Source organism: Humulus lupulus, chromosome 4 (assembly GCF_963169125.1).
Source record: "Humulus lupulus chromosome 4, drHumLupu1.1, whole genome shotgun sequence".
NCBI lineage: Eukaryota > Viridiplantae > Streptophyta > Magnoliopsida > Rosales > Cannabaceae > Humulus > Humulus lupulus.
In genome coordinates, this window is record NC_084796.1 from 128,632,714 (window position 1) to 128,704,802 (window position 72,089).

Genomic DNA, 72,089 nt, shown 5'->3' on the forward strand with positions numbered 1-72,089 from the left:
AATAAAGTAAGTTTTCTCATTGAAAAGTTTCCATCAACACTTTGTCTCAAATTAAAAGGTAGGTGTAAAAATCGGGTCATTTAAAAGTTAAAAGGTGCCATTGGTGCTCAAAACCAAATGTTTGTTTTCCAATCCATTCACACAATTTAATTGGAAAAGCTAAGATGCCAGGCAACATTAATGCCACACAAACAATTACTCTAGAGTCCAGACTAAAACTAACAAACAAGGTTAATAAACTGATTCATAAACACAAAAATAAATCATTGGTAATGAAAGTTACTACCACCAATTTTATTTTTTTTAACTAGGCTCTCCACCTAAAAAATTTGAACAAGAAACCATAGCAATTGCTATGTAGGTGCCCAGGAAAAATTTGAACAACAGATCTTGTTGGAGTAAATTACATGCCTCACCATTTGAGCTACCCCTCTTGAGTTACTACCACCAAATTAACTAGTTCAGATTAAAATATTTTCAAAGATTTCCTTACCAAAATTTATTTTCATTAGTTCCAATGAGAATTGTTTGGAAGCACATGCTATAGAAGAAAGTTGTATATCCTTATCTAGTAAAATTTCAGAACTCTTTTCGAGTCCCGCATAGAATTATGTTGCATTAAACTTCCAAGATTTAGAATATTAACTGCTATAAAAAATACAAACCATTGTACCTTATTTGGATAATGAACTCCACTTGGTGGTCTAGGAATGTGTACATGGAAGGCTAGACACTTGTAGAACACTGACCTAAATAAACAGAAACAAAGATTTATCAAATATGATAGCAAAGATTCTCATTTGTATACGTCCAGACGTGATGAGGAAGTAACATGCAACTTACAAGACTTTATTATCAGCAATCATATCCATGCCACTAATTGGTGAATCTATTTGTGCATGCTGCACTGGTCTATTAGAAACAAAAATGGCACTTGATGACCTAGATTAGTTCGTAAAGAAACAATAGTGTTGCAATTTAAAAGAATATCGTCAATGTGTTTTCTACTCTGGAAACTTCTGAGAGAAGGCTGGTTTCTTCGATAAATGGAAGTTTGCAGATAGCCTGAGTTCCAAGCAATACAAAGTCATCGAATTGTTAGTACAAGCTCAACCTATAGAATTGCCATTTATGAAACTAAAATATATTTCAAAAACAGGTAAAAAGCAAAAATTGGTTCTTATACCTTTAGCCTTTTACAGGTAAAAAAAGGTCAAAGGCAAAAGGTATAGAAAACAGTTTAAAAAATGGGCAAAAGAACTATTTTCTATAAACATCTTAAAAAGGAATAAACAAACAAGAACAGATTAATAGAGGCATCTTATCAAAGAAGTTCCCTATTAGTGATGTAATCAACCACCACTTCACCACATATACATGAATTGAACATCAACTACCCAAAAATATAATCAATATCTGCAAGTTACATAAAAAAAATTATGATAAAACTTCATTTATTATTTGATCATGACAAGATACAAAATTTATCTTATACTCGGATATAAAGAATTTAGAATTGAACATACTTTCCAAGAAAGATAAAGCTTACTTAAATTTTTAATTACCTGTGGGATAGAAAGCCAACAAAGGTGATAATGCATCATTCATAAGCTTCCTATAAGACTGGAAGAGCGTGTGCACTGTACATGCACAAGAGGGTAAATATCATATGACTAATATATGAAAGCCAAAATGCATAAATACAAACATAGTTTAATAATTAAAACCTTGCAGCGGGGAGTACAACCATCAACTGATCAAATGGTTTAAAGGGTTGCCCAAGCGTGAATTGAACCTTTAACTCTTCAATACCAACAAAATCTGAAGCAAATGGAGCATAGTGATAAGGATAATACCTGCAGTTGGACAATGGATTTATTAAGTAATATAATTTCAATGAAAAACATGAATGTTGTGTTACTTAAAAAATTGTGAAATTTTGGAGTTTCAAAGACATATGCTTCAAGGACACAAAACCTCAAAGCAGACTTTATTTCCAAAAGTCACTCAAGATCTGATTACATGCACTTGGGAAGAAACACCGGACTTGAAAATGGGGAATGTGTAGAAACATCCATTTATGCACACATTCTCCAAAGCCTAAATGCACTTTATTTCTTGCAAGCCAGTCATAGCATTCTGTCAGAGACAATGAAAACTGCGACTATTTTGCTTACTTACAAGTTAATCAATTCAACCATCCAATGTAGTGTTCAATATAAAAGCAATTAAACTACCTGTAAACTTACAAATATAAAATTACATGAAGAAGAAAAAAAGTGAAACCCTAAGGTGAGGAAGAGAGGCTCGCATACCATTGCCAGGAGCAGACTCCTTCATAATAATAATGCATGACCCAGCAAATCCCTTCTGTATATTTCAACACCTACATAAGATACCAAAATTAAGAACTAGAGTTGCTCCAAACAAATAATAACACAAAACTAAGGAATGTGTTCACACTATAAGGGCTAATAGATATAACCTGAATGGGGAATTATAATATCAAGAGTTTTTAGCAGAAAATCATTATAATACAAACTAGAGTAAAAAAAATAAACATACTACACCTGATATGTTCACATTACAAAAAGGGAATTTATAGCCAAACAAAAAAAGTCTGTCTCAGGTCCACAATGATGTGGTAGGTGAACCCCAAAAACAAAGAGTAATGTGTTCTACTTTTGTAGTATAGCCAACCATTAAACCAAAACAAAAACAATGTAGAAAATAGAACCATAAGCTGCCTATATAGTTGGCAATTATTAATAAATAGAGCATAACCAACTTCTCTTACCACATCTCTCCGAACCTTCTCTATGAATTCATTTCTCTATGAATTCTACCATACCTTGTTATGTTATAAACACATAAAGAAAACTAATGTGTTACAACTTCTTGACCCAATCTATCTTTTCATCATACTCTATTTTTTACATTATTTTTTATTTTTATTTCCAACCCAATACTCTAAATATCACTTAACTTAAAAAAGTACTTTTTTATTGTGCAGATACTCTAACTAGCTAGCTCTCATGTATTTTCTTTCATTCCTACTAGACATAGGAAGATATAATACTATTTGACTTAATTGAATTACAATTTGATTAAGTAAAACTAGCCAGAAAAAAAAAAAACCTTAAAATTCTCACAAATTTGAAAGAGGCCATACATAATCATATATTCTAAAACTACAAATTCACCTAAATCATCTATCATAACATTTTACACTAAATACAAAAATGTACAAAGTAATAAATACCAAAATCAAATGCATATTGATTTCCTTTTTCACAAAATAAAAAATAAACCCAAAATCAAATTATATATTTAAGATTAAAAGTAAACTTAAAACGTGGACGGTTAGATAAATTCAATCAGAATATAGGCATTGAAATACAACTAGAATATACTTAAATACTTATACTTATACTTATACTTAAATATACTTAAATACACAACAGAAAACATAAGCAACATTAAGAGGAACGAAAACAAAGTGTGTGACAAATACCTTGATCATTGACTCCTTTTCTGATGAAATCCCACAGAGGCACCGAACCTTTGTTTCTGACTGAAAAGAGTGATCATCAATTTCCCCTTTGACTTTCACATTACTGCTATCTGAGACACCCTGTCCCTTTGACGCTAAATCAGGGGCTGCAGACACTTGCATTTTTCTGAGAAACAGGAAAATGTATTTTCTAAGGGAAAAAAAATAGACAGTAGCAAAAAGAGTAGAATCCAGTGACTTTATGAATCAGATAGTGCAAGATATAAGACAAACCTATATATCTCATCTACAAGTTGTGCCACCTGTTCCTTCCCCACAGCATTCTTCTTTGCCCACAATTTAGAAACTGTAAAAGAGAACATAAATTCAGCTAGAATTAATTTCACACAAAATAAGAGAATTTAGACCACAACCAGGACATGGTAAAAGCAAGAAACCTCAAAGCAGAATGCTCAATTACAGTACTAATAAGCACAAGTTTGAGCAACCCAACCAAATTCTATACCAGGCTACAATGCCAGAAAACTAAATTTGAAATGGAAACTAACCTATAGAAAACATAATATTAACTTTTTTAGAAAAACAAAGATGTGTGATGTAAGACAGTCGCTGTTTTAGTGTTTAAGACTGACTATTTAATAGATATCTACCTAGACAAACATCAACTACATAGCCAAGGTCCAAATATATAAATTTCACTGGAAAGAAAAGTAAATAACACAAGACTGACAAATGCAAATGAAAGGAATTTAGCTATTTTCAGGTAGGAAATCAAAAAAACACACCATCTATACCTTGATCATCAGATAAAACAACCAATATCCGATCAACAAGGTCCTGCATTAATAACAACAAATGTAAAGTCATAAAACACCAATCCAAAAACATTAACAAGATGCTCAAAATGAATCATTAAAACAAACACCCTTCTAGTAAAAGCATAAATAGACAATATTTAGACTAAAATTCATTAGTCTTGTGCAAGTAAGGTGTCATCGCAGAAAATTATTCTCAGATGGGCAACTGTTACAAGAACTTGATGTTATTGTATCTTTATTACAGATAATCATCAAGTTAAGTGATCAAATCCCTGCCCCTACTGTCAAACTGTTTGCCTTTCTCCCATAATTGCGGGAGAGGCAGATAAATAAGAAAAAAATTAAGATTTATTGAGAAGAATACACACCAATACAAAAATCAATTGTGTATGAATTCTGTATTAACTGAATAACCAAAAAAAAATACTAGTACAACCTTTTCTCTTACTAGTGGGTTACACAACAGGAGGTAACCCTCTCCCTTGCCCATAATCCCTTCCCATAAGAAAGGCAAAATTTGACCTGATGTTCTGCGACATGACACCAAATGACTAACAACTACCAATTAAACTAGCTAGCACCTTCTCAGTAAAACCTTTACAAAGCCAACATCACAAAGAAGTTATTGGATTATGCATACCAAAAAACAAAAAGTGCTACTCCTAATCAACAAAAAAAGGAGCAACATGTAATTTTTAAACGTTGAAGCCAAAGTGTGATAAATTGCCAAATCCACATGCAGGCAACACCCAGCACAAACAATTTCTTTAGCATCTCACCTGCTTCTTCCCCTGCTTTGAAAGACCTAAGTGAGTGAGAACATCCTTAAGCTCTTTTATTCTAAAATATGCCAACTTTTCCTGCAACAAAAACAAACACATCAATAAACCTTGAATGCAACATCAACAACTCAACGTACAAACACTTTCAAATAATTTCATCACAAAATAATTTCAACACCCAAATGATTGAAATAGAGAAGTACCTAAGAGCCAGCAAGCTCCTCAAACTGCTTGACCCAATCATCCATCATAGCATTATTACCCAAGTCCGGAACAGGTGGCCTGGCAAATAATATTGAGCATAACATTTTCTTACTCAATATACAATACTCAGATTCAAGAAATCCACAGATAATAACAAGATTCAAAAAGAAGATATACCTAGATTCAAGGACAAACATTTGATGTGGTAAACAACATATGAAAATTAAACACTGTAAAAAAATTAATACCCTCATACGAAGACTGCGTCCACCACGAATGGCAAGGTCAGCCACCAAAAGAGCACATATATATTACTCGGAGATCGTGAGCTCAAGCACCGCCGCACCCACGCCGTAGACCCACCGCCGCAAGCACCGTCGCACCCACGAGCAAGCCACGCCGTAGACCCACGAGTCAAGCCTCCCTGTCACACGACCCAAGCCGCGGACCCCATCACCTTGTTGCACACCTGCAACAAACAGAGAGAAAGAAAGAAAGATTGAACGAGAGAGTTGCCGAGAGAGAAAGATAGATCATGAGAGAGAAACAGAGGAGGCGTAGGGTTATTAGGGATTTTTTGCTTTTGTCTTTCATTTGGCACCTAAGTGTATAATTTACGGCCTAAAATTTTTAGTCGGGTCAAACAATAGCTTTTTTTAAAACATGCTATATTTTAATGTAATATATGGGCATAATTGTTGTAGTGATCGGTGCCGCTATATTTGAGAAACCCTCTACAAATCGTCTGTAGTAACCTGCCAAACCAAGAAAACTCCGCACCTCTGAGGCATTCCTTGGCCTCGGCCAATCCCTAACCGCCTCTACCTTAGATGGATCAACCTTAATCCCACCTGCACCCACGATATGTCCAAGGAATGTCACTTCGGGTAACCAGAATTCACATTTCTTAAACTTGGCGTACAAGTGATGCTCCCTCAACCTCTTAAGAACCTGTCGAGATGAAGCTCATGCTTTGCCTCTGAACTGGAGTACACCAAGATGTCGTCAATGAAGACAATAACAAACTAGTCTAGGAAATCCTTGAACACCCTGTTCATTAGGTCCATAAAGGCTGTTGGGGCATTGGTCAAACCAAAAGACATGTCCAAGAACTCATAGTGCCCATACCGCGTTCAGAAGGCCGTCTTAGGTATTTCCTCATCCTTGATCCTCAGCTGGTGATAACCAGATCGAAGATCAATCTTTGAGAACACCGTCTTACCCTGCAGCTGATCGAACAAGTCGTCAATCCTTGGTAGGGAATACTTATTCTTGATAGTTAACTTGTTCAATTCTCGGTAGTCGATGCACATTCTCAAAGTCTCGTCCTTCTTCTTTACAAACAAAACTGGAGCACCCCATGGCGAGTAACTAGGTCTGATGAATCCCAAATCCAGAAGCTCTTGCAACTGTATCTTTAATTCTTTCAATTCTGTCGATGCCATCCTATATGGTGCCCTTGACACTGGCTCTGTCCCTGGCGCCAACTCAATGACAAACTGAATCTCTTTACGTGGCGGCAACCCAAGCAAATCCTCAGGAAACACATCCAAAAACTCACAAACCAATCTAGTCTCCTCCGGTCCTACTGGTGAAACTCTGGTGGTATCCACCACACTAGCCAGAAAGCCTATACATCAACCCTGTAACAAGTCTCTGGCTCTCAATGCAGATATCATGGGTACGCAGGGTCCATGCACTGCTCCCACAAAAACAAAGGGATCCTCGCCCTCTGGCTCAAAAGTCACCATCTTCTTCCTACAGTCAATGGTAGCTCCATATCTAACCAACCAATAGATACCTAGGATCATATCAAAATCCTCCATACTCAACTCAATCAAATCTACTGATAACTCCCTACCATCAACTATCACTGGCAGTGCCCTAATCCACCTCCTAGATACTACCAGTTCTCCTGTAGGCAAAATAGTCCCAAACCCTGAAGTACTATACTCACTAGGTCTACACAATCTATCAATCACCCTATCAGATACAAACGAATGCATAGCACCAGAGTCTATCAAAATAGTAAAAGGAGTGCCAGCGCTAGAAAGCTGACCTATCACTATCGAGGGACTAGCCTCGGCCTCCGCCTGCATCAGGGTGAACACTCGAGCTAGAGTCAAGCTGTCCACCTTCCTTGTATCTCCCTTCTTCACTGTCCACCACCCCGCACACATAGCAGGTCTTAGCCCGACACTCGCCCGAATGGCGTCTCTTGCGTCTCGTGCACTTTGGATAAGTCCTCCATGAATCACTGCCTCCTTGGTGGCCATCCTGAGTACCCCGACCTCTCCTATCAGGACCACAAGCGATCGAAGCATCAGGAGTCTTCCTCTTCAAATCACTTGGGCCTCCGCCCCTACCTGAACCAGAATATGGAGGCACTGCCCTACGGCCCTCCCTCCTCACAGCCCTCTCTCTCCATATCTTGATCTCCGCTTCCTCAGTGGTAAGAGCCTTCTCCACAAGCTGGGCATAAGTTGTCCCTCCAGGAACTGTGGTAATTCTCACATCTCGGGCAATCATAGCATTCAGCCCTCTGATAAACCTATCCTGCCTAGTTGGGTCAGTAGGCATAAGATCCGGTGCGAACTTCGCAAGTCTGTCGAACTTCAAGGCATATTCTGTAACTGTCATACTGCCCTGAACCAGCCCCACGAACTCATTGATCTTTGATACCATGATGGCAACATTATAATACTTCTGACTAAACAAGTCTTTAAACCCTTCCCAAGTCAATGCAGCAACATCTCTAGTCTGTGATGCCACCTCCCACCAGATTCGGGCATCCTCCCTCAGCATATAAGTGGCACAAGCCACCCTGTCATGTCCTTCCACCCTCATAAAATCAAGAATTGTAGTAATCATAGTCATCCACTGCTCAGCCTTTAGTGGATCTGGTCCTCCCTCAAAGATCGGGGGTTGTTGCTTCCTGAACCGCTCATACAACAGCTCCCACTTGTTCCCAACCTCAACTGGCTGCACTAACGGTACCACTGCAGGTGGCACAATAGGGGCAACACTCCCAAATGGAGCCTGCTTCCGCAGAATTGGAATCTGTTCATCTTGGCTCTCAAGCCGAGCTTGCATGTCTTCCATTAACTGCTGCCAGTTCTGAGGGACTGGCGGAGGGGTCTGGCCCTGATCATCATCTCTAGCCCCAGACCTGCCGGCTAGTCGCGAGGATTTTCTTGGACGCATAACTATCCAAGTCAATCTATAATCAACGACTCGGCAATTAGCCTATGATGAAAGGGTAATAATCCTTTCATGATCCACCACTGGAACTCCAATCATTCACAAGCAATCAATTTATAACAATTCATCCAGATATTCATTCACATGCACAGCAGTGCTAATAAGCACGCCTCAATAGCATCATGCAATAGTCAAGGGCCAGGCCCTATCAGTATCTCATGCTCCCTATTCATCACACAGATATCAACAATCATATCTCACTCCAATCATTTAAACACATAATCATGTATACACAATTACCAAACCTTGAGTTGAGCTTGTCTCTCGCGGCGAATGTACATATCCAGCCAGCCTTCAGGACCCATAAACCTAGGACGCTCTGATACCAAGTTGTAACGCCCTGGATAGCCAAGACCACTACACTGTGTGTTTATAAAGTGATAGACTTTCTAATCAAGTCGTTTAATTAAAAACGTGTTATTGAAACTGTAAAGGAACTAGGGGAAAAATGTTTTGGTCTTAAAAGCTACAGTTTTCATAAAGAGACGTTTCCTGTTTACACGGGATCCCAAAAATATTAAGATTAAAGACAGTTTACAAAAGACATAAGGTTTAAATACAATATCAATCCATATTAAGGCAAAACAGACAGATAGGAAATCCCTGTCCTGATCCACTCCTCGACCATGGTGATCGAACAGCTGGCTATGTACATTCAACCCCGCAGCTCTCCGTCTCAGGACTGGTCCAACTTGCCTTTACCTTTACCTGCACCACGTAGCACCCGTGAGCCAAGGCCCAGCAAGGAAACACAACAACAGAGTATAAGCAATCAACAGACAATCCAGTATCTCATATCGCATCACATATTCTCAACCATGTACGCATTCAGTATAATCAAGTATTCCACATACTAAACACATCAACTCATATCATATATCAATTCACAAATGATAACTAGGGCTAGCGCCCTCAGGCCACTCCCTCCATTATCCCACTGACTCCGGCCCGCTTAAACCGAGCTCAGTGAATATTAAGCTATCCTCGGCTACCAGTGACCAAGCCGCGCCCTGTGCGTAAATATTGTGTACGGCACCCTTAGGCCGCTATCACATGTCCCATGGCGTAATACCATCATTGACATAATACAAATATTGGGAGCACTTAGTCCCATCACAAACATATAACTGGGTGCAGTTTTCTTACCTTTCGATTCGCTAGCTTTGATCACTTGACTCCTTGAGCACGATCCCTCTCTAGCCCTAGCGCTCACCTAAACACAACCATAGGCCAAAGTCATCATCAAACCTCAAGTCCAAAACCTAGCTACAAACAGAAGCAAAATCCCCCAAGAAGCTTGGCCTAGCGCTACAGCGCCCAAAGGCTAGCGCTGTAGCGCTAGTCACAGAAAGGCAACTTCTAGGTTTCCCTTCCTGCGATTTCCTCGAACCAAACTCAACCAAACCTTCTCCAAACCTTCACCAAACTCAAAGACAACCTTATGAACATACTCCATTTATCCCAAGCACCCCAAATACCCAGAACTCAAGCACATGCATCCCTAATCTCAAAATTCACCATAGCCACTTCTAGATACCAAAACTCAGCAGAAACCAGTCAAAACATCAAAGTTAAAAGCTTAGAATTTCATACCTTTAGTGGGAATTCAGTTTCAAGACAACCTCTACACCTCCTTAGCTTGCTCTTCCTCAACCCTTGGCCTGAATTCCCTAAAGTTTCCATCAAGTCCAGCTTATACTCCATAGGTCAAAAACTAAAACCAGAAACTGAAGAAGCTACAAAGTCTTACCTCAAGTGATGGTGTGTTCTTGCTAAACCCCTACCAATTCCTCAAGCCTAGCTTAGGATCCTTGATGCTCAGCCTAACCTAGCTCTCCTCTGAGCTTTGCTCCAAGAAAACCCAAGAAAAGTGGTGAGAGAACCACAAACCGACCTTAGAGAAAACATCTCTGTTTTTCCTCCCTTTCTTTCCTTTCTTTTCCTTCTTTCCTCAGACTTCTGTAGTATTCTACCACTTCCACTAACATAAAGCCTTAGTAATACCCATCTTTAAAAAGCCAAATGACCTTAATGCCCTCCCTATTAATTCTAAACCCTTTAATCCACTTAGGGCCATTTTAGTCATTTTACCCCAATTCCTGCTAACTCCTCGAGTGTCTCCAATATTTACCGATTAATTCCCGGTACCTAATTAATCACCTATAATATTCCTCGATGTCAAAATAGACTCCAATATACTCACTAAATTCCCATTTATACCCCCAGGCTCACCCCGAGCCGGGTATAAATCCCCGCCATGACTTTTTTGCTAAACTGCTCACTAGGATCGTCTCGAGTCACAGATCACAGATATATCCACATAATAATGTGGTCTCGACAATTATCACATATATCAATACAGTTATGCCCATAACGGCCAAAATTACGATTACGCCCTTCTAACCTAATCAGGGCCTGCATGCATACGAATACACATAGTCATGCATCTCGAATATTCAAATAGTCATATAACTTGCTTTAAATCATAATCATGCATTTTACTCATTAAAGTCACACATAATTCCCATTATTCCCTCTAGGCACGCATTAGCAAGGTCCTTAAGCCTTATTAGCGAATTTGGGTCGTTACAAAATCACTGGGACCTCTGCCCCTACCAGAACCAGAATATGGAGCCACCGCCCTGCGACCCTCCCGTCTTGCTGCACTCTCTCTCCATATCTTATTCTTCGCTTCCTCAGGGATAAGAGCCTTCTCTATAGCTTGGGCATAAGTTGTCCCTCTCGGATCTGTAGAAATTCTCACATTTCGGGCTATCATAGCATTAATCCCTCTAATAAATCTGTCCTACCTAGATGTATCAGTAGGCACAAGATCGGGTGTGAATTTCGCAAGTCTGTCAAACTTTAGGGCATATTCTGTAACTGTCATGCTGCCCTGAACAAGCCCCACGAACTCACTTATCTTCGCTGCCCTGACGACAACATTATAATACTTCTAACTGAATAAGTCCTTGAATCCTTCCCAAGTCAAAGCAGTAACATCTCTAGTTTGTGATGCCACCTCCCAGCAGATTCGAGCATCCTCTCTGAGCATATATATGGCATAGGCCACTCTGTCGTGTCCCTCTACCCTCATAAAATCCAGAATGGCAGTAATCATGGTCATCCACTGTTCAGCTTTCAGTGGATCAGGTCCTCCTTCAAAGATCGGGGGCTGCTGTTTCCTGAACTGCTCATACAACGGCTCCCATCTATTCCCAACCTCTACCGGCTATACAACAGGTACCACTGCAGGTGGCACAATGGGGGCAACACTCCCTAATAGAGCCTGCTACCGCAAAATCCTGATCTGCTCATCCTGGCTCTGTAGCCGAGCCTGCATGTCTGCCATAAACTGTTGCCAGTTCTCAGTGACTGGCGGAGGGGTCTGGCCCTGGTCATCATCTCTAGTCTCAGACCTATTGCCGGCTAGTCGCGTAGATTTTCTTGGACACATAATTATCCAAGTCAATTTGCAATCAACGACTCGGGAGTCAGACTATGATGATAGGGTAATAATCCTTTCATGATCCACAATTAGAACCACAAACATTCACAAACAATCAAATATAATAGCTTATCCAAATATTCATTCACATGCATAGCAGTGCTAATAAGCACGCCTCAATATCATCATGCAATAGTCAAGGGCCGGGCCCTATTAGTATCTCATGATCACTATTAATCAACCAGATATCAACAATCATATTCCATTGAGATCATTTAAACATATAGTCATGTATACACAATTACCAAACCCTGAGTCGAGCTTGTCTTTCGTGGCGAATGTACATGTCCAGCCAGTCTTCAGGAACCCTTAAACCTAGGGCGTTCTGATACCAAGTTATAACGCCCTGGATAGTCAAGACCATTACACTGTGTGTTTATAAAGGTGCAAGACTTGCTAATCAAGTCATTTAATTCAAAAAGTGTTACTGAAACTATAGTTGAACTAGGGTTAAAAGATTTTGGTCTCAAAAGCTTCATCTCTTACAAATGAACATTTTCTTTTTACATGGGATCCCAAAAGAAATAAGTTTAAGACCGTTTACAAAAGATTTATGATTTAAATACAGTTGCTAGCCACTCTAAGGCAAAGCAGACAAATAGGCTTTCCTCGTCCTATTCCACTCCTCGACTGTGGTGGCCGATCAGCTGACTATGTACATTCAGCCCCGCAGCTCTCCACCTCAGGACTGGTCCAACTTGCCTTTGCCTTTACCTGCACCACGTAGCACCCGTGAGCCAAGGCCCAGCAAGAAAACACAACAGAACATAATCATTCAAGAGACAATCAAATAACTCATACTGCATAAGCATGTACTCAACTGTCTAAGCATTCATGTTAATCAAGTATTCAGCATACCAAGTATATCATTTCATATCAGTAATCAATTAACATATGATAACTAGGGCTAGCGCCCTTAGGCCTCACCCTCTATTTATCCCACTGACTCCTACCCACCTAAACAGAGCTCAGTGAATATTAAGTTGTCCTCGGCTACCAGTGGCCGAGCCACGCCCTATGCGCAAGTATTATTTACGACACCCTTTGGTCATTTATCACATGTCCCATGGCATAATACCATCTACAACATCATACTGATATAGGGAGTTCTTAGTCCCATCACAAACACATAACCGGGTGCAGTTTTCTTACCTTTAGATTCGCTAGCTTTGTTCAATTTGATCCTCAAGCACGATCCAATCCAAGCCCTAGTGTACACCTAGTCACAGCCATAGATCAGAATCATCACCAAACCTCAAGTCCAAAACCTAGCCTCGGGACCAATCCCGAGCCCTTGGGAAGCCCTAATTCCACCAAACGAGGTGGTGGAATCAAACCCCGAACCCCTAGGCAAAAACCCTTAGAAATAACCCAAAACCCCCTTTCTGGAAACAGGGTAGCACTACAGCGCCCTAAGGAGAGCGCTATAGCGCTACAAACAGAGCCAAAAGGCTCAGGAACTTCAGGGCCTAGCACTACAACGCCCAGTGACTAGCATTGTAGTGCTAGTCACAGCACAGCCCTGCACAGCATTTTCTCCTTCGAATTTTCCCAAGCCAAACCTACTCAAAACTCAACCAAACCTCAACCAAACTTCAAAGCAAGCCTCCCAACATCCTCTACTCACCCCATAAGTCCCAACCACACAAAACTCAATTACATGCACTCCAAATCACAAAATTCACCATGGTTGATCCTAGAGCTCAAAATCTAAGCAAAACCACAGAATTCACAAAACTTAAACCAGTGTTTCTTACCTTTGATGGATGAGCTCAACATAGGTTATCCTCCACACTAGCTTAGACTTAACCTCCTCAAAGCTTCAGCCTCAACTCCCTAGAATTCCCCATCAAAACCCAACTCAAAATCCACAACAATACCAAGAACTAGAAACTGAAAAGCTACCTTGATCCTTACCTCAAATGATGAGTATCCCCTGCCAATTCCTCAAACCAGACCAAAAACCTTAGCCTCAAGCTCTTGCCTAGACTCCCTCTGAGTTTTAGCTCCAAACTCCTTCAAGAAATGGAGAAGAGACCTCCAACCGAATGAGAGAGAGAGAGAGAGATAGACTCCTAATTGCTTTTTTTTTTTTCCTTTTCTCTTCTTTCTCTCCTTCAGACCTCTACTTCCTTCTACACATTCCACTAAAGTATAAAACTTAATTATTATTATCCCCTTATAAACCAAATGACAACAATACCCTCCCATTAAAATTTAAGCCCTTAACCCATCCAAGGGCATTCTGGTCCTTTATTCCCAATTCCCGCTAATTCCTCGAGTGTCTCTAATATTTTCCGCTTGATTCCCGACACCTAACAAATCACTAATTATATTCCCTAATATCAAAATAGACTCCAATATATTCTCTAAATTCCAAGAAATACCCCCAGGCTCGACCCGAGCCGGGTATAAATCCCCGCCGTGACTTTTTCACTGAACTGCTCACTAGGATCGCCTCGAGTCACGGATTGCAAATATATCCACATAATAATGTGATCTCGACAATTTACCACATATATATATAGTTATGCCCTCAACGGGCCAAAATTACGATTATGCCCTTCTAACCTAATCAGGGCCTACATGCATACTAATACACATAGTCATGCATGACAGATATTCAAATAATCATATAACATGCTCTGAACCATTAAATCACATATATTCCAATTATTCCCTCCCAGCACACTAATCAAGGCTCTTAAGCCTTATTTGTAAATTTGGGTCGTTACACGCTAATTTTGTAGTAGTTGATTGTCCATCCACATACAATTCTATGATCGGAAGACCCATACTCGTCAATCTATGAGCCGTAACTTCAGTCTAGCATCTAGCCATGAAATTTCCAACCGATGTAGGTGTCGGGTACGCGTTGGGAAATCAGTGAGAGGCTAGAGAGTGTTACAACTCCTTGATCATGAAGGCGAGAAGAGGTGGATCAGGGAGCACAACAGAGAAAAGGTTGCTGGTGGTAAATGAATCACAAGGCCAATTCGGTGAACAAGTCACCAAATAGGGCGTTGCCCAAAGTGAGGATAAGGACTTAGATCCTCGCTTTGGAGATTATGAAGAAAACATCGGGCATGTGGAGGAACTCGAGGAGGTCCAACTATAAGAAAAACATCCGACCATCGTGGTGAAAGTCGGTAAAAACTTAGAGACAGCAATAAAGAAAGAGTTGGTTGAGTTTTTGAGGAGGCACCGGGAAGTCTTTGCCTGGTTGCATATAAATATTGTTGGGATAGACCCAACAGTGATTAGTCATGTCTTGAATAGAGACAAAAATCATCCACAAGTGCAACAATTAAATAAATAAAAGAAATATCAAAGATCCAATCTTGGACCTTGTTACACGCCAACTATAGTTCATGCATTGTAGTTGGCATGTAACATATCCCTGATTTTAGGGATGTGTTTCAACCACTTTCTTTTAATAATTATTTATTCAAAAATATCTAAACCTGAGAACTTATCTTATCAGATTAATTAAAGAATAAATATTATTTCAAATACAAATCCAATTTGAATTATTAGAAATATATTTTCACATTATTTAAATATATAAAACTAATTAATTCAAAATTAATTATCTTAATTATTTAAATTCCATTTTAGAAAATGCCAATTTTATTTATAAATAATTTTTGAAAATTATATAAACTAATTTATTAATTTAAAAAATTAATGTATTAATTAATTAATTTATCTCAATTACATATTTGACCATGAATAAAAAATTTATTCCAAATATGCATTTTTCTGGATTTTTCCCAATTTTAACTCTTAACTTGAATAGTGTTGATAGAGCCATCTCGGTGACCTATGGACCTATAATTTCAAGCTCCAACAAATTTAGATTATTAATTAAAACTCAATTATATAATAACCTTAATTCATGAAGCTCAATATTATTCCATTAAAAATATGAGACTACACACTTGTTTATTGAGTACTTTTAAGTATAAATTGATTTACTGGTGAAGGTTAATTCATAAACTGATTTATGAATTTGAGCTCAATAACCTTTCAGTTCCAAAAGTCAACCCTTAAGAGAACAATTATTCAATTCCTCTAAAAAAAGGTATAGATTCCATATCGGTATATTATATCCCCAAAAATTTACATCAATGACTTCCCAAAACAAAAGTTTCAATCTAATCATTTTGACTAACCATATCGAGTGAATCAAAGAACTCAAATGACATAAACATGAGCTCATAATAACTACAGGATTAAGATCAAATTGTTTATGATCATCTTATTGATATTTTAAATTAATACTTTTGAAGTAAACAATACTATTAAGTATTTAATAGCATATCGGGTCTCGTTCATGTATAATAATTTATACAAAGTACCTCCTCTATGATTTCCTACTACATCAGTAATCTGGATCTAGATTACATGTATTCATAATACTAGTGAACCGTAGATACAATATTTAATCCAAAGATTTCATATAACTTTGTTTTATTGCGAACTATTTAAATCTGTTCCCTACAATCTTAACCCTCCCGTACCAATACAAGATTGTAGTCTCAATAACGAATTTGGGGATTTTATAATATTCATATATTATTATTCTATCAATAATAATAAACAATCAATATATGCTAAAATTGATTTCAATTATTTATTTCATAAAATATTGTTCAATACATATGTTTTCAAGGGCACTAATCCCAACAACAGCTGCCTTGAACAACCTTTCTTCTAATGAGAAGAACTGTAGGATGCTCGTAACCAGTGCCAACCTTAGATTTGTTAGCCTCCTTGAAACTCACCAGACAAATGAAAGTGCAACTAGTGGAAGTGTTGCTGAGGCGATTTGTTCCCGGACCCAGAAGCTTGCCCAGTACTGGCTTAGTGCTGAGGCATTTGCTACCATTGAGAGCGTGTTTGCTGACTAGACTCTTGGTTCGGCCATGTCCGAAATCTTTTCGGTAAGCATCTGTTTAATTCGTAAAAAAATATATTGTAAAGCCTTGGTTAGCCAATGCCGTTACATTGTGTGTTTAAAATACTGCTTAACTCGCTAAGTGAGTCATTTGGACTTAAATGTGTAATTAAAGACTAAGTCAAGGTTAGGTATTATAAAGATTGGTGAACAAAGTAATTATTTTTCATTCAAAATATTGAGTTTATACACAGGATCCCAAATAGTGGTTACAGAATGAAAAAAGACAAATGGAATACAAATTAGTCGTCATAAGCGGCAAAACAGGGTTCAACCCTAGTTCCTCCCAGGCTATACTGGTTGTGGCGGTCGAGTAGGCTGCATATGTACACACCACCCCTGAAGCTCTCCAACTCATGGCTGGTCCAACTTTCCCATTTCCCTTATCTGCACCACATAGCACTCGTGAGTCAAGGCTAAGAAAGAACAAAATTAATCAACAAGTACAAATAAGCAACAATATATAAACAGTAAACTTAAATTAATAAATTCAATCAGCAACAGGATAAAAATAATAAGTTTAGCAGTGATAATCTCCTCAATCAAACACATAATCCAATCTCAACAATCAAAATGGTTAGTTAAGTGCAATCATCACTTCTGTTTATTTGTATAACGTTCAGGCCTGTCGCCATTAGGTCAAGTCCTCTAGTCTTATAGCCTACCATGGCATGCCTAGGCCCCCAGCAGCCTTAGGATGGCCATCAGAATGGATATAATCACAAATATATTGCACAACACGCAATCATATGCAACATATACAAGCATGCACTACCAGATATTCTCAAATAAAATTATAGCCATAATCTCACATATAGTCATATTCATACTCATATTTATTAACAGGATTCTGAGCCTCGATCATAACTCGGGTGCATTTTTCTTACCTCAAGTCCCGAGTTGAAAGTATAAAGTGATCTCGAGTACGTTCCCTAATCCCGAGCCTTAGCTGTATAACCTAGTCACAACGCTATAATGAATAACCATCAAAATTTAAACCAGTTATAAGCTTTGGAATAATATTCTAGCCCCCGAGACCACAAATTCTACGAAACTGGGTAGTAGAATCCTTCTCGAGGCCTTAGGTTTGAGTTCCCAAGCAAAAAAAACTGTTTTCGGCCAATGTTCTCTATTTGAGCAGTGACACCCCACGCCTCGCAAGCCTTGCCAAGGTGCCCAGGAACACGTGTCACATCGTCTCGCGAGGCCTCGCCTCACAGGCCTCGCCTATCCCAGGTGCCCAGGGATGTGAACCTCACCGTCTCGCGAGGCCACGCCTCGCAGGCCTCGCCTGGGTGTCCAGGAACGCACCCCGCATCGTCTCGTGAGGCCACGCCTCGCCCAAGTACCTAGGGACATGCACCACATTGTCTCGCGAGGCCACGCCTCATAGGCCTCACCCAGGTGCCTAGGGACGCGCACTGCATCGTCTCGCGAGGCCACGCCTCACAGGCCTTGCCCAGGTGCCCAGGGACGCGCACCACATGGCCTTGCGAGGCCATGCCTCGCAGGCCTCGCCCAGGTGCCCAGGAACGCGCACCATCTCGTCTCGTGAGGCCACGCCTCTATGTTATGAGCACATGCCCCGCTAATGAGGCCCTTCTCTATTTTCTAAGGAAGGTGTCACCAGCGGGGCGCAAATCCCACATGCTTATCTCACTCAAGGCTGGAAGTCCACTTATACTTAACAAAATAAAAAGGGGCTTAGAGCAAGGGTGTATCTTGGATATACGAGAGCAATCTTCAGGTACAAGGCACACGTACGGGAACAGGTTGCATGACCATGAGGAGCACAAAGGTGTAACTCTGACGTCCGTACTAGACAGGTAGTGATGGTACAACTTAGTACCAATGGTGGAGGCACTACCTGCACGTCTCTGACCATGTATCAGGGTCGACACCACAACCACCTGTGCCACTACATCTGGTGCCACTTCTCTGACTCTCGTGCTAAATAAGTAGTGGAGGCGATCCCACAGACCCTGACTACGTACCAGAGTCGACACCACGACCTTCCACACCACTACTACCTGTGCCACCACACTGACAACGTACTTGTGAACAATCTGGTCCCCTAGGACCACAATGTATTAAGGGCCATTAGAGCCCACTATAAAGGGAACCTCACTTCATCATTGATTGGGGGTTGGAAAATTCTTGTAAAACTAGATTGATTTAAGGGCAATATATGAGTTTTCATTTTATCTTCTATTTCCCGCTTGCAATTTTCCTTCAAGTTTCTATACATTCATTTGTGTTCATTAGATATTGATTCAAGTTTCTAAGTTTTCCATCCATATTACGTTGACGAGTTCTTACCATCAACAAATTTATAAAATAATTTCGAAAAAATAGAATAGTAAATTGTAAAGTTCTCTTTGTTTAATGGGAAGTTGAACAAGTGTCTTTTTAATAATTATGTTTAATTTTTTAAAATTAATTAAATAAAATTTGAAATAAAAAGGGTTATAGGTTGAAATTAATGTGTTTGACATAAATGTGTTTTAATTATAAAATAAAAAGATCTTATCTTATCAATTTTTTATTTTAATTATTTTAATTTGTAAGTAAATTAGTTTTGGTTGTATGCACCAAGGTGCATGGTAAGTAGTCATGCACTTGAGCTATTGTGTGTGTGCATGTGCATGTGCATGGTACGCATGTTGAGCATGCAATAGATTATCATGCATTTTCCCATTTTATTTATTTATTCTATTAAAAAGGAGAAATAAGAAAGGAAAAATGGCAATGATTTGTATCAAAATGGGAAAGTTGGAAAGTTGGTGAATAGGTGTGAAAGGCCTTATTTGGCTAAGTATAGGAAGAGAGAGAGTGAGGATTCAATCAAGGGGAGTGAGGGAATCAAGGTGTAGGTTTCCTTTTTTTATAATGACATTTTTCCGTTTATTACTACCATTATACTAATTGATTAATTCTTTTATTATTATTTGATTCTAAGAAAAACTAAGGGAAAAAGGGGTTGGGAAACTTACCATTCACATTAGGGAATATGGTTAGACCATTAGGGTAAATAAAAGGAAAAGCATGAGCTTGAAAGCTCATTTTCTTTGTGGCTGCCGTGAACAATAGGAAAGAAGGGAGAAATGGAGAGCACGAGCAAGGGAAGAAAGAAGAAGATGGAGAAGAAAAGAGAGGGGTTTGAATCTCTCTATAGGTATGGCCTTGCTTGGTTTGGTTGATTCTTAAGTTTAGATCCTCTCCTTAATTTCTAAGTGTTTGTTTTCTCTTCTCATGTTCTTGTGGTGTTCAAAAATCCCTTGGGGGGGGGGGGGGGGGGGGGGTGATCAAGCATTATTCAAACATGATTAAAACTGGTTTTTCTTTTATTTATGCTTGCTGTTTTTTTAATTATTATCTTTGAATTGAAATGGTAAATAAATATTTTAGAATGCACATTTGATGCCTCAAGTGGTGTTTGATTTTATGTAAATAAAAAGGCATATTATTTTACATGTTCGTGGTGTTTTTATGAATTTAAATACATGCATATTTTCGTATATTTTTATGTAAGAAAATATAGATTTAATTCAAGTGTGTGATTTTAATTTAATAAAAATAGTTCCTGAATTTTAGTTGATAGTAAGAAAAAGCTTTTTAAATGAGATAAATAAAACTAGTGCATCAAATAAACTAAATTATAAGTATGTATATGATAAATGTGATATTTTTGTGATTTAAGTATGTATTTTCACACTTAAGAATATATGTAGTTTTTTTTTATTTTGTGCAAAAGAATATGGTTTAAATTCAATTTTATCATTTAAACAAATAAATTGGCTTGCTGGAATTTTGGTTCATTAAGAAAAAATTATTATTATTTTATTTAAGATAAGTAAGTTCTACAACCCAATAAATTAAGTCTTAAATGATATCTATGAAAATATAATTTTTCCACACTTTATTTATAATTTTTCACATTTATAAACATGCAGTTTTTTTTAGAGATCGGTAATATTATTTTTCAAAAAGAAAACAAGAAACATATTTAGTTATTCTAAATAGCTATAATTTTGTCACAATTTTTCTTTTAATGCTATTGAAATAATGAATTGAATTATTATTTTATGAGAAATTAGAAAGAGCTAAATGCATTATCTTATAAAGTAAATATGTTGTATTAAAGTTTGTATAACAATTTTGCGATTAAAGAAACAATTAGATGGTAAATGAATTATGTTTGAAGAGGCAAGAAATAAGCATGTAGAAATTATCGTTTTAAAATGTCAAATTTTAAGAATGCTCCCACGTATGTATGTTGCATGCAAATGCATTTTTACATTCAAATATATGCATATTGTTCAAATACATGACTTTTACTTTGTAACCATGAAGGATTAATAGGTAGAATTAGCATTATTCTTTTATGATTTTATGTGAAATTATTGTATGTTTGCAATGGTAGTTCAACTTGTGCCACATGTGCATGGCCCATGCACACATGGAGTATGTATGTTGGGCATGAGTAGTCTTATGTGATTCTAAGAGACAAACGTTTGGTTATGATTATAGGCTCGTTGTGGCGCTGTCTCACTTTGCTTTGCTCAGACCTGAGGTAAGGAAGTTAGGTAGAATTTTCTATGTTTTATGCTATGACATGGTAAGACTTGTATGTTCTAAAAAGTAAAGTGCTATGGAAATGAAAGTGTCATGTTTTGATATGCCATTATAAGACAAGTGCTATGAAGCATGTAATCTCTATTTTTTTATGTGAATTGTATTAGTATGATGAATGAAAAAAAAAGTTTGCTAGCATGCTGAATGCAACGCAACAAAGGAGTTACTAAGGATATGAAGTAACTCAAAATGGTGGACACGCCAAAGTTATTCAAGGACCTGAGATCCTATTTACCTCATAGAGGAGGTTTTACCAACCCAGGTTATACTGGTTACCTCAAGATGTGACATGGACAACAGAGGTGTCATGATCACAAAGAGTATGTTTATGTTGTATGAATGTGATGTATGACTATGGTTTCATTTATGAGTTTGATGATGTTATGAACTATCCTGTGATATTATACACATCTTTCTTGTCTTTTTCTTTGATTTTGTTGTACTTCCTTACTGAGCTTTTAGCTCTCCTTCCTTACTCTCCCCCTTTCAGATAAACAATAAGGTTTCTCTCTGGCAGGCACTGTGATGTGGGGAGTTCCGATGTCTGAGTATGTATGGCGTGGGGGTTTCCTATGAACGAATAAACGATCAATATGAGTGTCGAGATTTAAAGAAACTATGTTATGGATTTTATTTCAAATACACCAGTGGGACTTAAACTTTTATTTTCTTTTAAACTTTGCATATGACTACTTTATTTTTATTTTTTAACTATTGGGCCCAAACTTGCTTGTTTTATCAAGGCCCCACTGATTTTATCTTTTAAGTGGTATTTTTTATATTATCTATTAGATAAGTGACGTTTTTACAAAGTAATAGAATAGGGCGCTTTAAATTTTGTAGTTTGATAATTGCAGTTTAGAAATATGCCTCCTATTATTAGAACCACTAAGAAAAAATTACTCAAGGAGATTCGCCCTATACCTAAGGTTCAACTTGATGAGGATCACGATGGTTGGAGGATCGCCGTACTGAAAACAACAGCGGTAGTTTGCGATCGTAACCAAGGATTGATTAACAAAAGAGGAGGGCTGCTTTGGCCAATTGAGCAATACTGGGTGTTGAGGGAAACGCGTCTATATATCCTGAGGCTCTCCTTCAATTGACCATGGCATGGCAGGATGACTTCCAAGATGACTTGGACTTTGGCACGTTTGAATGCACTATTTACGACCTCGTAGACAATTATGATTTTAGTCATTTGGAGTCGGTCATGGTAAAGAAAGATGATGGAGAGATGGAGGAACAATTTGAGACGGTGCATGATTTGGAAGGGAAGATGGCGCGTCAAGAAGTAATGCATGCCATACCAAAAGTGAGGGCCAAAATGAGGACATTGGATAGCGCTCATGAATACTTCCACATTCCGGAAGACGTCTTTAACCAAAGCTTAGGGGAAGAGTCCATGATTGAGGACTAGATTCTGCCTCAAAATTTCTTTCAATAAATGTTAACAAATAAAATGAGACTTCTCTTAAAAACCCTTAAGAAATTATGGATTCATTTATGGTTTTATTTAAACACTTTGTTGGATGTTTGAATTTATGGGGTAATTTTGAACAAACTTTGGATATTATGGTTTAATATTTTCTCTTTTGAAAAATCTAAATGGTGTGGATATGGGAATGTATGACAACATTCGTGAGTTAATATAAGTAACCAAACAATTATGCGATTTATCCTCTCATATGACTTCCTTTTAGTTCCTTAGAATTTCATAATGTTAACAAGAGGAAGAGGAGAAAGAGGAGGCAGGGGAAGAGGGAGAGGCTAAGGAAGTGGTGCCTCTGCAAGTCATAACGCTGCAAAAATTCCTAATTTGGGAATGCCACTAGCCCAACCAGCAGCCCCTGGTGCACCGACCGTGGATTTGGCTGTAGAAATAGCGAGGTTGAGGAAACAGTTGAGACAGGGGGATGAGGAGTTGACTCAAGCCAACCAAGTACCCCAAGCGACCCAGGTACTGGTGGCACAGCCTGAACCTCCAGCACCACCACCTGCACCACTACCTTTGGCTTATGGATTTGAGTCATTCTATGAGTGTTTCAGAAAGCAAGCCCCACCTAGTTTCGAAGGTAAAGCTGAACCTATGGTGGAAGAAGACTGGTTGAAGTTAGTAGAAGCCATCTTTGATCACATGGAGTTGAACGATCATCAGAGGGTTTCATGTGCATCTCACCTACTCAAAAGTATGGTGGGATATGGTGAAGCAGACTCGTGACTTGAACATTATGACTTGGGTAGACTTTGTTCAAGCATTTGGCAAGAAGTACTACAATGCATCTGTATTGGAAAATAGGGTGGAAAAGTTCATGACATAGGTTCAAGGGAACCTTTCTGTTACCGACTATGCACAGAAGTTTGGAAGGTTGGCTAGGTTTGCACCTGAGATAGTACCAACCGAAGCCATGCGGGTCCAAAGGTTTATGAGGGGACTTAAGTCGATGATTGCTAAAGATGTCAAGATCATCAGTGCTGAGGTGGTTAGTTATGTTGAGGTGTTGGATAAGACACTTGAAGGTGAGTACTTCAAGTACCGTCTATGGAAGGACAGTGCTGCAAGAAGGGAGGACAACAGAAACAAGGGCTTCCATGAGAGCAATGAGAGGAAGGCCCATGAAGGGCAGAGCAGTGGCAATGACAACAGGCCTAGATCCTATGCAAAAAATAGAAATAATCACAACACTCATAACCACCACAACAACCGTAACATTCCCAAAAATGATTGTAACCGCGAAAACCACCGGAACAACAAAGTTGAGCATCCCAGCAACCCTAAATGCTCGCGACGACACTTGGGATAATGTCAGGTCAGCACCAACAAGTGTTACAAGTGAAGTCAAGCAGACCATCTGAAGAAGGATTGCCCACAGTGAAAAGCAGGGTAGGACAGTAACAACAACCTAGTGCCAGCAAGGGTTTTAGCATTAACCGAAAAGGAAGCTTCCAACAGTAACACCGTGGTCACGGGTCAACTCCCTATTTTTGTTATGATATGTAGAGTCCTTATTGATTCTGGAGCGACTCACTCTTCTGTGTCTATTAATGTGATTGATAAACTGGGTATGCCTTGTTAACTGTTTGAGCATAGTTTTAGTACAATTTTACCATCAGAAGACATTATGTCGTCAACTAGGAGGGTACAGTCAGCATCTATAATAGTAGAGGGTAGAGAATGCCCGACAGACCTCATAGAGTTAGACATACCAGACTATACCACCATACTTGGCATGGATTGGTTATCCAAATATGGAGGAACTATATATTGTCGGCAAAAGACCATGGAGTTCAAACCAGGAGAAGGAGAACTCTTTTCTTTTAAGGGAGAAGTGGCAGGTTTTTGTACACCCATTACATTGACATTGGAAGCTCGAAATATGATGCAGCATGGGTGTTCGACATATCAGGCAAGTGTGGTGGATAAATCTAAGGAGACAAAGTTGAAACCAAAAAATTTCCACATCATTTGCGAGTTCCCGAAAGTGTTTCCCGAGGATTTACGAGGTTTACCCCCAGACAGAGAAATTGAATTCGTGATCGAACTTGCACTATAAACAACACCAATATCTAAAGCACCCTACCAGAAGGCACCTATGGTGTTGAAGGAAATCAAGACCCAACTATAGGAATTGTTGGAAAAGGGGTTCATAAGACCTAGTCATTCTCCATGGGCAGCACAAGTCTTGTTTGTGAAAAAGAAGGAAGGAATCATGAAAATGTGCGTCGATTACTGAGAACTCAATAAGGTCACCATTAAGAATAAATATCATTTCCCTAGGATAGATAACCTTTTTGATCAATTGTAAGGGGCAGCAATGTTCTCAAAGATTGATCTGCGATCCGGGTACCATCATTTGAAAGTGAAGGAGGGTGACATTCCTAAAACAGCTTTCAGAACTCGCTAAGGGCACTGTGAGGTCTAGTGATGTCTTTTGGACTCACTAATGCTCCAGCAACATTCATGGACATGATGAACAGAGTATATAATTAGTACTTGGATAAATTTGTAGTAGTGTTTATAGAAGACATCTTTATGTACTCAAAGACTAAGGAAGAGCATGAGGAACACCTGAGGTTGACACTAAATAGACTACGAGAGCATCAACTGTACACTAAGTTCTCTAAGTATGAGTTTTGGTTTGAACAAGTGACTTTCCTAGGGCATATAGTGTCCAAGAATTGAATAGTAGTGGATCCGGCAAAGATCGAGGCCATTAGAGACTGGCCCCAGCCAAAGAATGCCTCAGAGGTTCGAAGCTTCTTCGGGTTAGCGGGTTATTATCGGAAGTTTGTCAAGGGTTTTTCGAAGATTGCCACACCCTTGAACATATTAATCCGCAAACACCAGAAGTTCACATGGACTAGGAAATGTGAAGAAAGCTTTCAGTCAATGAAGGATAAGTTGATCTCTGCACCTATCCTTTGTCTTGCCACAGAGGGTGGAAAGTTTGTGGTGTATTGTGACGCATCTAAGAATGGCTTAGGTTGTGTGTTGATGTAGAATGGGAAGGTGGGAGCCTATGCTTCAAGGCAGCTCAAGGACTATGAGCAACTGTATCCCACCCATGATCTTGAGTTAGCCGTAGTGGTGTTTGCGCTGAAAATGGAGACATCGCCTTTATAGGGATAAGTGTGAAATTTACACTGATCACAAAAGTCCGAAGTACTTCTTTACTCAGAAATATTTGAATATGAGCTAGCGAAGGTTGTTAAAGTTAGTGAAGGACTAGGATTGCGAAATTCTATACCACCCAAGCAAGGCCAATATGGTGTTGACGCTTTAAGTAGGCGAGGACATGAGAGTGTCTCACCTCTTAGAACGATAGAAAAGCCTCTACAGAAAGAGATTATAAACATTAGTATTGATTTTATAACAGGAGGCCTAGCGAACCTCACTCTACAATCCTCCCTGTTGGAATAGATTACAGAAGGGCAGAAAGCGGATGAAGCCATAATGAAGCAAGAGGCTTTGGTACAAAAAAGTGGTATCGACGACTTCACTATGTCCAACGGTGGATTGCTGCGATATAAGGATATGATATGTGTGCCTAACAAGGATGAGATTAAGGAAAGCATTATGAAGGAGGCTCATACAACACTCTATTCCTTACATCTAGGATCAACTAAAATGTACCAAGACCTTAAGGGGTTGTATTGGTGGCTTGGAATGAAGAAAGATGTTATTGAGTTTATCGCCAGACGTTTGACATGTTAGCGAGTCAAAGCAGAGCACCAAAGGCCAGCAAGGCTACTTCAGCCACTTCATGTTACAAAATGGAAGTGGGAAGATATAATGATGGATTTCGTGATAGGGTGACCTAGGACCACAAAACAACATGATTCTGCTTGGGTAATAATGGATAGGCTCACTAAGTCCACCCATTTTCTACCAGTTAAGACTACCTACTCAGCAAGCCATTATGCAAAGTTATATGTGAGCGAGATAGTGAGAATTCATGGTTTTCCAAAGTGGATTATTTCAGATTGAGGGTTAGTATTCACATCGAACTTTTTGAAGGGATTACAGAAAGTTATGGGTACAAAGTTAAAGTTCAATACCGCTTTTCATCCCCAGACCGATGGGCAATCTGAAGGACTATTTAGATTCTAGAAGATATGTTGAGATGTGGTGCATTGCACTTTTCAAAATCTTGGAGTCAATATCTACCCCTGATGGAGTTCTCCTATAATAATAGTTTTCATTCCACTATTGCGATGGCTCTTGTAGCACCCTGGGTAACCAAGACTATTACACTGTTTGTTTATAATCGTGCAAGACTCGCTAATCAAGTCATTTAGTTAAATATGTGACCCTAAAGTCATATTCGAGTTAGGGTTAAAAGATTTTAGTCACAAATAGATAAATTTTCATTTAATTAAACGTTTGGTACATGGGATACCAAAAACAGGGTTTAAGGACAATTTACAAACTTTCAAAAGTTCTATACAATCACAAGCCCTTCTAAAGGAAAAATACACATTTTAGGTTTTCCTGTCCCTGTATTGTCCCTCAACTGTGGTGGATGAGCAGTTGACTATGTACATCCCGCCCCCAGAGCTCTCCATCTCAGGATTGGTCCACAATGCCCTTGCCTTTACCTACACCACGTAGCACCCATGAGCCAAGGCTCTGCAAGAAAACCATAAAGCATAACATAAGCAATACAGATAATTAGATGATCCATAAAGCAGTTAACCAAATATTCAACGTGTTATTACAGACACATAACCAGTGGTGGAAATCAACGATTCACGCGCCATTCATCTCAGTACTCAACAAGCCATAAACATCTAATTAACAATAATAAACATATCTTACCCATCATACAATGCTCAGGGTACCCTCTATTTAACCCACTAACTCTGGCTCGCTTAGGCCGAGCTCAATGATTATTTAATTGACCTCAGCTCTCAGTGGTCGAGCCTCGTCCTGTGCGCAAATATCAATCCTGGCACTCTTAGGCCATCTATTCATGCTCACAATGCATATCATAATCATACAATATTTTTATTCAAATATAGGGAATCCCTTAATCCCATCATAGCCACACAAAAGGGTGCAGTTTTCTTACCTTTTACACTTGCACTAGATTTCAAGAGACGACCCCTCGAGTACGATCCTGTCCCAAAGCCCAAATGTTCACCTAATCACAAACCATAAGTAGCACCGTCATTATAGTTCGATTCCATAAACCAATCACGGGACCAATCCCAAGCTCTCGGGAACTCCAATTCCACCAAACGGGGTGGTGGAATCGACCCCCGATCCCCTGGACAACAACCCTAAAGGTACCAAAAAATCAGGTTTTGAAAGCTGAGTAGTGCTACAGCGCTAGATTCAGAACCCCAAAAACTGCAGCCTAGCGCTGCAGCGCTCCCAACCTAGTGCAACAATGCTAGTACCCGAATTGCAAATTTCTAGGTTTCCCTCTTCAAACCTCCCCAAGCCAAAGCTCCAAAAATCTTCCCCAATCATCAGCCAAACACAAAATTGAGCCCATAATTCACTATAGCTCACCCAAAACAACATAATAACACTACAACTTAGCTAAAATCCTCATCAAACACAGAAATCAAAATTGAGCTTTGAAGCTCAAGAACCCTAACTGAAAACCAGAAAACTCAAGATAATCAAGGGTCAAAAATCGTTACCTTAGAGAGGAATTCAACACTGGGCTGCCTCCAATGCCACTCCAAGCTTCAACCCTCAACTCCCAAGCTACTGTTCCTCAAACTTTATCCCAACAACCCAGTTCTCCAAAATTAAACTTAGAACTTACAAGAATAAGTAAAAACATAAAACCAGAAAAATGAAATTCTTACTTTCTTCCCAAATTCAAAATTTCTATGTGTGGATGGCTGCTAATCCCTTCTTCAAATTAATTTCACTCTTTAATTCCTTCAAAACCCAACACTCATGACTTGTCACTACTACAAAAAAGGCTTTTCTCTGCGGTTATTTTACTTAATATACTGCGGTTTTCAAGAGTATTGAAAAGCGCAATGTATTCGACCGCAGAGAAAAGTGGTACCCAAACCGCGGAGAAAGGCCACATTTTTCTCTGCGGTTGTGATAAGCCAACCGCGGAGAAAAAGCCACTTTTCTCTTCGGTTGTGATAAGCCAACCGCAGAGAAAAGTGGCTTTTTCTCCACGGTTGGCTTATCACAACCGCAGTGAAAAGTGTGTTTTCATAAAAAAAAATTTTAATTTCGATTTTATATAATTATTTGGAATTCTGATTATATATATTTTTATAATTATAACCTAGTCTAGTTAATAAAAAAATTAATTTTCAAATTTAATTATATATAATTATTTTCAATAGTATAACGTAATTTGTTAAATTGTTATATATACATTTCATAACTAATACAAAATAACTGGCTAGTAATTGTAATGCCCCGAATTTTCTAATAAAGGTTAGGACCTTGATTAGGAGGCCGGGAGGGCCATAACTGAATTATGATGCTATTTAATGATCATATGCATGTTTATGTGAATTATATTATTATATGATGATAAATGCATGCATATGGGTGTATTTATAATTATAAGGGCATTTTGGTAATTTGGCTTGTTGAGGGCATATTTGTATATTTGGGTGCATATTGTAATTTGTGAATGAGATTTCATTATTATGGAGATATATTCGAGCTATTCGGCATGAGACGATCTTATATTATGAGTTAGCGGTTTCGTCATAACGGGGTCAATTATTGGGTAATAAGAATGTTTATTTGATGATAAATTGGGAGTATTTGAGGTCAGGAGGAAATTCTGGAAGTTTTGACTATAATGTCCTCGGGAGTGTTTTTGGGACCCCGAGCACTAGGTTTTATTTGAGGTTACTTAAGCTTGAAGTAGCTTTTCAGATAGAACGTACGTTAGAAAACATTTCCTCTCTCCTTCGTTAGCTCATTTTACCGTTCGAAGCCTTTTTGAAGAAATCTCGAGTTCTAGGATTCGGAATCAAGAGAGGACTGAAGCATAGCGATCCTAGGAAAGATTAAAAGCTTCTTAACTGAAGGATTTGACGGAAAACAACCCAATCGAAGGTAATCTAAGTTTAAGTTTTGAGTTTTTAGAGTTTCTAAGCTTTGAATTGGATTTTGTGAATCGTTGAGTTTTTGGTTCGATTGAGCCTTGGGTTTTAATGGTTTTGGATCATTGGGAAGCTTGGGAACTTTGATTTGATGATTTGGTAATGTTTAGAAATCATGTTTGGGGATGGCTCTGGGTTGGGGGCCGCGGCCCTAGCTCGAAGAAGCAAGTGGAGCAGTTTTGTGCTTGCTGGGCGCCGTGGCCCAAGGTGCTAGGGCCGCAGCCCTTGAGCAAGGTTGAGCTCGTTTGAGTGTTTTGGCCCCGGGAACATGGTTTTAGGCCTCGACCATTCCTACTACCCGGATTAGTGGGGATTGATGTCTCAGAGGCTATATCTTGGTTTGGGAACCCTTGATTATCATTTTATCGATGGTATCCTGTATTTGGTTATGACTAGGTGACCGCTAAAGGACTAAAGGTTGATCGTTCTCAAGGGTCGTTCTTTTATTCATTCTAGCTCGAATCTGAGGTAAGAAAACTACACCTTGTATATGTATGACATGCATGGTTATTTTTTATGCATGTTGGATTATTAAATGTGGCATGCATGATTATTGTTGAGGCATGTCAAGTGGTTAAATATGATGCATGTGATGCACGAGGAACATGTGATTAGGGCATGCTATGATTATTGAATATGAGAATGTTCAGAGCTTGAGCCTCTGTGTTTATACATGGTCCTAATTATGATGGTAATTTTTGAGTAAGCATGTTGAATGCCCTTTATTCGAATATTGGATATATGATATATGTTTGGTGGCATTGCTTACTTGTTTATGGTACTGACTAGTCAGGGATATTGACCTAAGAGTCAGAAAAGGCAATAACGTCCAGAACGCATGGCCGAATGAAGATTAGATCTAATCGATATCAACATTGAATGGCTCTAAGGCATTAATGCTAGACCGACCCTAAGGTCGACGAAACTTATAAGCACTTGGATAGTCTAGGACTAGCTACTCAGAGCCAAGGCCTAAGGCCTAGGTGACCGTTTGTCACATGGCTAGGGAACGATGTTCCAGGGTTATGACTCTATGGTCATGAGGAAAATTATGTTGGTAACTAGTCATCATGCACCTATCCTATCTAAGCTATTGAAAGGATCACTTATCTACCCAACAGGTTTATGCTGGTGACTATTTTACCAGATACCTGTCTTGTATAAGCTAGTGAAAGGATCACTTATCTATAAGCCCTGGTGACCCTAACGTCACATGGCTATTGGGAACGAAACCCACCTTAGTGACTGTACCATCGTCACTCCTCTATATTGGGCTAAAAGCCCTGGATGATTATTATGATCATTGGTTGATGTGTTATACTCAACATTACGTGAACTCATTTGCCTGCCTAAATAGGGCTATATCTGCTAGGCGTGTGCCTTATGATCTGATGACATGTTATAACTGTTCATGAGCATATTAAGTTTTCTTACTGGGCTTTGGCTCACAGGTGCTGTGTGGTGCAGGTAAAGGCAAAAGAAAGCTGGACCATCCTTGAGTTGGAGAGCTTTGGTGATGATGTGTACATATGCAGCTGCTCGACCACCACGGTCGAGATTTGAAGAGAAACTAGGGTTAAACCCTGTTTTGCCGCCTAGATCGGCTAGTTGTAAATATTTTCTTGTAATAGACCTTTAAATTATATTTTTGGGATCCCAGTGTATATAATAAACGTTCTAATGAAACGTTACATCTTAACCAAAAAATTTATTCCCTAAACCGCTAATCATACTTAGTTACACGATTTTGGCCAAATGACTCGATTAGCGAGTTTAGCACTGTTTACAAGGCACATCGTAACGATCCCTGGAGTTTAGGGCGTTACAGTAATGAATCAATGACTTTAATCTTTCTACCCAATATAAGTTAGCACTTTAATCTTACATACATATAAAAACTTAGATTTCATAAATAAATGGCATTAATCTTGCTAACCAATCACTTTGTAGTGGTAGTAGATCTTCTTTGACATTGTATTCCTTTTTGTCAAACCACTGCAAAATTGAAAAGTTAATATAGATTAGATAATTAAATATTTTTTCTAGTTTTTCTTAAGCAAAAAAAAGAGTTTAAAATATAACATACTTTCTTCTTGATAACTTCTGCCGGATTCGGTGCATTTACAAGATCATAAATGTAGCTTAGTACATAATAACCACATTCATGACTTTCAGGTGGTTTTGAACAAGAACCTCTCAGCAATTTTGTAAATGTGCCGATGTATTCATTTTCGAAACATTGTGCGTATACTCTACAAAAATTAAAATTAATTAAATACATATTATACTCTCAACTTTTAAAAATTAACAATGCATACATTACAATTGACGAACTTACTTTTCCATAACCTCCATAATTATTGGTGGAAATTTATGATTTTTTTAAGGGTCCAAAATTATGGTCATCCCCTACATCATCACGAGCACCAACATCCAATGTCGACTAAAACAATAATAAATTATGATTATTATAAAATTAAAATTCAACCATAGTAGTGATAATATTTAAGTAGTTCGTTCTTACTCAACAATCCAAGGAATGAAATATATTTGGCCTCGTCTATCCATAGTCATCATCCATTTGGCTATAAGATCCACCGTATAATTTTTACTTTCATCATTGCCAATAGAAAGATGTTCGGTGTCAGAAAATTTGTATAATTGTCGTGAATTTGGGTGCATGCTTTCCCAAATGCTTCTGTAGAATCAATCATTCATATTACATTTTCAATTAATAAATTAATATCGTCAAAAAAAAAATTGGGCAGAGTTTCCTCTATTTCTATAGCATATCCAAAATTATAAGTACCTATAAATTCAATTCAAACAAAACATACAACAAACAACATGCATGTTCTCAACCATAAGCCACCGCAGCACACAAAATTCGCAGAACCTACTTTACTAAGACACACATGTTCTCAACCTTCTGTTATCTCTACAGCACACAATTTCATCTTAGAACTTACTTCACTATGGATGAATATCTAATATATTCAAACTCCTCTAATAGTTTGTAATGACATAACAGATTGAGTTCAATTTGAATTGATACATACCTCATACCAAACAGCATAGCTAAGGATCCAATATTATCCATGGAGGTTGCTTGATAAACATCTTCTAAAGTAATGAAGATAGCCTCGCGTTCTCCTATAAACTCCGGGTCAACAGGAACTTGTACAACCCCATCTATTCCTTAATGGAATAATACTCATTCACTATAAATTTTAAACTCAGATCAATTTTGTCCCATTGGTTATCTGTTAACCAATTTGAAGGATCTGGTTGAGTTATTTCAGCGGGGATGACTACATGAGATCCAACTGATGATAAATGTGGGCTTGGTGATAGGGATTTGTGTTTAGATGAAGATGGACCCTACATAATAGCATTTAACATATCAATATAGTGTACCCATTTAAAAGTAAAATTTAAATATATAAGCAAATAATTTTATACATGACATGTCACAATTAAATTTTTTGGCCAAGGCAGGAATGTGTCTCGTGCGTCCCCAACATATCGTATGTTACCAAAGGGAATAGGGATCTCAGCTTCTTCTTGTAAGACATCTATAAGCCAAACCCTCGCAAATGAATCATCAAGTACATTTCCATGGATGGTAATTTGGCTACCCATGTTTGGTACAATGATTACACCCTTAGCCACTACATTGTCAATATTATCAGAAGACAAATAAACTTCATAGCTCGGCGATGGAGGAGACTCATAAATTAATGATCCATCATCTTCATCAAAATGATAGTCTTCGGTTTGATGAAAATGATCATCTGTGTTGGGGGCAGGTCGATAGACTTCATCACTTGTATTCTCATAATATTGTCCCTCATCATTTTTATTCTCATAATATTGTCCCTCATCAAATTGTCCTTCATTATAGTATCCATAGTCATCGTTTTCCTCATTATATTCTTCATTTTGAGCTAATTCCTCTTCTATCCTAAATTTATGTCTTTTTAGCTCTTCAATCTCAACTTTTAGCCGAGCAATCTCCTCTTTTGCAATCATTGTTTTATGTTTTTTTCAAAACATTTTGGAAACGGTCGCAGTGAACCTACAAAATAATCAATAAAGTTCATCAATAAACCAATCTAAATAATTCTTAAAAGAAAACAGCTATTATAAAGTATCATACCCGCCAGCTCGAACACGACCTGTGTGTTCTGGTGTCCCTAATGCTTGAGTCAAGATGTCATCTCGACCCTGAGCTGTAATTTCGCAACGGCTCAATTTTTCTTTGACGTCCTCCTACTCAAGATATTGTTTGGTTAAATTAGTTTATATAAATAAAAACAATATATTGATTATAAAACCTTAGAAAACTTACTATCTTTTTGGCAATCTGTTGGTCTAGCTCTGTCACGAGAACTTTATTTTTCTCATGCGATCTAAGCCAAACTTGATACCTCTCTGGATTTTGAATATTTCATTCTTTTTTCTGCAATGTACAAGATAATTATAGTTATATGTTGCGATAATATCAACCATTCTTTAAACTTTAATATCAATTCTACTTACCAAATCCTCTCTTATATTATCCATTCCTCTACGAGTGGTTCGATGCCTTGACTTCATTAGTAATGCGTGTGCTTTTTGTTCTTGATGCAATTTTTGAAACTCTGGACTTAGACGACCAGATACAAAATTTAACCATTCCCTCTCGTCAATTATATCACTATACTTCTTCCGGGGAAATTTGAGTTCTTCCATCATACCCATTTCATCCAAAGGGTTGATGTACTCGGTAGTGAGTTCACTTTTAAAATCTCTCATTATTTGACTAGGTTTTTTCAAAATCTCACGTTTGAAGGTTTGAGGAATGTTGTGACCACCCTGAGAATATAATTAAGAAAAGTAATTATTAAATTTGGATATCACACAGAAATAAATAAATATCATAATGATAATTTCTTACAATGATATCCCCCCATAAACCGTCTTTCAAATCTTGTGGGACCTTCCTCCAATCACCTGAGTTGATAGAAATCGTGGCTCGTACTCTAGATCCAAGATATGATATCATGTTTGTATACACATCACCTATTGGTTGTCCCAAATCGTTCCATTCAAGATTTTTCTTGATTCCTTTGGCTTTTTGTTGGGTCATGTAACTCATTCTTACCACAAACCTGATGTTTCTCTTTGTCATCTCTTTTATCCTCCATCTGCAACACACAAATTAATAATCACAAGTGTTAATGCATTATACAAATAAATAATCACAAGTGTTAATGCATTATACAAATAAATAATCACAAGTATTAATGAATTATATAACTTACTAAACATGTTTTCTTCTTTTTCTTATTTTATTTTTGGTCGATTCACAATCGACCCATATTCCTTCTTCGATGTCGTTTCTAAGATAATCACGATCACCGGTATCGCTGTCATTATCATTATCTTGAATATTCTCAATTTGTTCATGTATCGATTGTCCAACAATGAAACAGTCATGATATAAATCATAATTTTCATCGTAATCTTCTTTTTCGGAGAACTTCCGCTCGGGAACGGATAAAACGATGGACCATTTATCATTAACTAGATCAAGTTTATAAAACACTTTTTTTACTTGGGCAGCCATGATAAAAGGATCGTTCTTGCTTCTGTTGACCCAAGATTTGGCCAACTGACACGGAGTCAGAATATGCTTGATATGGATGAATATAATGAGAAGAACGTAATGACAAAAGTAAATAAGACACAGTGTTTTATAGTGGTTCGGCCCCAAGATCTGGTAACGACCTACGTCCACTTAGACTGATATTGATCTAAGAATCAGAAGGGTGTTCAAAGAACTAGGGTTCAATGAGTTTCACTAACCTCTGAAGAACAATACAATATTACTAGGAGAATTACTATAGTCTCAAATGATTCAAAAGCCAAAAGTCCCTTCCTTGAGCTATCTCTTGCTATTTATAGGCTCAAGGGGGATTACAAAAGATTGTTACAAATATTCTTTCCCGAATAATCGGATATTCAAGAGATTGTGAGACATAAATTCGGGATTCACAAAGATCTTCTCATAAATGTTGCTTTGTATGCGGAACTATCGACCAGACTGGTCGCAGGTAAGACTGGGCTGCCTACTGCTTCTAATGTGTCTTCTGGTCGATACTCTAGCAAAACGTTTCCAGGTGTCAGCCACGTGTCTAGGGATCTCTTGCCACGTCATCAATGCTAATTTTTTGGATAACAGCTTCCCTTCTTACTCAAATCAACCAGAGTGAATCCAAGTTCGTCAGTTTTAATGCCAGTATTGTTGTCTACCAAAGAACATTTAAGAAGAGGAATACGAAATAATGAATAATCTAGCTCCCATATTTCTTCAACAATCCCGTAGTATGTCATTGTGCCTGAAATTGGGTTATTATCTTTTTCACAGGAAAAATGTATAGCTTCTACAACTACACTTACTCCATTATTTTGAACCAGCCGAGCATCATCTCTTGACTTAGTATGAAATCGTTTCCCTTCGACAATGTAAGCTTGATGCTTTATTACATCAATGCTTGCTCCAAGAGATATGCGCTTCAACTCAGTCGACAGCCCATGATTTTTTTCTCCCAACTTCGTCAAAATTGTTTTCTTCAGCCACTGGCAAAACGTTTTATTATGCTCATCTATAACCCATTTTTGTTTATTGTTATCCTTGTTTGGAATCATCGACTGTAATAACTCTATGTGATCACTGAAACATAAAAGAAATAACAAAAAGTTTAAACAACAAAAAGAAAATCACTACTCTAATATATATGATTGAAATATATTATCTACTTACATTATATATGATTGAATCTCAGGATTATTTTGCAACACAACTAATTGAGCTTGATCTAATTCTGTCCTAGACATAGTGATCACTATTCCGTTCCCTCGTAGTCCTTTATCAACTACATCTACTTTATTTCGTGGTTTGCTGATTTTGATTGCCTCAACCCCACTCATGTATTCTGAGCAAAATTCTACTGCCTCTTCCGATATATAACATTCATCCATACTAGCTTTAGGACGATAATGATTACGCACATAACTTTTCAACACCTTCATACTTCTTTCAAATGGATACATCCATCTTTCCCAAACTGGTCCACACAACTTGGCTTCCCTTACTAGATGAACCATTAAATGTATCATAATGTCAAAGAAGGATGGCGGAAAAAACATTTCAAGGTTTCATAGAGTTTCCACTATCTTACAATGCAATGCATCCAATTTTTTCATTTCTAATTCTTTTCCGCATAAATGATTGAAGAATATGCAAACATTCGTCAAACGATCTCAAACTTTTTTCGGTAATACTGACCGAATAGCAATCGGAATCTAATTGTTGTAACAACATATGATAGTCATGTGATTTCATACCCATCAGCTTCAAATCTCCCATGGATACCAAGTTTCGAATGTTGGATAAGTAGCCATCAAGCACTTTCATCTCTGCAAATGATTTACATACAGCTTTTTTCTCTTCTCTAGACAACGTGAAACAAGCAGGAGGTAAATATGTGCATTTACCTTTCTGTTCAGGTGCTAAATCAGTTCGTATACCCATTTCTACAAGATCTAAACAACTAGTTAAACCATCCTTAGTTTTATCGGGAATATCAAGTAATGTACCTATAATACTTTCGCACACATTTTTTTCTATATGCATGACATCCAAACAATGTCGAACAAGTAAATCTTTCCAGTAAGGGAGACGAAAAAAAAAATTGATTTCCTTTGGAAACATCCATTTACTTTCTTGTTTTTCTGCATTATTCCATACTTGAAATCAATTTTCTCTACTTCTTTAAGAATTTGTTGCCCCGAAAGTGGCAAAGGAGCAACACCTTGTTCTTTACCACCATCAAATGCTTTTTTTTCCCTATAATGATGATTTAGGGGCAAATATCGTCTATGACCCATATAAAAAAATTTGTGCCCATTCGACAGACGAATAGCCCTTGTGTTAGTGCAACATACTGGACATCCCTGGTAACCTTTTGTGCTTAACCCTAATAGATTACCATAAGCTGGGAAATCATTAACAGTCCATAACAAAACAGCTTTTAAGTTAAAGACTTCTTTCTTGAAACTGTCATATGCCTCAACACCATTTTCATACAAATCTTTCAAATCATCAATTGATGGTGCCAAATAAACATCTATATCGTGTCTCGGTTGTTTTGGGCCTGAAATCATTAACGTGAGCATCAAAAACTTTCTTCTCATCACTAACCACGGAGGAAGATTGTACATAACAAGGAAGACATGCCACGAACTATGCCTACTATTTAGAGATTTATGTGGATTTACACCATCAACAGCTAGACCTAGACGAAGATGTCTTGCTTCAGTTTTAAATTTAGGATTTAAGTTATTAACTTTTTTCCAAGCCTGCGAATCTGCAGGATGTCAAAGTTTACCATCTTTCACTCGCCTAGTCTTATGCCATATTAAGTTTTCAGAGTGTTCTGCACTTCGATATAATCGCTTAAGCCACGGAATCAAAGGCAAGCACCACATCACTTTCTGAGGAATAAGTTTCCTAATCTCCTTACTCTTGTTAGGTTTGTAGCGGGGTGAATTTTGAAGGATCATCAACAAACTCTTCTTGTCCTTCATCGAGCAATTCCATAGGATGATCGTCAAAATCATCAATCCCTCGCCTCCCGAATGGATATGGATTATTATTTTTCAATGATTCCCCATGCCAATACAATGTACGATAACTTGTATCAAATCCCCGACAAAATACATGATTTTTTATCATGGTAATATTTCCTTTTGATCCATTACCACAATCTATACATGGACAATGAATTCTTTCCGGATCACTACAATTTGTTTGACAAAATTCTAAAAATTGGTTGAATCCGTCTTGAAATTGTTGTGTTTCTCTATTCTCAAGAATCCATGACTTATCCATAATGATTGTACGCCCTAAATATCCACGGGCTATTAGCGAGCTGAGAAATGGCATAATTATATCAGCCACGTGGATGTCACATACCCAGAGCTGCTGTTACCAGGTCCTACCTCTTTAGCTCGAGGTAACCAAAGGCTTAATGAGATTACTAAGGAGTCGGGTCAGGAGTATGGACACCACGAGCTGAGAGTACATCAACCTCTGACCCCTTATAAAGTCAACCACGCAATGTAAACGTGCATATATCAGACATCACGTGTCTGATCCATCCCTGAATTCTTGGACACGCAGCATAAACGTGCGTGTTCAGGCACCCACGACTGGGTTGGGCCGTGCGGCCCATTATCCCCCTTACCTATTAATTAGACCAAACTTCATTGTCAGGTTTTAGGAATTAATCATGAATGTCACAGAAGTGACATGATGGGTAAGAAGGTCACGGGATGACCTCCCTTGCCAACCCCCAGGTGCCCTCTCCCTATAAATATGGAGACCCTAGGAGTTGCAAAGGGTTGGATTCTATTTTGTAAAGAAATGCCCTGTAAAGAATATCATAAAGATAGCAATAACATTGGCTGGTGGACTAGAAGGATTTTAACCTTTGAACCACCTAAAAAAGTATTCATGTTACCATTTTACTTTGAGATCATTCATCTATTACGTTTCATTATTTAGCACTAATCCCACTCTTTATTTTATTAATTATTTGTTGCCGAAGAACTGCGTCAACAATGATAATATCTACCTAATTCCCAAGTCGATAATGAAAAGAAAATTAATATTGTAATTGAAAAAAGTATGTTCAATTAATAAATTATAGAATGAAATGGGCAGAGTTTCATTTATTTCTATAACATATCCAAAATTCATATGTATTTACAATTTCAACATAAACAAAAACATAATTATTACATATATTAACTTATAAAACATGTTCAATTAATATTATCAAAAAAAAATTGGGCTGAGTTTCCTCTGTATTTATAGCATATGCCAAGTTATCTACCTATAAATTCACATCAAACAAAACATATAACAAACAACATGCATATTCTCAACCATAAGTCACTGCAGCACACACATAATTCGTAGAACCTACTTCACTAAGACACACATGTTATCAACCTTCTGTTATCTCCGCAGCACACAATTTTATCTCAGAACCTACTTCACTACGGATGAATATCTAATATATTCAAACTCCTCTAACAATAGTTTGTAAATATAAAAAATGAAAATAAAAAAGTAGTAATTATTACTCACCTTCAAAATTAATCGTCAACAATTTCAACACACCTCACACTCAAACAAATATTTCCTACAACAAAAAATTTAACATTAGTAAATATATGGTAATTGAATTGATCCTAAAATAATACAATTAACAAAAATATACTTTACAAAAACCATTACCTAAATAATATACAAAATTATGTAAGCAATAATATTTTAATGTAAAAAATTATGTAAACAACATTATTATAAATAAAATAATACAAAAAATACCCTAAAACCGAAATATACATTAAAAAATCAAGTTTTTGTGGTAAAAACATGTTTTAAACAATGAAAATGTCTTCTAATCCTATATAAACTTTCAAAAATGTTATAAAAAAACTTTGAAAATAACCATATAAACATACATTGAAACCCCCATTAAACTCACTCAATATTTCTTCATTTTTACACTAAAACTTCAAAATAAATCAAGATTAAGTATATTTACATGATTTCAAGCTTTAATATGCAAGAAAATGAAGAAGAAGAAAAAACAAAAAAAATGGACAAAATGGGGCTTACCCGTGGCTGGGGACAGTGGTGGAGCGTCGTGTATATGCCTTTGTGAAAATGAAAAATGCAATATGAGAGGGAAAAGGTATGGTCTCGGGTTTGTGTAGGAAGAGGCAAAGCTTTTCTCTCGGTTCTATGCTCAAAACTGCAGAGAAAAGTGGTTTTGGGCATAGAACCGCGGAGAAAAGTGTCCCACTTCAAACTTTTCACTGTGTTTTTTTTAAAACCGCAATAACGTAGGGCGCGGACATTAAATATAATTTTTTCGACTCTTTCAAACCTTTTCTCTGCGCTTTTTGTCTATTGTTGAAAAAAAACCGCCGAGAAAGCCTATATTTGTAGTAGTGTGTGTTCTGTTTCTCTCTTCTTCAAAATTGAACCAAATGACCAAAGGAATAATCTAGAGGAGTCTAACACATGAAAGTCTTTTCCTTCAGCTGTGGGTTTCTAATTTTAACACTAAAAGAACATCCTACCCTTCCTCCAACTAAGCCATACACTAAACCTCAAGGGTAGCTAAGTCATTTCACCACTCTAATAGAAATACCACGTTTCCCTTCTTATTTCACTAATACCAATAACACCAAGGTTACTAATGGTTACCAACCTCAACTAAATATCCAATACCACAATCGTGACTCTCGACTCATACCGCGAGACAGGATCTCCTCATGTCAGAAACACCACACATAACTCAAAATCATACCCTCAATGAGTTCATATTACAAATATGCCCTTATAAACTAATCAGGACCCACATGCATATTTAATACTCATAAACATGTATTTAATCATTTATTCACATATAATCATGCATTTAAACATTAAATCATACATATATACCAATTATGCCCTCCCGGCACGCTAATCAAGGCTCTTAAGCCTTATTAGCAATTTTGGGTCGTTACAGCTCCCTATGAAATGCTTAATGGGCGCAAGTGTAGATTTCCCTTGTACTAGGATGAGGTTGGGGAGAAGCAAATATTAGGCCTCGAGGAAATTAGGGAAGCCAGCGAGGTGATCGAGAAAATTCGCCAAAGGATGCTACACCAAGTCTAGCTGATGAAAGGTGTTATGCGGTTTGGGAAGAAAGGGAAGTTTAGCCCGAGATTTATAGGTCCATTTGAGATTTTGGAAAGAGTAGGGCAAGTTGCGTATCATTTAGCACTGCCCCCAGCACTAGCCGAAACATGTAACGTCTTTCATATCTCGATATTTCGTAAGTACATGTCGGATCCCTCTCATGTTCTGAGTTATGAGCCTCTACAACTGAAGCAAGACCTGAGTTACAATGAACAGCTAGAGTGTGTTATCGAAAGGGAAATTATGGAACTGAGATCCAAAAGGATTCCTTTAGTTAAGGCCTTGTGGAAGAATAGCACAGAAAGAGAAACAAAATGGGGGCTGGAGGAAGACATGAGAGAAAGATACCCCGAGTTATTTGGTAAGAAATAATTTCGAGACGAAATTCCTTTTAAAGAGGGTATATTGTAGTGCACCAAAAAAATTTTTGAGTTTAATAAATTTTGTGCTTTGTTTTATTATTAATTGTTAAGTGTTAGAAATTTATTTTTAATTGTTTGAATTTATTTTTAGGAAATATGTGAATTTATTTTGTCAATTGTTTATTTTAATTTGTAAGTAAATGAGTTTTGATTGTATGCACCAAGGTGCATGGTAAGTAGTGATGCACTTGAGCTATTGTCTATGCGCATGTGCATGTATGCATGGTGAGCATGCAATAGATTATCATGCATTTTCCCATTTTATTTATTTATTTATTTAGAAAGGAGAAATAAGAAAGGAAAAATGGCAATGATTTTATCAAAATGAGAAAGTTGGTGAATAGTTTGAAAGGCCTTGGCAGAGTATAGAAAGAGAGAGAGAGAGAAAGAATGAGGATTCGGTCAATGGGAGTGAGGGAATCAAGGTGTAGGTTTCCTTTTTTTATGATGACATTTTTCCATTGATTACTACCATTATCCTAATTGATTTATTCTTTTACTATTATTTGATTTTAAGCAAAATTAAGGGAAAAGGGGATTGCGAAATTTACCATTCACATTAGGGAATAGGGTTAGAGCATTAGGGTAAATAAAAGGAAAAGCATGAGCTTGAAAGCTCATTTGCTTTGTGGCTGCCATGAACAAGAGGGAAGAAGAGAGAAAAGGAGAACATGATCAAGGAAGAAAGAAGAAGATGGAGAAGAAAAGAGAGGGGTTCGAATCTCTCTATAGGTATGGCCTTGCTTGGTTTGGTTGATTCTTAAGTTTAGATCCTCTCCTTAATTTCTAAGTATTTGTTTTCTCTTATCTTGTTCTTGTGGTGTTCAAAAATCCCTAGGGGGAGTGATCAAGGGTGGTGGCCATTTTTATTATTGAATTCAAGCATAGGAGGTAGTAAATCATTAGCCTTGCTAATGTTTTGATGAGTATTTCGTTATTGATTATCATTTGGTTTTGGATTTCTTATGTGTGATGATGATTGATGTTTTGGGTTTTGTTTCTCACATTAGATGGCGGTTGATTTACCATATCCTTGTATCTTGTTCAAATTCATAGCAACATGCTAGGGTTGTGTGTGTGGTTCATTTTTTTTATGAATGGAAGTATGTATGGGTATATATATATGGACGTGTATGGCTCTATGGTTGGGTGTGTGTGTTTGGGACTAGGTGGGTATGGATGTGTAGAAAATGCATGTGAAGTTTTTCTTTTGTTTCTTTTGATTTTTCTATGAACTTGGTCTTGGAAAAACAGGAACATGCTAGGGTTCATGTGAAAGTGAATGAGGTTATTGGTATTTTTTTTGTGGTTTGTTGTTTATGTAAGTTTCGGCCTAGGGGAATCATCATAGCATGTTGCTTTATTTTTTAATGATTTGATGTCACATATATGTTAGGATTAATGCCTTAAAAGCATGTAAAGACATTTTATTGGTTTTAAATAAAAATACAATTTTATTATATTTGAATGTTCTAACTATTGTTTGAATTAATTATATAATAATATCAAGAAAATTCCCTATTCATTTATGAGAATATGATCTTGTATTAGTACGAGTGAATTAAGATCATATATAATGAATAAAATATTCAGTAACATATTAAAGTATGGATTCTTTAATTAATAGTTACTAGTAAGGTAAGCTAAGCATATGAGATGCGAGTAATCTAGATTCTGATTACTGATGTGGATAGACATCTTATGAAATGTGTTGTATATAATAGAGATTATATATGACATGACCGATGAGAATTAATTATCTTTATAAATTTACCGTTTTACATAAAGATTTATTTCTTATCATAATAAATGATCATTTGTAGATCAATCTAAATCCTGAGTATTCATGAACTCTTGTTTGTATTTATTGGATCTTTTGATTCACCTGTTAAGGTCTCTTAGAATAATGAGGCTAATGACTTTTATTTTGGAGATTCAATATCATGGATGGTTGGGAACATGAATTACAATATTGGAATCCATGCTTTCCTAACGGGCCGAATATTGGTTCCCTGGAGGGTTAATTCTGGAACTGAATAGTTATTGAGCTCAAATCTATAATTAGATTATAGACTAATTATTCGCTAGTGAATTATTGGTACTTAAGGATCAAGAGGTAATTAGAAGGTTAAAATGGTAATTTTGACCAGCTCTAATTAACGAACAAATAATGGAGGACAGAACTACCTATATTGATTATATCAATGGACTACAAGAGAAAACTCTGTAAATATAATTGTATAAATACTTAGAGTGCATACAAGAGTAATCATGGAATTAATATATAAGATTATTAGATTAAAGAGTTTGATTAGTATTCTGGTTTATTAGAGCTTCATATTATAGGTCCATGGTCCCAGATCACCTATGTCCTACACAATCAAGGGTAAGGATGTCAAATGAAAGATTTGTAGAGAGAATGACTAAAATTGCAAATGAATTAATTTTCTTGTAAAAGTAAATAATTATGTGATAATTATGGATAATTGATTAATTGTGAATTAATAAATTATTTAACTATATAGTTTTTATTTTGAAATGCTATAGGTTAAAATTAATATTAATTGTAACGCTCTAGATAACCAAGACCGTTACATTGTGTATTTAAAATAGTGCAGGTGATAACTCTATAAAATAGAGTTATTTTACCACATTTTTAAAGCTAATTGTTGCTTAGTCTTTGAGTGTAATTTATTAAATTTTTAAGTAATTTTGCATTTATTAGCCTTATTGTAATTTTCTAGATTTTTATATGTTTTTATAGATATTTTATTGTTTTATGTTGTAATTTAATTATTTGAAATTAGTGTTGTTAGTTTGAATGCTAACAATATGATTTTATTGAAATTAAATTTTAATTAATGTTTTCATGGAAGTTATATGGTATATTTTATTAGTGAAAATATTTAATTTTAATTTAGTTTATGATTATTTTGTAGGAAACAATGTTGCATTTTGGTAGTTTGAAAAGAAGAGAAAAGAAAATAATTAAAGCTGAAAAAAGAAGTGGGAAATTGGCATTTTTGAAAATCAAAAGCCCAAAGGAGGCCTAGTCGCCTGCCACATCCCCAGCTAACCCTCCAGGCCGGCACCTGTGCCCCACGACCCAATCGGCACTAGCCTGCCTCCATCCACGGCCCAGCTGCCTCCATCTAGCCTCATGGGCCCAACGCCTCCAGGCCCACCCGAAGCCCCTTCCAACCAGCCCAGGCCCGCGGGCCTGCGCCCAACAGCACTAGCCAGCCCAGTCTAAGCTTGTTGCCAAACCCAACACAATTGGGAACCATTTTTCTTGAGCCCAACAATGTCCATTGTTCCCTTATGTCCAAAAATGCAATTTTTTACCCAACTTTCTTGCATTTTTCACCACAAAATCATCATCACACCTATAATTTACCTCTACATGCCATATTTACTTTATTTAATTAATTTAAGTTAATTATTTTAATACTCTCATTTTGGCTATAAATATGGAATTTCAAGACCATTTTAGGTGTGCTTAATTTGGAGGGGTTTACACTACAAAATTTCTACACTTTCAAGACCACTCCATTCTCTTCATCTTTTTCTTTTTTTTGGTCATTTTTTCAATGAGCTTTTAGAGGAAAAATTTGGGGGTTCCTCCTCCAAATTTTCCTATTTATGTTTGTAACTTTTTTGTTTGTAATTTCTATTCTAGTTATGAGTTTCTAATCTTTTAAGATTATTAAGATGATGATTAAACAATATGTAACTAGATAGTATTTATGTTGTATGCTGATTTCCCATTTTGTGCAATAAAGTTTATGGGTTTTCTTCTTCAAATATTTTCCTTCATCTTAAATATATTACATTTTTTATTGTTAGAACATATTTACATTTTGTTCTTCATTAGTGCAAAATCATAATATTCTTTGATTAAGGTGTGCCATTAAATTGTGCACATCAAATGCTTGGAACAAAAATATTATGCTTTGCCTTATAAATAATATTCATTGATTTATTTGCTATTTCATTAGATTGATTTACATTAAATACTTTGAAATTATAATTTTAAAAGTGAAGATAAATCCTACAATTCCATGATAATTTGTGCTTAAATATTAATAAAACTTGGGAATCAATGTACTTATAAATATTATTGAACTTATATTATGTGGATTCTAATACCTTAATAATCTTCTTTTACCATCTTTATTTCTACTATTAATTTATTTTTATATATTATCTTTAATTTATTTTATTTTATTTTCATTATACAAAAATATCATCAATCTTTGGAGCTAGGTTAGAAATTATTAATTTTGGTTTAAAATAGTTTTCTTTTTTATTTTAGATAACTCCTTTGGGTTCAACATCCTTGCTTACACGACTACTATTCTATATGAACGATTTGTGCGCTTGAAATATAAATATTTAAAACATACCCATTTTGGGTCCATCAGCAGGACTTGGTAATCAAGTCATTTAATTAAAAGTGTGGTCCTAAAATCAACAATCGGGTTAGGGTTAAAAGATTTTGATTAAAATTGATGTTTGGCACATGGGATCCCAAAAAGAGGGTTTAAGAAACAATTTATAATCTCAAAAGTATAAACAATCAGTGGCCACTCTAATGGCACAATACAAATTTTAGACTCTGTCCCTGTACTTTCCCTTAGCTGTGGCAGACGATCAGCTGACAAAGTACACCTCGCCCCCAGAGCTCTCCAACTCTTGGTTGGTCCTGCTTACCCTTGCCTTTACCTGCACCACATAGCACCCATGAGCCAAGGCCCAGCAATAAAACCATAAAAACAAAACATAATCACGAATGATATCTAGTCAATCATAAAAATAGTCAACCAGACATTCAACAAGTCATAGGAATCTAACCAATAACAGTAAACATATACGTTCAACAATTTATCTTAATCAATATGCAATACTCAAGGTCGGCGCCATTATGTCCCGCCCTCTGTTTAATTCACTGACTCCAGCTCGCTTAGGCTGAGTCCAGTGTCTATCTAGCTGACCCCGGCTCACAGTGTCCAAGCCACATCCTATGCTCAAATCATCAGCCTCAGCTCTCTCAGGCTGTTCATTTCATGTTCACTTAACGATATCACAGTTATACAACACATACATATCCAGTTACAGGGAATCTCAGTCCCAACACAGCCACACGAGGGTGTAGTTTTCTTACCTTGAATTCCAAGTGGAGATAATAGAACGGTCCCGACCATGATCCTTAGCCCTGAGCCTCGGCGATAATCCTAGTCACAGTGGCCAAAGGGTAATCATCAACCTCCAATCCAAATAAATACTTAAGAGATAAAAACTAGCCTCTGAGACCTCAATTTCTACTAAATTAGGTAGTAGAAATTGTCCCGAGCGCTTAGGTTCGAACCCCTAAGCCTTACCAATTCAGAAACCATCCCAAGGTAAAAATCCATAGGCGGGCAACGACCTAGCCCCAAGGGTGGCGACTCGCCCCTAGGTCATAGACCAAAAACCCCAAGCCACAGGGGAGGCGAACCGCGACTTGCCTTCTGAGCTCACGACGCGCCCCCAAGTCATAGAGCATACCCAAGGTTTTCTGGGCACACGGGCCGCGTTGCGCCCCTTCGAACCCATAAATTCTGGGTTTTCTTCAGAGTTCACCCAGCCAATTTTCCAAAAATTCAAACTCAGAAGAACCTCCCAACCAAACCAAGTATAGCTGCAAATCTAAGACTTTTAATCACCCAATTTAAACACAAAACCACAACCCAAAATCAATAGAATTCATACTCTCACTAACACCCAAATCAGAACTAACCAAGCACTTATAATGTAACGACCAAAAATCGCTAATAAGGCTTAGGGGCCTCAATTAGTGTGCCAGGAGGGCATTAATGGAATAATTGTGAATTAAATGAGTAATTATATGTTTAGTAATGTTTATATGATAATTGATGATATTATGTGGTAACGTGATATGGAATAAATATGTGATATATGTGAGAACCACATTATTATGTGGAGAAGTTCGCAGAGCACGACTCAAGACGATTCTAGGGTTAGATAGCGGGAGAAGTCACAATGGGACTTAAGATATGACTTTGGATAAGTCGAGGGTATTTTTAGATAGCGGGTAGCGATTTGGACTATCGGGTCATGAAAATAAATATGTGGAGATATATTTGAGGTTAGGATGTCTAGGCAGGAATATTGGGGGATTTTACTATTTTGGCCTCGGGGACGGTCCCAGCACCCCGAGCCTCGGGATTAACTTAACGAGTAAGATAGACATAACGAAGTCTTTAGAAAACATAAACCAACCTTATTTTCTCAGCCTTATCTCTTTATTCTCTCTTGAGGAAAACAAGGGGAAAACACAGAAATCTAAGGAGAATTTGCTAGAGTTCAGCTGGAGTTTAGAGGATTGAAGGAGGGTGATTTGGAGGCTTAGCTCAGGGATTTATCATGAACTAAAACATGGTTAAGGTAAGCTTTTAATTTTTCTTCTATATGGTTAGAATTCTGGGTTTTGGTTAAGTGTTGAAGCAACTATGGTTTTGATGTTTTAAGGCAGGATTAAGGAGGAAACTTGGGGACTTAGCTTGGCTTTGGCTTGGTGAAGTGATTCAACAGAAAAGGTTAGTTTCAACTCATGGTTTAGAGGTTTTAAATTGGGTTTGAATGGCTGGTTTGAGTGTCTATAGCTCTTAAGTTTCAGAAATTGAAAAGAGAAGATTAGTGTGTGTTAGGCTGTGTTTTCTGTGGAATTATGATGTTTAAGTCATGCTAAAGGAGTTGGGATTAATTGGTTGTGAGTTGGGGAGTTTTGGGATGGTTTAAGGTGAGGTTTGAAGCTTAGAAATGATGGGTTTTCTGGGCACGAAGGGGAGGGCTGCGACTCTGTTCTAGAGCGCTGCGGCGTTAGGATGTAAAAGGGCCAAGAAGGCTCGGCCAAGGGAGGGCGCCGCGGCGCCCAAAGCAAGGGCCGCGGCGCGTGTGTGGTTCAGCATGGATGTGGTTCTGTTTTGAGGCTAGGGCCACGGCTAGGCTTCGGGGGCCGCAGCCCTTGATTGCACACATGAGTTTTTGAGGGTTTTAGGCACGGGAAAGTGGTCTAGTATGCTCGGGTTTGGTTTCACCACCATGCTTGGTGGAATTTGGTAGTCCGGGAGTTAGTTTTGTAACTGGAAACCTATATTGGAGTATTAATGGAACCTTATACTTTGGTTGTGACTAGGTGATAAAGGCTTAGGCTCGGGTACGGATCGTGCTTGAGAGGCGTTTCTCGTAATTCAATAACTGCACAGACTAAAGGTAAGAAAACTGCACCTGTGTAGGTGGATAGGATGGGACTATGTGTTCCCTATATTTGAATGTATTGTTATGTGAATATGTTGGGACTAAGAGTTCCCTATAATTGTATAAATGTCATGAGGTGGTATCATGCCACGGGGACAAGAGATAAGCGGCCTAAGGGTGCCAAAATCAATATTTGCGCACATGGCGCAGCTCGGACACTGGTATCCGAGGACAGCTTATTAATCACTGAGCTCAGTTAAGTAGGTCGGAGTCAGTGGGTATATCACTGAGATTGGCCTAAGCTAGCCAAAGACAGTGAATTAAACAGAGGGTGCGGCCTGCGGGCGTTAACCCTAGTTATTGCTTGGTATAGGCTCTATTGTTGATTATGGTGTATGACTTGATGAGTACCTGGAGTTGAATTATTTGTTATTGGCCAGTGTGCTGCCTTGAATGTATTTTATGGTGTGCTGGTAACTGATTAGTACCTTGTGATTATTTGGATTATGCCCAACAAACTGTTTAGCTGCTATGACTGTTATATTATGCTGTTATGTTTTCTTGCTGGGCCTCGGCTCACGGGTGCTACATGGTGCAGGTAAGACAAGTTGACTATGGGTTGGAGAGCTCTGGGGGCGAGGTGTACATTGTTAGCTGCTCGACCACCACGGTCGAGGATTTGTATAGGAACGGGAACCTAAAATGTATATTTTGCCATTAGAGTGGCTCGGTTATCTACTTACAATTAAGAATTTTGTATTTATGTTATTTAAACCCTAATTTGGGATCCCATGTCTTAAACATCTGTTTTTAATAAAGTTTAATCGTTTATAACCAAAATTCTTTGAAACCTAATCTGCTTGTGTCATTAGAAACACATTTTGAATTAAATGACTTGATTAGTAACTCTTGCACTATTCCAAATACACAGTGTAACGGTCTTGGTTATCTAGTCCGTTACCTATAATTCTATCTAAACCCCAACCAGAAACTCAAAGATGAAGAACTAGAATTTTTACCTCAATTCCAGTTTGAGTTCTCCAGCAAACCTCTGCCCTTCTTCAACTTAATTCCTCAGTTTAACCTATCCAAGATCAGCTTCAAATCCCAGCGTGCTTCCTTAGCTTTTCCCTTCAGCTTAGCCTAAGTCCTCCTTTAATTCCTTCAGCTCCCAAGCTCAAGTTCCTCTATGTTTTCTTCCTTAGTTCAAGGTTCAAAGAGAGGGTAAGAGACAAGTGAGTGAGATGGAGAAAGGGTGAGATGCTTCCGAGAATTTATGTCTACTTCCCCTGAGTATATCTCTTAAATTCTAAGCAAAAATACTTTTTTTCCCTTCTAAATTTATTAGCCCTCAAGTTGTCTCTAAGGGTAAAATAGTCATTTCCCCCAGTTCTCGCTAATTCCTCAAGTGTTCCTAATATTTACAAATTTATCCCGTCATGTCTAATTAATTACCAAATATCCATTCAACATCTAACAAATCCCAAATTTTCCCCCAAATTCCAAAAAAAATAAATACCCCTAGGCTCCCCCGAGCCGGGTATTACACCCCGTTGTGACTATTTCGCTAATCCGCTCACTAGAATCATCTCGAGCCATATGCTGCAAGTATATCCACATAATAATGTGGTCTCAACAATTTATCACATATAATCATATTTATGCCCTCAATGGGCCAAAATTACAAATATGACCTTATAAGCTAGAAATGGCCCACATGCATATTTAATGCTCATAAACATGCATATCACATACTCATATAATCATATTGATCATGCATTCCACATAATCATGCATTTATCCATTTAATCACACATATACCAATTATGCCCTCCGACACGCTAATTAAGGCCCTTAAGCCTTATTAGCAATTTTGGGTTGTTACATTAATCTTGTTTAAATAACAAATATCTTATTTAAGATATAAAGAGAGAATAATAAATATCTTATTTAGAATATGATATTTATTTATTTATTTATTTTAAAACTGATATTTTAAGATAAATTTAATTTTTAATTAACTGATATATATATATATATTGGGATAAATATATTGTCTTAAAAGTTGATTAAACAAACAAATGAGAAAATTAGGAAAACCTTAACAGGGCTGGGCGACACACACTGTACAACACAGTGTCTGGTGCTTAACTCAGGGATTTTTTTATCCCTGAGATTTGAATTTTGAATTTCAAATAAATTTGTTTAATCAGTTATTTAATTATTCTTTTTAAATATGATTTAAATAAATAATTAAATATAAATATCACATCAGTTTTAATTTAAATTTTATTTTTAATAAAATAAATATTATTTAATTAGATTAAATATTTTTATATAAGTCTGATAGTACGTGACTTTCAGAATGAGCTTTCATTTTTTTTATGAGATTAAAAATATAGACTCTCTCTAAAAAGCAATAGTTTTCTCATAACCTGTAAACTATTATAAACCTCTTATCTCAGTCAAACCTCTCTAGATCTCATGTGTTGAGTACATCTAGAGAGTCACATAAATCAACTTTTTGAATCCTACGTACCCACACACGTCCTTGTGTGTTTGAGGATTGGTCAGGAAGATTAAAGTGTGAGCTTTCTGATAACTCTACAAAATAGAGTTATTTTACCATATTTTATATGCTAATTGTTGCGTAGTTCTTGAGTTTTTAATTAATTTATTAAGTTTTAAAGTAATTTTGAATTTATTAGTCTTATCATGATTTTATAGATTTTTTTGTATTTTTATAGTTATATTATTGTAAAATTTTATAGTTTAATTATTTAAAATTAATATTGTTAAGTTCAAAGTAAAAATATGCAATTTTGAGCTTAAATGTTTAAGTAAATTAAATTTTAATTAATATTTTCATGGAACTTTTGTTGTATATTTTATTATTGAAAATATTTAGTTTTAATTTAATTTATGTTTTTTTATAGGAAATATGGTGTATTTTTTGGCTCTTGAAAAGCAAGAAAAAGAAGAAGAAAAAAGGTGGTAAAACTGAAAACGGGCCGAGGCCCAATCTTAAAGTCCCCCAGCCAGTTCCAGTCGAAGCCCACGCCAGTACCTCCTGGGCCGCCTGCCCCAGGCCCATCACCCCAATGCATAACACCTCTGCCCAGCTGAGCCCCTTGCTCCCTGCACCACCGTGGGCCTGCCTTGTTCCAACCCAGGAGCAAGCATCCAACAGCCCAATGCCTGCCTCCTGCGCCCAACTCGCCTGGTGCCCCTCCCTTCAGCCAACCCCAACGTGGGTCCGCCTGCTTCATCCCTTCACTCGGCCCACACACCTGCCCAGCCGTACACCACGCATGGCCTACCTCCAGCCCAACACACCAGCCACCCCATGCATGCCTCCAATTCCTTGAGCCCAACAAAAGTACCCTTGTCCCCTATATCTAAAAATGCCATTTTTTTACCCTATTTTCTACACATTTTACTCCAAAATCATCATTACACCCTATAATTGATCCCTATTTGCCATATTATTATTAATTTAATCAATTTAATTAATTTAAATTGATTATTTTAATACTCTCATTTTGGCTATAAATAGGGAAGTTTTAAGACCATTTGGGTGTGCTTGATTTTGGGAGAGGTTACACTACACACTTACCACATTTTAAAACCTCTCTATTCTCTTCTTCTTCTTTTTGGTTATTTTTCTATGTATTTTTAGAGGAACAATTTGGGGATTTTCATCCAAATTTTCCTAAGTTATGTTTGTAATTTCTATTCTAGTTATGATTTTCTAATCTTTTTAAGATTATTAAGGTGATGATGAAACAATATGTAACTAGATAGTATTTATTTTGTATGTTGATTTTCCATTTTGTGCAACAAAGTTTATGGATTTTTCTTGTTCAAATATCTTCTTTCATCTTAAATATCATGTATTTTGGATTGTTAGCACATATTTACACTATGTTCTTCATTAGTGCAAAAACATAATATTCTTTGTGTAAGATGTGTCATTAAATTGTACACATCCAATGCTTAGAACAAAAATATTATTCTTTGTCTTATAAATAATGTTCATTGATTTATTTGTTATTTCATTAGATTGATTTACACTAAATGCTTTGAAATTATAATTTTTAAAAGTGAAGATAGATCCTATATTTTTATAAAAATTTGTGCTTAAATAGAATATCTAATTTGAATAAGTGATGGTTTGATTGATTTCTACTATTACTAAAACTTGGGAATCGATGTACTTTTAAATATTATTAAACTTATATTTTGTAGATTCTATTATCTTAATAATCTTTCTTCAACCATCTTGTTTACAATTATTAATTTAGTTATATATATTGTCTTTAATATCTTTTATTTTATTTTTATCGTTACAAATTTTCATCAATCTTTGGATCTAGGTTAAAATTTATTAATTTTGGTTTAAAATAGTTTTCTTTTCGATTTTAGACAACTCTTTTGGGTTCGACATCCTTGCTTGCACGGTCACTATTCTATATGAGCGATTCATGCGCTTGCGATATAAATATTTAAAACATACCTGTTTTGGGTCCATCACTTTCAAATTACTAGATAAGAAGATCGTTGATTTTATACAAAATATTCATTGACACTTGATAGGCTACAAGAGATAATCCTTGATCTTTTTTGTATGTGATTTAATGTTTATATATGTATATGACCCTCGCCGGTATTAATATTTATTAAAATAGGTCCATATATTTCGCTGCACACATTTGATTTGATCATTTAATACCAACAATATAATCATTAAAAACATGTTATGTTATATTAGTAAGATTGAGAATCGATATTAAGTTCCTTACAAATGATGATCTAGTTGGTATAAGTAGTTTTTGGCTAAGCATTGTTTAAACATGAATAAGAGCAGTTTTTTTTTTATGCTTGTTGTTTTTTTTTTTATTATCTTTGAATGGAAATGGTAAATAAATATTTTAGAATGCACATGGGATGCCTCAAGTGGTGTTTGATTTTATGTAAATAAAAAGGCATATTATTTCACTTGTTAATGGTGTTTTTATTAATTTAAATACATGAAGATTTTTGTATATTTTTATGGAAGAAAATATAGTTTTAATTCAAGTGTATGATTTTAATTTAAGAAAAATAATTGCTGAATTTTAGTTGATAGTAATAAAAGTATTTTTAAATGAGATAAATAAAACTAATGCATCAAATAAACTAAATTATAAGTATGTATACGATAAATGTGATATTTTTATGATTTAAGTATGAATGTTCACACTTAAGAATATATGCAGTTTTTTCTTTTTAATTTTGTGAAAAAGAATATGTTTTAAATTCAAATTTATGATTTAAACAAATAAATTTGCTTGCTGGAATTTGAGTTCATTAAGAAAAAATGATTATTTTATTTAAGATAAGAAAGTCATGAACCTCAATAAATTCAGTCTTAAATGATATATATATGAAAATGTAATTTTTCCACACTTTATTTATAAATTTTCACATTTATAAACATGCAATTTTTTTTAAAAAGAATATTAAAATTATTTTTCAAAAATGAAACAAGAAACTTATTTAGTTATTTTAAATAGCTATAATTTTGTCACAACTTTTTCTTTTAATGCTATTTATATAATAAATGGAATTATTATTTTATGAGAAATTAGAAATGGCTAAATGGATCATCTTATAAAGTAAATATGTTACATTAAATTTTTATAACAATCTTGTGATTAAAGAAACAATTAAATGGTAAATAAATTATGTCGCTAAATTTTATTTGAAGAGGCAAGAAATAAGCATGTAGAAATTATCGTTTCAAAACGTTAAATTTTAAGAATGCTCCCACGTATGCATGTTGCATGCAAATGCATTTTTACGTTCAAATATATGTCTATTGTTCAAATACATGACTTTTACTTTGTAACCATGAAGAGTTAATAGGTAGAATTAGCATTATTCTTTTATTATTTTATGTGAAATTATTGTATGTTTGCAATGGTAGTGCAACTTGTGCCACATGTGCATAATCCATGCACACGTGTGGTATGTATGTTGAGCATGAGTCGTCTTACATGATTCTAAGAGACGAACGTTTGGTAATGATTATAGGCTCGTTGTGCATTTTCTCATTTTGCTTTGCTTGGACCTGAGGTAAGGAAGTTAGATAGAATTTTCTATGTTTTATGCTATGACATGGTAAGACTTGTATGTTCTAAAAAGCAAAGTACTATGGAAATGAAAGTGTCATGTTTTGATATGCTGTGATAAGACAAGTGTTATGAAGCATGTAATCTCTATGTTTTGATGTGAATTGTATTACATATGTAATTGTATGATGAATAAAAAGAAAATGTTGCTAGTGTGCTGAACGCAACGCAATAAATGAGTTATTAAGGATATGACGTAACTCAAAAGGGCAGACGCGCCGAGGTTATTCAAGGACCTAAGATCCTTATTACCTCGTAGAGGAGGTTTTACTAGCCCAGGTTATACTGGTTAACTTAAGATGTGACATGAACAACAGAGGTGCCATGATCACAAGGAGTATGTTTATGTTGTATGAGCGTGATGTATGACTATGATTTCATTTATGATTATGAAATATGAGTATAATGATGTTATGAACTTTCATGTTATATTATACATGTATTTCTTGTCTTTTTGTTTGATTTTGCTGTACTTCCTTACTGAGCTTTTAGCTCACCCCCTTACTTTCCACCTTTCAAGTAAACAATAGGATTTCTCTCTGGCACGCGTGGTGATGTGAGGAGTTCCAACGTCTGAGTATGTATGGCGTGGGGGTTTCCTATGAACGAATAAACAATCAATACTAGCATCGAGATTAAAAGAAACTATGTCACTACAAGAAAAATAATTTTTAGCTACTAAGTTTTTAGCTCCCAAATATTATTGGTAGCAATTAATTATATTTTGCTACTAAATTATGGTAGCAAAATAGTTTAGTGGCAAAATCAATAAATAAAAGACCAAATATTTCTACTACCAAACTTCTTAGTAGCTAATTTATAATTTTAGCTACCAATTATTTTTGGTGGCTAAATTTATTGGCGCCAAAATATAAAATTGGCTACTTAATATATTATTTGCTACCAATTTATTTTTGTAGCAAAAACTGAAATTTTTAGCTACTAATTTTTTTAGTAGCAAAAACTACAATTTACAATTATAAAGTTTAGAAAATTTTGCTACTAATATCTTGTAGCAATATAAGTATTTCAATTATACTACTAAAATGTTGATAGCTGATCGGACTTAATAAATCATACTTATCTTTTAACATATTTATAATAATTATATACAATAATACATATATACACACATACTTATAAAATAAAATATTTGTATTTATATAAGATAAATCATATAATAAATATATATTAATATAACATAACCAACCACCACTTATAATATCTATTACATGCACACACTCTCTCACATTTATCTCACCACTACACTACCACTTTCTTCATTAACTGCTAGCTTCTCTACACAATATTTACCTTCTCGCATATATATATATATGTATTATATAGATAAAAGGAATCACAATGTTATCATTTTCCTTTGAGCAGAAAATATATCTTTCTCATACTTCTCTTAGTTATATAATTCTGTCTCGGACATACATAGCATCTTTCTCTCATATATAGTTATCATTTTTCTTCAACACTCTCTCTCTCTCGATCATCACTCCAGGCCAAGAACGTCTCTCACAATTATTATTCTCAGCCAGCAACGCCTTTATTTCTCAATCTCTCATATATATATATATAAATACAAATCCATTAGATAACTAATAATTACATTTTGTTTTTCTCTTTTACAGATTTTATACAAAACTTGAAGAATTAAAGACTAGAAGAGATTTGTTCTACACTTTGGAGCGAACCCCACTAAATACCATCTTGTAATTTTGTATAAATTAAACAATGTTAGCTTGCATCTTCAACCTATATAAAATTTGTATCTTGTAATTTTTGTATCAATAATCAAAACACTCTTATTAGCTCGCATCTTCTATGTATATGAAATTTGCATGTATGCCAATATATATTTATCTTAAATTTATATTTTGTTTTAATATTTTCCATGAGCATTTATTATTTTTATATATTATAATGTTTAAACAAATATAATCTGTTAGTTTCTGAATACAAATTATCAAACAAAAAACTAGTGGAAGTTATTTTATTAGCTAATAATTTAAAATATGTAGCTATCAAATTTAACTTGCAAAATAACATTACTACTGATTAGTTTATTAATAAAAATAAATTAATTTACTACCAAATTATAGTAGCAAAAAAAATTTAGTAGACACAAAAGTTAATTATTTTGCTATCAAATATTATATTTTTTGCTACTAAATATTTAGTAGCCAATAAAAAACATTTGCTACCAAAATTTTTGGTAACAAAAAACTTTTAGGAACGGGGATTTAACTACGAACTAGCAACCAAAATTTTTGGTAGAAAAAAATTCATTAGCTACCAAAAATATATTATTAGCTACGAATATTTTTGTAGCTAAATGACATATTTTTTGTAGTGTGTTATGAATTTTATTTTCAAATATGCCAGTGGGACTTAAACTTTTATTTTATTTTAAACATTTCAAATGACTACTTTATTTTTAATTTTTAACTATTGGGGCCAAACTTACATGTTTTATCAAGACCCTACTGAGTTTATCTTTTATGTGTTATTTTTTCTATTATCTATAAGATAAGTGACGTTTTTACTAAGTAATAGAATAGGGCGCTTTACACCCACCCTAACATGCACCGCATGGATGCACGAGTCTCTGATTGACGACTCGAGGCTGGAAGCTCGAAGGTCAGCAACTGGAAAAAATGATAGTGAGAAAGGGAGGGAGAAAATGAGTGTGAGTAATGGAGGGAGAAAGTGAAACATACTTGAGAAATGGAAGAAGAAAGGATCTCGAGTGGGTGTTTAATATTGTAGACTTTTGTCAGCGTCTTTTACCACACAACAAAAGCTAAAAAAAAGTGTCGCCAATTGTTCATTAAAATTCCTAACATAAAACGACTTTGTTCCCCGTATTTTTCAATGTCCTTGTAACCTTTAGCAGGCGAATTTAAAGATCCTGACATTAGATTTTCCACTAACTTCTTGGCACATTTTAAGCACATGGGAAATTTTCCTCCCAACTATTTATCAGCGCCTCTAAGCCTTTGCTAGTGCCTTGGAAGTTCCGGAGAAGACCAAATTTTCCCACCAACAAATCCCCACGAAAATCCTTTTTCCTTGAATTCTTTTCCTGGCACTTAATAATACATGTGCCGGTGTAGAGTGGTTTTAGCGACACCTTTTCAAGAAGGCGCTGGTAAAAAGTGTTTACAACGGTGAGTTAAGGTGCCACTAAAAAGACTCCCAATTGTTTTTGGGATTGGGAGGTGTCTTTTACAGGCGCTTTCTACTTAAAAGCACCTCTAAATGTGGGTTTTACCGATGCTTCCAGGGAACAACGATAACAAAAGTGCTCTTTCTTGTAGTGATATGAAATGCAAATCTAACTCTCTTTTTGTAAAATCTATTTATATATATATATACTAGTAGTAAGACTTGTAGCTGCGATCAAGTATTAAGTTTTACAATTATTATGTTTTTTATAGTAAAAATAAATACAAAAGATAAAAAATAATCCAAATATTTACATATGTATATATTATTTTTCATTGTTAGTGATAATTAATTTTTCCTCATAAAAAATATTTACAACAAATATAGGGTAAATAACATTTTAGACCCCGTGTTTTGCAAAAGTTACCGATCAGACCCTCTGTTTTATAAAATGGCAATTTGGACCCTGCGTTTTGCAAAATGGAACAAATGATACCCTGAGCTCGATTTCGGTCAAACTATTTTTCAATATGACCAAAATACCCTTATATTTTATTAAATATTATTATAATTTAAAATTTAAAAATAAATATTTAATAAAAATCATATAAATTTTTTTTGAAATTAAAAAATATAAATATTTAAAATTAAAAAAAATTAAGAATTAAAATTAAAACTAAAACTAAATTTTTCCAAACTAAAAAATCTAACCTAAATGCTAATAAATTAAAAAATATATCTATATTCCAAAACCTAATAATTCTTCACCCTTTTCATCTTCTTCTTTTTGCCTCCTCCATGTTCCTTTGTTGCAGATACTTGAAACCCCAAATCAGAGTCGCGATGGAGACGCTACTCAGATGGAGCATGACGAGGAGGCCTTGTGTGTGGTGAGCATCTCAAAGTTGCCGGAGATCGAAGCCACAACAGATGGATTGAGCCAATGAAGATTGGAGGTTGACAGAGACTGCAAACGACTTTGGAGCAAAGGACGATCTGAAGCCAACGAGGATGGGTTAAGCAAGGATGGGGTAAGCTTGCATGTGATGGATCTGAGGAAGCAAGAACTTCGGGTGCGATTTTTGGGCGAGATCTGGGGAAGCAAGATCAAGGCTTGCGTGTGAGCATGTCAATTTTTTGGGGGTAGTTTTCTAGGTAGATCTTGGGGAGCAAAAACTTCTCGGGTATGGAAGAGCTGAGGAGTTATGATTCCTCGCGGGAATAAAAATTTCCAAGGGTTTTTAAATTTTGATTTGTGTTTTTGAATCACAGTAGAATGTGATTTGTTATTGTGTTTTGGGGCATATTTGTTTTGCTTTTGTGAATAGAATAAATTTTAGCGGTGATCATCTTGCTCAAGTTTGAGAAGAAAGCTAGGGAATAATAAATCTATGGGTTTATGAGATTTTGAACATTGATTTTGATTCTAGGTTTGGTTATTCAGATTTGAGATGAGATATTGACTCAGTGATGATGATCATTTTTTCTTCTTCTTTGAATCAGGTTTGAGATGAAATCAAGAACACATTTTAGTTTTTTGATTTAGTTTTTTCTTTGAATATGGTTTCAAACATTAATTTTGTTTTAATTAACTTTTGTTTAAGATTTTACTTTTTTAATTAAGTTTACAATATATATTAAAATTTTAATTTTGTTTTATTTTATTTTTAAATTAAATATTACATTATTTAAATTTATTTTAAATTTTTTAATATTAGAAATTAATTTAATACAAAATTAAATATTAAAATTAATTTTTTAATTTTTAAAATTAAAAACCCAAAGGTATTTTGGTCATATTTAAAAAAAGTTTGACCAAAATCCAGTCCATAATACTCTTTTGTTCTATTTTGCGAACACACAAGCTTCAAATTGTCATTTAATAAAATAGAGGGCTCGATCGATAACTTTTGCAAAACACAAGATCTGAAATGGAATTTACCTACAAATATATGATATAATTTATTAGTTAATGTAGTAAACCTCTCTCTTTTGATATAGTATGTTTATATATATCCTTTGAATAATGTTTATATAATACCTAAAGTTTTTTTTAGTGTCACGTGTTCAAATTGGATTAAAATTGAAATACTTGCAAAATTGAGTGAGAAAATAAAAGAAAATTGATGGTTTATAATAGAACCACCATTAACACTATTTTATCTTTTTAAATTAGGAAGAAATTTATTTAAAAGAAAATTAATGATATTTAGGTTGAAAGATGAAAGATAAAGGAAATTTATAATATATGATATTTTAAAGAGATGAACTCTATATATTAAATTAAAATATAGAAACGTAATTTTATATTAGATTTTTAAAAAGTTAAAAAAGTTAAAATACTATGATATATAATTGTTTTAGGAAATGTGGAGTGAGAAAGTTTTGGTATATATATAGAGAGAGAGAGAGAGAGAGAGTTCTCCAATAGAGGCTTCACTTTAAACTCTATCGGTGGGGCTCTCAGTGTTCTCGATCCGTGAACAGTTTTCCGTGCAATTTTTTTTTATGACTGTGTATATTGTAGCTATTTAGGGCATCCTGCAGATTTTCAGAAAATTCTGAATAGTTTACAATACCGAAAATTAGGTTCAAACATGTTGTTGCACGCATGACTAATTTTTTTTATACGAGTGGAAAACAACATGTTTGAACCTAGTTTTCGGTATTGTAAACTATTTGGAATTTTTTGAAAATTTGCAGGATGCTCTAAATAGCTACAATATACATGGTCATAAAAAAAAGTTGCGCTGAAAACTGTTCACGGGTCGAGAAACACTGAGAGCCCTACCGGTAGGGCTTAAAGTGAAACCCCTATAAAAGAATTGTCATCTATATATATATATATATATATATTTACGGGAATTCTCCTATAAGACTTCACTTTAAGCCCTACCCGTAGGGCTCTCAGTGTTTATAACCCCGTGAATAGTTTTCGTAGCGATTTTCTTTTATGACCGTGTATATTGTAGCTATTTAGAGCATCCTGCAAATTTTCAGAAAATTCCGAATAGTTTACAGTACCGAAAACTAAGTTCAAACATGTTGTTGCACGCGTGACTAATTTTTTTTATGCACGTGGAAAAGAACATATTTGAACCTAGTTTTCGGTACTGTAAACTATTCGGATTTTTCTGAAAATTTGCAGGATGCTCTAAATAGCTACAATATACACAGTCATAAAAAAATGTCACGCTAAAAACTGTTCACAGGTCGATAAACACTGAAAGCCCTACCGGTAGGGCTTAAAGTGAAACCCCTATAGAAGAATTATCCTGTATATTTATATTGAATCGATATGTATTGTTTTTCAAAAGTTAAAAGAATATATATAATATTTTAATCTAACGAGTTATTAATTGATCGTTGTCTTTTGCATATAAGGACAATTTTAGTTTATATTTGGCTAACATGAGTACATGACTCGCACAACGGTCAAAGGTTAAATAATATTAATTAATAAAAAGAATATGATAATCATAAAATAGAAAGAAAAATAACTTTCTAATTTTGAAATAAAATTTAAATCAATAAACTGTTATAATAAAATTATGTTTTCTATCTATTTCAAGTATCTTTAATTATGATAATATAAAATCATTAAATGGAAATTTAACCAAAAATATCTACTGATAATAACAAAACACATATTTTTAATTTTAATAGCTTTTTTGATATAATATTTTTTAATAAAAAATTGAAAAAAAATGAAAACACGTTTCATTTTATTTTTCACCATTTCTTGAAAAGCAACTAATATACTATCGATAGTAAATTAATATAAGACTTCATAGTAATATGTTATGAATAAAAATCTCAAAACATGTAAAAATAATATACAAATATTAACTAATTGTACATATAAATTATGGAGAATTCTGGCGTCCCTCACAGGACTGAGTCCTTCCGTGGGGCCCAGATTTTTTCCAAGTTTCAAATTTATATTGGTATTAAAATGTTGACTTTTTAGTATTTTGACTTGGTATAACCGGTTGTGTTTTTTTAGCTGGCACAGTTTAAATAATTGGGGGCAGAAGCGTAATTTCAGGTCCAATAAATTGTACAGTTGAGGGTTTTATAATAAATTTAGGTAAGAGTTGGGACTTATTTAAGATTGTGGACACGTAACTATTTGACTGCTGCTAAGTAACTATTATAATTGACTTAGACAAATGTATAATAAAATAACGTAACAAAAACTGAAGCTGTTTAATTTTTTTATGCGGTATAAGAAATGAATATAATGTGGTGGCAAGTTTTTAATATTAATAATAATTTTTTTTAAATGTATTGATTATTTAAAAACGGCGACGATTCGGAACTCCAACTAGCAAACAATAGTTATACTATACGTACTACATACATGTCTCCAAGTGGCCCACCCATGCATGCAAAACAATGATTCTTGTGAGGGGTGCAAGATACCTTCTACCACTATAAAAGTCTGCAATTTGGGAAACAATTAGTGCAAGCACCATTCAACCATTGCTTTTACCTCTGCCACTAATTGAAATACGTACATCCACTAAGACATGTATTCTGAAAAGAACCCCATGGCTTCCTCAAGGAAGGATTCAAAGAAGGAGGATGAAAAGTTACACATCTAGGCTGAGTCCAACAGTCCAAAAGTTGTCCTAGAAAGCTGGGATACTACCATCGACAATTACGTACAGTCTCTGGGGAACTCAGTACATGTTCAAGTCAGCGAACTAGCACCTGGGATCAAGTTGACAACCATCACTCCTTATGAAGTTGTTCGTAACCCCGTCAAACCGAAACCTAGGAGAGCAGAACCAGTAAATGTTCAATGTTTCATTGCAGAGCAAATACGCAAGTTCGACGAAGCAATGTAGCAGGCTCAATCCGTGCGTAAGGAAATTGAGAAGATTGGAATAAAATGGTGCACTGTGAATGGAATGCAAGATGCAGTTGACACTATGGTTCTATGTTTTCAAGAGTTGGAGGACAATAGTTATACTGTATTTCCAAGAGTTGGAGGACATGTAGTACGTATAGTATAATTTTTTTAACAAAAACGGCGATGATTCGGGACTCCAACTACTACTCCAGATATTCACATTGCAGAAAGTTCTCTTCGAAGTCGGGCGAGAGAATGAAGCTTACTAAGACTCTTCCAACCTTCTATTATTTTAGAATATAATAACCAAACCAAAGAAAAGGTGAAGAGGAACGGTTGTTGGTTATATGGAAGAAGTTAGGAGTATTTTTGTATTTTACACCACTTAAGCTTCAACTCAAATCCTACCATTCAATCTAATAAATCACTTCTTCCAACGACCAAAAATCACCACAGGACTCAGTCCTGGAAAATGAACTCAGGGACTCCAGAAGGCCCCATAAATTATATATGCTATATATAAACTACAATTTTAATTAATGAAGAGATATGATAAATGTCATTGAATGTGTTGACGCGGTTCTTCGCCAACAGGAAATTAAGAAAAGAAGAGAAAGGGATTAGTGCTTGTGTTGAACCGAAACAGATATATGATCTTAGGAAATGAAATGGTGACTCAAAGTACGTTTTTGAGTGGTTCAAAGGTTAAAGTCCTTCTACTCCACTAGTCAGTATTATTGCTATATACTGGATATTTGATTACAGGCTCCTTTATTACAATAAAGAATCCAACCTCTATTAACTCCCAAGGTCTCCATATTTATAGGAGAAGGCACGTGGGAGTTGGTAAGAAGGTCATCCCATGACCTTCTTACCTATCATGTCAATTATGTGACATTCATGATTAATTCCTAAACCTAACACATAAGTGTGGTCAAATCAATAGGTAAGGAGATAATGGGCCGCACGGCCCAACCCAGTCGTGGGTGTCTGAATACGCACGTTCATGCTGCGTGTCCGAGAAGTCAGGGACATATTAGACACGTGATGTCTGATATATGCACATTTACCTTGCGTGGCTGAATTTATAAAAGGTCACAGCCTCCAACTCTAGCTCGTACTACGAGCTAGATACTTAACTCGACCTTCGGCCTTCAGAGCCCGGACTCTGTCCTTAAGTTATCAGAGGCGAACCCTTAGGTTACCTCGAGCTAAGGAGGTATGATCTTATGACGACAGCTCCGGTTTTGGGGATGTCCACAAGATAATCATGATTAGGCCGCAGCTCATCTCGCTAACCAGCCTGTGGGAAAATCAGGGCGTACATCTGCCCCCCAAGCCCCTGCTCTTGGTATACGACGTCATATAAGGCCACAGTAGGGACTTTTAGGCTTCCCCATGACCTCTTCCCATTCCACATTTTACGCAGGCGCCTGATACGTGGAACATCATGGTTGGTGACGGTACGTTTTCCGAGAACCGCATTTAATGGCCTAGCCTATGCCCAGTCGTCGTTTCATATTTTGAGTGGAAGGCCTTGGATACCACATCAGGGCCATCCAACAGCCCTTTTTACGTGACCCTTCGCGTATATAACAGGGGTGGCCACCCTACGCATGGGCCACCCTTTCATTTGAAATTTCTCAGAAACTCTCTCCTTCTTCTCTCTTCATCTTAGAAAAACCCTCTTCTTTGTGACTGCCATTTTCAACGTTCAAGAAGCTCAGGCGTGAGGACTCCTTCAAAGCTTTGAAACAAATACTCCGACGAAGCTCCCACCTAGGCGATACCTTCATCCACCTCCCAACCAAATACTCTGTAAGTCCCCTGACCATACGTGTTTTGAAAATATTTTTCACTGTAGCTTAGGTAAATATTTACTGTAGCCACATGCAAGGGTTTACTGGTTTTTGTGGGTACGAAGGGTGAAAGCCTTTTAGGTTAGGGTATTTTTGCTGTAGGAAATCGTTTTAGGAGTATGGTTTACAGGATGTATTTTCTGGGGAAAATTTCTGGGTAGGAGTTTTGGAATTTTGGGTGCAAAACCGGGTAGCTTAGGGGACACGCTTCACAAGCGGTTTTGCCTTTCATGCCTATTGGAACTTTCCCTCCAAGGAAAAATTTTAACTTGACCCTCCTGACACACAAATTCCGAGTAATCGGGGATCTGTTGGGAGCACAGGCGCGTGTTCATTGAACTGCGTGGTCTCACTCTCCACGGGCTGGGCTTATCTCAGCTCGTGCAAAGAACACTCCTTTTGACTCTTCCTTATGCTTAGGTTGCCTTTTCTGAAATCTTTTCTTTTGTTCGTTAGGTGACCAGATGGCACCGAAGAGGAATGCTCCAAAGAAGACCGTCGGCAGCTCGGCCTCCCAGCAAGACAAAGGAAAGGCGGTGATGCCGGATTCTCCGATTCCCAACTTTGGGCCGGCAGTGGAGCAGGAGCTCGAGGTGGCTCCTGACGCATTCTTTGAGGCGGAGAGGATCGTCTTTAAGATTACCGACCAGATGAAGATCAACAAGCTATTCCTCTCCCACAACATCGGGCTGGGGAGAGCGTCAGTGATTGCCCGACCCCCTGCGGAAGGTGAGCGGAGCTGCGCACCGCTCGACGAGGAATTCGCGGCCTGGTGTGGCGAGCATTTCAAGGCGGGGGCCTTCCTCCCGCTGGACCAGTACTTTGCTGACTTCCTAAATTATGTGAAGTTGGCCCCATTTTTCAGCTCCCCCCCAACTCTTATCGGTTGTTGGCGGGGTTGAGATATTTATTTTTGAAGCACGAGTGGGAGGTCCCCACTCCTGTGGATATTTTGTATTTTTTATGCCTCAAGGCCAGCCCGAATCAGCGGGGGCGAGGCGACGGGTTTTATTACTTGACCCGATTCCCCAACATGGATGCGGTCATCGAGCTGCCCAGCCACCCCAACGACTTTAAGGATCAATTCTTCATGTCGACGGGGTTCAGAAACTGTTAGCTCCACTACTTCAATCCCCCTCGTAAGTGTTTTTCATCCTTAGCTCGTAAGTTAAGTATCGTTTAGCTCCTCCTGTAGCCCTTTCTGACTTAGATTAATCCTGCAACCATCTTCGCGAGGACAGAGAAATCTGTGACCCTCGGGGCCCAATACGAGACACTGGCGGGCTTGCCCCCCAGTGAGAAGGATTATCGCGCGCTCGTAACAGACGAGACGATGGTGGCCTGGAAACTGATTTTCCCAAATCAGACTTTGAACCTAAGGAGGCCCCGGGGGCTTCCCCCAGCTCGCGACACCAGACCCATCATCGTGGAGGAGGTCGCGGGAAATGAAGATGAGGAGGACGAGGACGACGAAGTTCCCCTCGTGAGGAACAGGAAGCGGGCGCTGGAGGTCGCCCAGAGGACGGGCGAGGAGAGGATCCAGTCCGGAGCAGCCTCGGGTCCTTCTGTCGAAGGTAACCCTTACTTGTTTAGGAGTTTAGATATGGCCACAGCAGACCCCCGGCTAGCTAGGTTCAATCCTAGGCAGCTCGTCCATCGTCATCGAAGTGATCCGGACCTGAACACAACCCTGCTCCACTGTGTGGACCGGCTTGTGTTGGACTACCTAGATAGCCGGCCTAGGGGTACCGTAGTAGTAGATAACACCCTAGCCTTTAGGTCGATCCTATTCGAGGAGTATGGGACCAACCTTCGGTCATGGCCATCACTTCGAAGGGGTGCCGTAGCTCCGGAGCTTAGGTAATATGTAGAAGAATCTAGCCCGGAACCGGAGTTAGATCCAGAACTTGCACCAGCTCGGGAGATAATCGACTTAGATTCTCCAGCGGGAGCTCCGGAGCCGATGGTCGTAACCATAGGTTCTTCTAGCCCGGGGGGTAGGATCCCTTTTAGTATACATATACTTTTAATTTCTCTTTTTCCCCCTTTGTTTTTGTTTCTGTATGATTGCTAACTTTTGTACTAACCATGTCTTTGTTTTGACAGAAGAGATGTCTCAGCCCGAAGAGAGCCTGCGAGGTGCGTTCGCCAGGGGGAACCCCCCAGCTGGGGCTACTGGACCAAGAATGAAAAGGATCCGGACGTCCAAGCACGCCGCCGGGACCCCCACCAAGTCTCCTGCAAAGGAGAAGGAGCAAGCCCCAGCTGCCCAGGTCGTGGGAGTAGTTCCTCCTGCTGCCGAGGGAAGCAACATGCCCCCACCCCCACCGCGAGCTCTGGCCGCCGCCCGTGACGCAGGAACGGAGCTCGAGGCTTCGTCGATTGTACCCGCTGAGGTACGCATCCTAGTCAATCCCCAGGACCTGGAGAAGATCCTAGAGGCCTTCCGGGGAACGGTGTATGAGTCGGCGAACTACGCCATCAGCCACATATACAAGTTCAACGAGAAGGAGCTTCGGGCAATCGAGACAATGAGTCTGGTGGGCGTGCTGGAGTCTTCCCTGGGCATGTCCCTAACGGTAAGCTGACTTTACCCTTTTATGGCTTTTTATTATTACACTTTGCCCTGTTTTTTCTTTCTTCTCTTTTTTCTAAGGCAATTGCCTTTCCGCCTTCGCAGAGCGCCGTTGCCCTTCATCGGAGCATCGCCAGGACCAAAACTCAGCTCGAGGACATGAGGAGCGAGCACCAGACTTCTCTGCAGGCGGCTAAGGAATCCCTGGCGGCCTCGCAGGCCGAGTAGGAAAAAACCCGCCCAAAGGTTCAAGAGCTCGAGACCACCCTTGCCAGCGTGCGGACAGACCTAGATGCCACGAAGGCTGAGGCCAAGGCCGCCTTGGAGGCCGAGCGGACAACTTCGAAGAAGGCCTTGGAAGATCTGTTCTACCATTGCTGGGCCTACAATCTAGACGCTGACTTCTCCTTCCTGTCAGCGAACCTCTGGGAGTGCTTGCTGGTGAAGTTCCAAGCTCGGCTTGATAAAGAAGCGCCCTTCGAGGCCGGGGACGGCTCCGCCGTAGCCGAGCAGGGCGAGACGATGACCTCCAACGGGCCACCTGGCGGATCTTAGGGCCTTCCCCTCTCGTGCCCTTTCCTTCAATATTCTTAACTTAAAATTTTTTGTGTAACATTTGCATGAGGTGCTTCCACCTCGAGACAATTTAACTCAATTTTATTTTTAATTGATTCTCTTTCTTGCCCCTACGCATTTTAGTTACAATTTTTGAAAAACTTAGTTCGCGTTAATCTTTATCCATATCTCGAGCTCTTTAGGGAGAACAACGATCAATAGATTTAAATCAACTTCTAATTTTTTTGACCTGGTTATATCCAGGATATTATTTTGAAAACTTAGTTCGCGTTAATTTTTATCCATATCTCGAGCTCTTTAGGAAGAACAACGATCAATTGATTTAAATCAACTTCTAAGTTTTTGGACCTGGTTATATCCAGGAACTTAATTTGAAAACTTAGTTCGCGTTAATTTTTATCCATATCTCGAGCTCTTTAGGAAGAACAACGATCAATAGATTTAAATCAACTTCTAAGTTTTTTGCCCTGGTTATATCCAGGAACTTAATTTGAAAACTTAGTTCGCGTTAATTTTTATCCATATCTCGAGCTCTTTAGGAAGAACAACGATCAATAGATTTAAATCAACTTCTAAGTTTTATGACCAGGTTATATCCAGGAACTTAATTTGAAAACTTAGTTCGCGTTAATTTTTATCTATATCTCGAGCTCTTTAGGAAGAACAACGATCAATAGATTTAAATCAACTTCTAAGTTTTTTGACCTGGTTATATCCAGGAACTTAATTTGAAAACTTAGTTCGCGTTAATTTTTATCCATATCTCGAGCTCTTTAGGAATAACAATGATCAATAGATTTAAATTCACTTCTAAGTTTTATGACCCGGTTATATCCAGGAACTTAATTTGAAAACTTAGTTCGTGTTAACTTTTATCCATATCTCGAGCTTTTTAGGAAGAACAATGATCAATAGATTTAAATCAACTTCTAAGTTTTATGACCTAGTTAAATCCAGGATAGGACTTAGTTCGCGTTAATCCTTACCAATATCTCGTTGTTATCCAGATTTCCGGATAGCGTTTAGATGGATAGCCTCGGGGAAGCAGAATTATCAAAGTCTTTCACGAAAGGTGACCAGAGTTCGCGGATGGACAGAAAGGCTTCGCCTCTCCCGTTTGGTGTCCAACATACTCTTTCAAGCAACCGCGACGCGGAAGCTCGTCAATTCTCCCGGACTCCCGAAGGGATATCCTTCGGGGAAGGTCCTTCCAGGAGAAGCTCTTCAGGTTACCTTCGCGGATACATTTTCGTGCCTCGCACGGAAGAAGACCAAGCGGTCGAGTCATGGAGGAGGCATAGTTGGAATGATATCCACCTGACACAGGATCCCGCCTGACACGCCCGACAGGTCGAGGCCGCACACATCCCAGCACGCCTAAAAGTACCATTTCGCCTACTGTTCCGCTGACAGCCTGGAAAAGACAGCTGCCTTTGTGCATTCCCCATACTTTCATGTAAATATACCGACATAGAGTCTGGTGGCCAGGCGACTACGGTAATTGTATCCCCTATTTATGGCTGGTGTAATTAAGACTCATGGGGGCAGAGTAAAAACCCTAAGAAAAAACTCTAGCTATAAAGACCTCCTCATTTTGCAATAGGGGGAAGAAAAAAAGAACAGATTACATAGCAAGAACTCTGCCAAAATCTCTCTAGCTTCGTCTTCTTCTAGAGAACTCGAGAGAAACACTGTGAGTTTGTGAGGTTCTTTTACACTAGCCATTTTACTGTAATTCTCTACAAGTATAATAACATCGACTCGTGGACTAGGGCTCGTTAACGCCTGAACCACGTAAAAAACCTATTTGTCTATTTATATTTCTGCACTTCTACAGTTCTTATCTTTTTATTATTTTGTTTGTATTCGTTTCCGAAAAACTCGGTAAACACTCGCATTTTTTAAGAAAAACAACGATCAATCGATACGAATCAACTTCTAAGTCGTTAAGGTGACCTGGTTATATCCAGGTACCATATGCCCCCCAAGTAATTGGGAAAGGGTCTTTTGTGGTTACTTTAGATTACACTTGAAAACATGTACAAATATAAAAAAAAAGCTGATTCTCATTGCTTAATACATAAAAAATGGCCTTTTAGGCCTTACAAGTGAATAATTGATAATATTTCTTTAAATGGATGGCGTTCCAAGCCCGCGGGACTGCCCCTCCATCAAGCCGAGCTAACTTATAAGTTCCTTCCTTAATGACCTCGATGACTTGATATGGTCCTTCCCTGTTCGGTCCCAAGACTCCATCTTTGGGGTCCTTACCGGCTAAGAAGACTCTTCTTAGGACCAGGTCGCCAACGCTAAAGGCACGCGTTTTGACTTTGGAGTTGAAATAGCGACTGATCTTTTGCTGATAATGGGCAAGCTGAAGTTGCGAATCTTCTCGCCTTTCATCAACTAGGTCAAGGGAATTGCACAGTAGCTTGTGGTTGCGGTCCTGGTCATAAGACTGGACCCTATGCGAAAGCATCTTAACTTCCACGGGGAGGACTGCCTCACTCCCAAAGGTTAGGGAGAAAGGATTATGACCCGTAGGAGTCCGATGCGAGGTCCGGTATGCCCATAGGACCTGGGGGAGCTGTTCTGGCCAGACCCCCTTCGCTTCATCTAATCTCTTCTTGAGGCTCGCCTTCAAAGTCTTGTTGACAGCTTTGACCTGGCCATTCGCCTGAGGATAGGCCATGGAGGAGAAACTTTTCACAATTCCGTACCTTTCACAAAACTCGGTGAACAGGTCGTTGTCGAACTGAGTGCCATTATCGGAGACGATCTTATTGGGTAGGGAGAATCGGCAAACAATGCTTTTAACCACGAAGTCAAGTACTTTTTTGTACGTTATCGTCGCCAAAGGTTCTGCCTCGGCCCACTTCGTAAAGTAGTCGACGGCTACCACGGTGTAACGGACCCCGCCTTTTCCAGTAGGGAGGACGCCCACCAAGTCGATCCCCCAAACAGCGAACGACCATGGGGACGAGATCATCTTCAGCTCGATTGGAGGAGCTCGGGCAACTGCGGCGAATCGCTAGCACTTGTCGCACTTCTTGACATACGAGATCGAATCCTTGGATAGAGCGTGCCAGTA